Source organism: Thamnophis sirtalis, unplaced genomic scaffold, assembly GCF_051295495.1.
Source record: "Thamnophis sirtalis isolate CommonGarterSnake01/CBP01778 unplaced genomic scaffold, rThaSir2_p1.2 scaffold_2, whole genome shotgun sequence".
Lineage (NCBI taxonomy): Eukaryota > Metazoa > Chordata > Lepidosauria > Squamata > Natricidae > Thamnophis > Thamnophis sirtalis.
In genome coordinates this window covers 173,876,795-173,930,714 of record NW_028261382.1, presented here as the reverse complement: position 1 = coordinate 173,930,714, position 53,920 = coordinate 173,876,795, and the positions used below count along the sequence as shown (strand labels likewise).

General features: G+C 42.2%; 3 protein-coding genes across 3 annotated transcripts; 1 reads left to right on the top strand and 2 right to left on the bottom strand.

Moving 5' to 3' along the window:
- Nucleotides 1-4,398: 4,398 nt before the first annotated feature.
- On the bottom strand, nt 4,399-16,677 carry FAM217A (family with sequence similarity 217 member A). Its single transcript, XM_087703592.1, has 4 exons — nt 16,505-16,677; nt 12,611-12,719; nt 6,618-6,697; nt 4,399-5,304 (listed from the first exon to the last, which is right to left on the bottom strand). Exons 1-4 carry the CDS (start codon nt 16,675-16,677, stop codon nt 4,473-4,475), a joined length of 1,194 nt encoding a protein of 397 aa, XP_087559718.1. The 3' UTR covers nt 4,399-4,472.
- Nucleotides 16,678-20,002: 3,325 nt separating this feature from the next.
- On the top strand, nt 20,003-29,704 carry LOC148049281 (testis expressed protein 56-like). Its single transcript, XM_087703591.1, has 3 exons — nt 20,003-20,273; nt 25,375-25,555; nt 29,187-29,704. The coding sequence occupies exons 1-3, from the start codon at nt 20,003-20,005 to the stop codon at nt 29,434-29,436; spliced, it is 702 nt and encodes a 233-aa protein (XP_087559717.1). The 3' UTR covers nt 29,437-29,704.
- On the bottom strand, nt 29,451-50,444 carry ECI2 (enoyl-CoA delta isomerase 2). Its single transcript, XM_087707516.1, has 10 exons — nt 50,315-50,444; nt 45,265-45,427; nt 44,144-44,242; nt 42,295-42,477; nt 39,925-39,994; nt 38,634-38,736; nt 36,219-36,339; nt 34,108-34,197; nt 31,904-32,047; nt 29,451-29,716 (listed from the first exon to the last, which is right to left on the bottom strand). Exons 1-10 carry the CDS (start codon nt 50,386-50,388, stop codon nt 29,561-29,563), a joined length of 1,203 nt encoding a protein of 400 aa, XP_087563642.1. The 5' UTR covers nt 50,389-50,444; the 3' UTR covers nt 29,451-29,560.
- Nucleotides 50,445-53,920: the final 3,476 nt, after the last annotated feature.

Below are 53,920 nucleotides of genomic sequence, written 5' to 3'. Positions count from 1 at the left end.
TCCAGCTCACTATTCTTTAATCTATGCTCCTCCAGTATTTATTTTGTTTGTATTGTATCTTTTAGTTGAGAGTTCAATTGGGGTGGGGGGATAGGGAATATAGGATCACCGCCCATAGACCAATTCGTTCACACAGGTTATGTCTCCTCCGGATTCCATCTGCCAGCCAATGTCGGCTGGCGACTCCCCGGGGGAGAGTCTTCTCTGTCGCAGCTCCAGCCCCTCGAACGAGCTCCCCGTGGAGATCCGGACCCTTACTACCCTCCCGGCCTTCCGCAAAGCTGTGAAGTCCTGGCTGCTCCAGCAGGGCGGGGGCCCCTCGATATATCCAGCCCCCCGGAGATTGTGATTGTTGTATATTTTAATGTTGTTTGTGTATTATTCCCCCCTCCCTTGTTTTATTGTAAGCCGCCCGGAGTCCTTCGGGAGTGGGCGGCATACAAATCAATAAAACTATAACTAAACTATAACTATAGGATAGGCACTCTCCCCTTTGGCTTCACAACAACAAAAATAACACTGAAAATAGTTTGGAGTGAGAGAATTATTGCCCTAAATTGCCCAGTGAATAAAGATGGCTTAGAATCTAAGTCTCCTTGGAGCAAGTCAACATTTTGACTATCCTGCATGGGCCAACTGACCTATTGGCTGGGAAATTTGGGAGCTGAAATCCAAACACTGGGAAGACTCGTGGCTGTTAACTCTCATTTATGTAAGTTCCTGCAAGTACCTGAACGAAAATGTGCCTGAAGGCCAATCTTACCTTATACAATTACATATTTTATACAGGTAGTAAACCTGTAACCAGTCACAAAGATGTGACTGTAGTATTGAGTCAGCTCAAAATTTCAAAAAAGCTTGGAAAAGGATGCAAGCATCCTTTTCTTTCCAAACTTGTCTTTCCAAACATTTCTTCTGAATAATTTTTTTAAAGCATGACAGCACTATCTGGTACGGTGTTCCAGTTCATGAAACATGAACATCACCACAATGTATTAAACGTGCTATAAGCCGCCTTCTTTGAGTTTGAATACAAAAATATAGAAAAACATTTCACTGCTTATAAATATTTGGGAGGTGTTTTTGGTAGAAATTTGATGAGATGGCTCTTCAGAAATGTCTAAACAATTCTCCACATGCCATTCTCCACATACCTACCAACATGGCCAGCAGCTGAGAATGCTGATAGTTGCATCTTGGCAACATCAGATATTTTCTACTCCAGGTATATAGCAGTGGAAAACGGGATAATCCAATTTCTATTTAATTAGAAGGTTTAAAGCCACAGCACCTATTGTCACTTCCTGTTTTCCAGTCTTTAAAATTAACTAAAAAGACGGCGATTTTTCCCTTGTGTAGAAATGATTACTGCCTTCCACGAAAACGGAGTGCGGTAAATTCTACAAAAAATAACTGCTGCAGAATTCTCACGCGAACTCATATAGCAACTGTTCAAACTTACGACAGCACCAAAAGAATGACACTTATGACAGGTTCTCAACCCAGTCATTGTAGCGCCTCCACGATCGCGATCATGATTTTTGGCGACCGGCTTGCAGTAAAATGGTTGCAGGATCCCGAGATCACGACTGCCATTTGCAATCTTCCCTGCCAGCTTCCAGCAAGAAAAATGTCTAAAGTGGAAGCCAACGCAGAAAGTTGACGTTGCTTTTGCCAACTCTTCTCCCAAGGGGACTTGCTATGGATTACAAGGCCCCAGGGTTTTGCGCCCCATAGCAGGGGTCTCCGAACTTGGTAACTTTTAAGCCTGCTGGACTTCAACTCCAAGAATTCCCCAGCCGCCACTTGCTCCATAGCATTCTGCAACACTAACCGATACACCTGCTGTAGCCTGTGTGGATCAGTGGTTAGAGTGCTGTACTGCAGCCACTTCAGCTGACTGTGATCTGTAGTTTGGCTGTTCAAATCTCACCGGCTCAGGGTTGACTCAGCCTTCCATCCTTCCGAGGTGGGTGAAATGAGGATCCAGACTGTGGGGGCGATATGCTGACTCTGTAAACCGCTTAGAGAGGGCTGAAAGCCCTATGAAGCAGTATATAAGTCTAACTGCTATTGCTATTTGGCCTTTAATCCATCTACACTTCAGCGCTGGCTCAAGACATCCCCATAGCACCTGTTTCCATCTTCTTACCCACCTGCCCTGTAGCCTCTGCAGCCCTCCAGCGCTTCTTGCCCGGGGTTCCCACTTCTTCCTGCTTAACAAACAACGCAGTTCTGAGGTTACAACCGCAGCCAGGACTGCTGCTGGGATCGCCACCCAGCAATGCAGTCACACAAGGTTGCCCTTTGCAAGCAATGGCGATTCTGGTCCTTGTCGAAATAGCCATGTTTTATGGCTGCATGGAGTCCTTGACATATAATCGCAATTGAGCCTAAAGTTTCTGTTGCTGAGACATTTGTTGCGTTTTGCCCCATTTTACCACCTTTTGGTTGTTAAGGGAATCGTTACGGTTGATAAGTAACCTGGTTGTTAAGGTTCAGTTTAGTTTTATTAAACTTGTATGCCGCCTTATTCCCCGAGGGGACTCAGGGCGGCTAACAAACCAAATAGGGAAAGGGGGGAGTACAAGAAAACAAAACAAATACAAAAAAACAAATTAAAAACTCAGCAACAGCCGCAACAATTTGAGTGGGGCTGGGAACTCATCAGCCCCAGGCCTGCCGGAACAGCCAGGTTTTAACGGCTTTGCGGAAAGCCTGAAGGGTGGCGAGGGTCCGAATCTCCACGGGGAGATCGTTCCACAAAAGGGGAACCACATGACCTTGAGACACGGCAACAGTCATAAATATGAACCGGTTGCTAAGCATCTTAATTTTGATCATTGGGATGCTGCAAAGGTGGTAACTGAAAAACGGACTTAAGTCACATCTTTCAGTGCTGTTGTAACTACAGTAAATGAACTGTTGTCAAGTTGAACATTTGCAGGTGGCTTTTAAGCATTCCTGGGTGTTCTCTGCGCTCAAAGGCAGATTTCAGGGTCACTTAACGATGATACAGATCAGTGGTGGGTTTCAAAAAATGTTGGAACCTCTTCTGTAGGTGTGGCCTGCTTTCCGGGTCCACTGGTGGAACCTCTTCTAACCGGTTTGGTAGATTTGACGAACCGGTTCTGACGAACCGGTGCGAACCGGTAGAAATCCCTTGTGACCTCTAGGCTGGAGTACTGCAATGTGCTCTACATGGGGCTGCCCTTGAAGAGTATTCGGCGACTTCAGCTAGTCCAGAATGCGGCCGCGTGAGCGATCGTGAGTGCACCTCGTTTCACCCACATAACACCTATCCTCCGCGAGCTGCACTGGCTACCTGTCGGTCTCCGGGTACGCTTCAAGGTGCTACTTGTCACCTACAAAGCCCTGCATGGTAGTGGATCTGGGTACTTGAGAGACCGCCTACTGCCAATCACCTCCACTCGACCTATTAGATCCCATAGAGTAGGCCTCCTCCGAGTTCCATCAGCCGGTCAATGTCGACTGGCAACCACGCGGAGGAGAGCCTTCTCGGTGGCAGCTCCGACCCTATGGAACGATCTTCCCGTGGAGATTCGTACCCTCCCCACCCTCCAGACCTTCCACATAGCCCTTAAATCCTGGCTGTCCCGACAGGCCTGGGGCTAAAGACCTTAACCCCACCTGAATTGTATGAATGTTGTGCTTTTAACAATGTATTGTCTTATGTGTTTAAATTGGTTTGTCCTCCCTCCCTTTGAACTGTGAGCCGCCCTGAGTCCCCCCAGGGAAAAGGGCGGCATACAAATAAAATACCTATACCTATACCTATACCTCTGATACAGATATAATTTTAAGAGTTGCCACACTGGTTTTAAAAGGAATCTTAAAAAAGAATAACAATATTTTGTCAGTAAAGCAAATAGCACTTTTCCTCAAATATAGCAATTTTTTACTCTTCAACTTAATGTTTATTCCCTCTTTGAAACACAATGAGGTAATCACTAAGCTGCAATATACATCTTTCAGATGGGCTGTGATTCTAGATTTCAGAGTAGTCCAACACAGTAATGTCCATGAAAGCTTTGCCGGGCCTGTCTATCGTTTTATCTGTGCAAACAATTTAATGCCAATTTAAGGTCATCAAAGAACATAATCTTTATGGAAGAAACAAGCAACTAAATCTTATTGCTACACAAATGTTTCCGTTCCATATCCTAGACCAGTGTTTTTCAACCTTGGCAACTTGAAGATGTCTGGACTTCAACTCCCAGAATTCCCCAGCCAGCGAATGCTGGCTGGGGAATTCTGGGAGTTGAAGTCCGGACATCTTCAAGTTGCCAAGGTTGAGAAACACTGTCCTAGACACCTCATTCCTACTCCTCTGCCATCCTGAGTTTTGCTGAAAGTACCCTTAAAAAGTCCCCCCCCCCCTCTTCCTCAGAATCCTGATGCACTAATTCAATATTGCACTTTGCAATAACCGCAACGTTATTGCCTGATGCTCACGAGGGCTTTGAGGACGAACGTATAGAGGTTGCAGAATTCTTGTGACCGTGACAGTGTGGGCAAGTGCATTTTGTAGCGTCCTTTTCTGGCCTAAACAGGCAACACAAGCAATCGAGGGGCCTTGGCGGTTTCGACTGGTGTAACTCTTTGGTAGGAATCGAACGACTGCTAGTAGCCGCAACTACAGCAGCAGCCTCTCTCTTCTTTTCTCTCGAGATAGTCAAGTGCTGCAACCTTTCCATTTCTACAAGACGCGAGACAATTTTGTCAAGGGAGTCGTTAAGCGGTGGACTGATAGACGATTTCCAACTGTCAGACTTGGATAACGAGAATTTTTTTAAATCCAGATTATTATAGGGCGAAGGAAGGAAATCAGGGTAAGGAAACGTGTCATTTTCCAGCGAAGAGGGAGCATCTTCCTGGTCCGCGAAAGGGTCTGTCTTTATGTTAAGATTTAGATCTTTGAAATATTTCAGCAAAGTTATATTTCTTTTCTCAGTCTCAGTCACTTCCTTTTCTTCTACTAAATGCTTGTTTTCTGCGTTAACGTTTCTTTTCTTCGGCTTCCATTTACTTGCCGAATGTATGTCGTCACTGCTACTATCCGTAGCAAGGTAAGAATCCGAAGTGGTGACTTCATTGGTCTTTTTGAGACAGTCTCCGTCATCTTTTCTGCAGTTCTTTTCGAAGGCGGTCTTCTTAGTTTCTGGATAAGAAACAGGGTGGTATCGCTTCGTAAAAGAATGTCCCGCCGGATTAGGAGTGCCTACATTTATAAGACCATCACTGGAGCCAGATGGCAATTCTGCATCAAGTTTACTGAAGTCTCTGAAAAAGAAAATGAAAAAAAGAAGAAGCTGAGACTGCGCTTACACAGTTATCGTTATGAAAAGGCATCACAAAATCTGTATGAAAAACTACAGTTGCCCCTGATGTGCCACATAGAATACTCTGAAATAAGAGTTTACACTTATCTGTTGTGGCCCAGCAGGAGCCGTTGGAGCTGCCACCAGACTCCGACAGCGAGGGGCCCTATGAGTCGGCTCTGGAGGATGTGGAGGACCCTGGACAGGATTCCGACTCCGAGCAGGGTGCAGAGAAGCTGGTTGGCCTCCAGGAGGCGCCTGAGCCTTGGACCAGTGGGGAGGAGACAAGGAAGTGTGTTCCTGACGTCAGCAGTGAGTTGTTCCTGGATGCCCAGCACCGAAGAGCTACTAGGCATCAGGAACAGTTACGCAAGTACAAGAGGTAACTGCACTCAGCTGGTGGTCATTAGGCTCCTCTCCAGACTATAAAAGGACTGCTTGTTCACACACCCTTTTGCAGAAGTCAACACAGGAACTAATGTTGGAGAACATTATTGTGAGCTTGGTAGGCTGGATTGCTGCCACGGCTTATCTGTGTTGGATTGCTGCCAAGGCTTATCTGTGCCAGTTTGCTGCCAAGGACTTGTCTGTCTGTTAATTAAATGCCGTAACTTATCTTTGGCTCGGAGTGTGTGTTGGTGTGGGACGAGGGGGGTCAGAACACTTATTTCTTAATTTTTTCCCAGAAGGGGCAGGAATCAAGCATACACGTGACTGAAAAGATATGGCACCTCAACTACTTTATTTATCACAGTTCACAAATCAGGAACTCTCAGATGAGAGGGCAGGATGTTTCTCCAGTCACCACAACAGACACCCACCCATAAAAAAAGCATGACTTGGCAAATCTGTGTGACTTTATCAGCAAAATGTTGTGCTCATCTTTAAGAACATCCAGGTCGGAGAACAACTGGTTTTTCATCTTTTTTTAAATAAGGTCTCTCAGCATTACAGGATGACAACACATTTTCTACTGCTTCAACTCTCAAAAACAGCCCCGAAATGGCCTGAAAATGGCCCAAAAAACGGCCTGAAAACAGCCAAAAACCAGGCATGCGCACACCAGCTCCGCCACGCGCACCTGTACGCCTATGCACACATGTTCCAGTTTTGCCACACTGCACTACTAATCCATCCAGAAAAATAATTTCCCAAGAGTGTTTTAAAAAGGAATTCAATGCTTGGCAGTTTTATTAGTGAAGATATTGAGTGCTTGTGCCCTTATTGTATTTAATTTCTTTTTCCAGAATGAGCAATATATATATATATTTTTACCTGCTGACAGAAGTACTGCCTTGATTAGATACGTGGTTCCATAAATGGAATTGCCCTTGTTTGTTGCTGTTGGAATTCAGCTGAAAAATGCAAAATGGTTTAAACAAAAATAAGATTGGTATGCAACGTGGAAAAAATCGTTAAAATGTAAGCGTAAGTAAATTGTATTATGAAAAGAGATTTGAAAACATATACTACCTGTGCTATCCTAGAATTTTTTGATATGTTAAAAGCTGTCAACTGTTCAATTGCAACTTTATAGTGGTCCTATAAAATAACAGAGTCACTGTAATATTTATCAAACAAAACATGCATTATAAAATTTAGTGACTATTTTGAGCTATGTGTTTCATCTCAAGCCTATACACAATTCCACATGTTGGGCTCAGAAATTCCACAGATGTGCAACTTATGCTTAAATATTGTACAATTACTTGAAAGAAAAATCAAAGCTTCCCAATGTTTCTCTGCCTCATTTTCCCCTACGGCAATTTGAGATAATCCAAGAGAGTTTTCCTTTTAGAAAACACAGTGCATCTTTTTTCAAATGATTGTATGCGATTCCAGAGTCCAATAAAATAATCTTTCTGGAAAGACTTAAGACAGATGACAGACAAATGGAGACACATATAAGAATCAAAGAGGAAGTATGAAAGTCTTAGAGATCTCTTCCCACTTCTTAACTGTTTTTCAGAAGGGGATAAAGGCTTTCGGGACTTTTGGCAAATAATCCTATATTTAAAAATCATCATTTCAAGATTTTAGTTAGTCAATTGCTTTTTCTCTGCTGTTTTATAATTATTTTATGATTTATGGTTGTGGGTTGCTGGAAATCTCAAAAGAAGGGGGTCAACTTTGACAGAGGCTGGTTTGTAAATTGTAAATTTAATGAATTGATATGCCTCCCAATCCCGAAGGACTCCGGGTGGCTTACAAAATAAAACACTAAAAGATAAAAAAGTAAAAATAGGGAAAGAGAAAACAGATTAAAAAGCAGCACATAGGTGGGGCTGGACCACATTCATGAGGTCAACAGCCCCAGGCCTGCCGGAATAGCCAGGTTTTAGTGGCCTTTCGGAAGGCCGAGAGAGTGGGAAGGGTCCAAATCTCTGGGGGTAGATCGTTCCACAGGGCCGGTGCAGCTACAGAGAAGGCCCTCCCCCAAGGAGTCGCCAGCCGGCATTGTTCGGTCGACGGCACCCGGAGAAGGCCCATCCTGTGAGATCTTATCGGCCGTTGGGAGGTATGTGGCAGAAGGTTTATATGCTGAATGGGTAAGAATCCCAGTTGACATCACAGCAATGTTTATGGGTGGGAGCAGGGGTGGGTTTCAACCAGTTCGCGGCGGTCCCTGCGAACCGGTTGGTCGCCGAACCCGGAAGTAAGTAACTTCCGGGAACGGCGAAGGGCGCGCCCGCCCGCCCGCGGTCCTTACCCGGTTTTGACAAGTTCTGCGCTTCCATGCATGCGCAGGACGCATACAGTGCCTGCGCAATCGTCCAGGAGCAGCTGGAGCGTCACGCAGACGCTAGTACGCATGCGTGCACCGCGCGCATGCACGAGGACGCCGCCGGCCCCGTTCCAACCGAACCGTGGAGAAACCCACGGTGTCTCGTGGGAGACACGATAAAAATACAAGTGGGACAAGGATATTCCATTTGTTCTCCCAGTTTTGGATGAGAGATTTTCAGAAAATCCTTTTTTTTAAAAAAAGCCATATTTAAACTATTTTTAAGACTGATTCTAGGTATTTAGATTTTTGAGTCAGAATAGCACGACACTGCCATTAATTTTCAACCGTGATAGTCAGAGAAAGCTCTGGTGGTTACAAAACGGGCTTCGGACTAGTATTAAAATTTCAGGTTCACCACTTCTCCTAGGGAGATAAGTTGGAGATATATATTTAAGGTAAAGATGAATAAAGATAAATAAATAAAATATTCCTTGTTTGCTTGATCAATTTGTACAGCTTCCCATCTCAACAAGTGATCCAGGAGATGAACAACATTACAGTAAGTTAAAAACAATTCCCACTACAAATACAAAACCTAAAATAGACAGAGGCCAAGGAAAGTATCACAATCAGGACCCCACACTCAGGACCCCAAAACCAGATCTTTTCAGCCTTATGAAAAGCCAGCAAGGTTAGAGCCCTCCAAAAATTACAGTTAGATCTAAGAAAAATACTTAAGTGAAAAGTCCTAAGGATTCATTGCGTGGAATTCAGAGACTAGTTTAATGATGGTTAAAGCTGTGCTATATTTTTTTTTTAAAAAAAAAGCATAAATGAAGAAACAAGAAAATATTTGTGTGGGTTCAGCGTAACAATTGTTGCTGAAATTGTTGGACTTGCATGCAAACTACAATGATTGTCTATTTACTAAGAGCCGAGGTGGCGCAGTGGTTAGGGTGCAGTACTGCAGGCCAATTCAGCTGACTGCTATCTGCAGTTCGGTGGTTCAAATCTCACCGGTTCAAGGTTGACTCAGCCTTCCATCCTTCCGAGGTGGGTAAAATGAGGACCTGGATTGTTGTTGGGGGCAATATGCTGACTCTGTAAACCGCTCAGAGAGGGCTGAAAGCCTATGAAGCGGTATATAAGTCTAACTGCTATTGCTATTGCTACTGTTAAAACAGCTTAATATAACCTTGCTACCAATACTAAAGTAATCCTATCTCTAAAGCAGAAGGTTCCAAACACAGAATGTTTTGATTGGTGTCCAATGTGATTCCTTGCCAGCTGGCTAGAAATTAGGATAAAAATAAATTTGCGTCTTTCATTTTCCCCTTTGCTCTAACGTCCAAACAGGATTGGGGGAAGAGGCACACAGAGGTTTAAAATATATTGGACTCTTAGTGTCTGTCTGTCTCCATCCTCCTCCCATCTCTTTGGAATTTCCCAGACTTTTAAAACAGTTGGGCTCAAAAGGACAAAGGGGGCAATTAAAATATTAGATTCACTAAAAGAGAGAATTGACATGTGGCTCTTGGGAGCCAATAAGAGAAAGCAGGCTGGGAGTCGACCGCAAGCGTGACCCGACAAATGCGCGCACAACAAAAGCGCGCTGCGAAACTGCGGCGAGAAAACCGCAATGTCATACACGCGCCAACAACAACGCGCCCACAAAAGCGCGATTTCAGTTAAGGTAAGGGTTAGGTTCAAGGTTAGGTTTAGGGTTAGGTTTAGAACTTGCGGTTATTACTTGTTTGTTGAAGGCGCGTTTTTGTTGGCGCGCTGTTGTCAGCGCGCTTCTGCGCTCATTCGTTGGCGCGCTTTAGAACTCGTGGTTTTCTCGCCGCGGTTTCGTCAGCGTGCTTTTGTCAAACGCGCATTTGTTGGTGAACCAACCGCAAGTTCTTCAGCTGGACAGAAGAGGCGGTGTGGGCTCTGAAGAGCCTCACATGAATTCTGTCTGACAAACCAATGCCGAGATCCTTTTGGATCAGAACCTCCCTGTGGGGAGTGTGGGGGCGGAGAAGGGGCATCTTCTCATCAGACCCAGAGGGAGTGCAACAGGTCCCGCTCATAGATTGGAGATTTGCTCTCTGAATCGGCATCGGGGAGGCAGCATGGCAACATGGCTGCAGAAGAAGCTGGCCTCTGGTCAAAGCAACTGAGCAGCAGCATGTAGGAGACGGGATGGAAAACCTGGTAAGAAGATTTAATTAACCAACAGTCCTAAATCAGAATTTGCAAAAAAAATGATTTAGAGGAGTGGTCTCCAACCTTGGCAACTTTAAGACTCGTGGACTTCAATTCCCAGAGTTCCTCAGCCAGCAAAGCTTTGGAACTCTGGGAGTTGAAGTCCACAAGTCTTAAAGTTGCCAAGGTTGGAGACTACTAGTTTAGAGAACATGGAAGTCAACTCGTACCTGAATAATGTATGCAATACTTCCTTTAAAATAAAAATGTCAATTTAGCACAGGTTGCTATAACATTATTAAAGGAGTTTAATAATTTTTGCCCTTACCTTGTAAAATATGCTTGTAAGACTACCTGCAAAAGAGTAAAAGTTACCTTTATTTATTTATATATATATATATATATGTTTTCTGAGGTTTTCGCGGGTGTTAGTATGTAGGTCTCTAGTTATTCAGGTTTTCTCCCGCATAAAACTGGAGATGTCTTGCCCAAGACATCTCCAATTTTACGCGGGAGAAAACCCGAATAACTAGAGACCATTTATATATGTATGTATGTATGTATGTTATATTTGTGCTGATAAATAAATAAAGGGAGACTAGTATGGATCTATTTCAAGCTATTTAGCTCTCACCAGCTAGCCATACCCTTACTGGGAATCGAACCTGTGCTGTATTGCTTCTTAGGCAGATGTGTTAACCACTGAGCTACAGAGCTCGACTCCTTATCAGCCAATATATATCTATATTATTTTTTAAATTTCTTAACATAAAGAATAATCTGCGTTTGAACGCACCTCCTGTGGCAAGCTTACCTTCTGGTGAATGAAATTTCTTTTCAGGAGAACAGTCAGTTTCCAGACCACAGATACGTGATTCCTGCAATTAAACTCACGTTTAGTTTTGGTAACTGCATATAAATGAACTGTACATTTTTTACTTGTATTATTTTGGTAATAATGGTTCTACCATATGCCATCCAGAGTTATCCTGGCGTTTGTTACTCTTATAAATTAAACACTGCCACAATAGCTATGACGCACTCTGAAAAGCGTTAAACGGTAAATTCGAGACGGCATTTCAGGAAAGTAAAATAGCAACATTATTTTAGGACGTGGGCCCTTCATGGATTACTGCCTTGTCTTGGCAAAGGGGCTTGCGTAGCTCAACGAAGCCATGAGCTATGCCATGAAAGGCCACCCGAGAAGACGGACAGGTCTTAGCGGAGACTTCTGGCAAAACGTGATCCATTGGGGAGGAGCTACGCGTCACAGCAACACTGCAGCTTTTTCTGGTCACTCCAGATTAGCTGTCGAATCCTAGTCATTTGGACGGTCATAATCAGACCCAAGCTGTCCCGAAGAGACAGTGGGAGGTAGGGGAAAGCCCTGTGAACCCAGAGACACCCGCAAAGTCTCTGGGGAAACAGGGGAAACCCCCTTTTCCTCGCGATTAAGAGCCAGCCCCCTAGGCTGCCGAAGCTGCCGACAGCTCCACAAAGCAAGAGATGGAGGGAGAATGAAACATGCCTTTATGGTGAGATCTTTTACAAAGGAATCACATGTCTATGGTCTGGAAACTGACTGTTCTCCTGAAAAGAAATTTCATTCACCAGAAGGTAAGCTTGCCACAGGAGGTGCGTTCAAACGCAGATATTCTTTATGTTAAGAAATTTAAAAAATAATATATATAAATAAAGGTAATGTTTACTCTTTTGCAGGCACTCTTACAAGCACATTTTACAAGGTAAGGGCAAACATTATTAAACTCTTTTAATAATCTTATAGCAACCTCCGTGCTAAGAACATGGAACTCAGTTCCCATGTGCTCTGAAACATCTTTCTATAGCTCCGATTATATGACAAACCATCCATTTATCGTTAAACAGCAGATATGGTATTGAACGGGTTCTGCATAAAAGAATAGATTAATTTACTAAGAGATTCGTGACCCGTCAAAAGCGCGTTCCACAAAAGCGCGGTCGACGAAATCGCGTATGTGACGTCATCACAACGCGAACGAAAAAGATCGAAAAATTGAAATAAAAATTAAATTACAGCAAGCCGATTCACATAAAGGTAAGGGTTAGGTTTAGGTTTAGGGTTAGGGTTAGGGTTAGAGCGTTAGCGTTACGTTTAGCGTTAGGTTAAGGGTTAGCGTTAGGTTTTTCGTTACGTTAAGGGTTAGGTTTAGGTTTAGGGTTAGGTTTGGGGGGGTTGGGGGAAGGTTTTAGCTTTATTTTTACATTTTTCGATCTTTTTCGTCGCACTGTGATGACGTCACATACGCGCTTTCGTCGACCGCGATTTTGTCCTCCGCGGTTTTGTGGTAGAACTAAGAGATTGACGTACCTGGTGAGAGAAGGTGCTGATTGGCAGAGTTGTCCCGTAAATTCCAGGAATGGCTTCTTTTTTTTCCTTCAAATTGACAAGTTTCTCAACCTTGCTTTTTTCACCCAGCCTATACGTAGATGAGAGTCAGGAAAGACACAATAATATGCACATCAGGACGAACAAGTAAAGAATATAATAATATACTGTTTGTATTTGTATTTGTATTGGGTTTATTTGTATGCCGCCCTTCTCCAGGAGGGACTCAGGGCGGTGAACAACTCAGGGGGGAATGGGACATAAACACAGTACACATAATTAAAATACACAAAAATCACACAACCACACAGGTCGAGAGGGGAGGGGAACCCATCACCCCCAGGCCTGCCGGCGCAGCCAGGTTTTGACGGCTTTCCGGAAGGCCTGGAGAGAGGTGAGGGTCTGAATCTCTGCGGGGAGTTTGTTCCAAAGGGCCGGAGCTGCCACAGAGAAGGCCCTCCCCCGGGTAGTAGCCAGATGGCATTGGCTGGTGGACGGAACCCGGAGGAGGCCGACCCTGTGAGATCTGACGGGTCTTTGGGAGGTAATTGGCAGCAGGCGGTCTCTAAAGTACCCAGGTCCAATACCATGAAGGGCTTTATAAGTTACGACTAGCACTTTGAAGCGTATCCGGAGACCGATCGGTAGCCAGTGCAGCTTGCGGAGGATAGGTGTAACGTGGGTGTACCGAGGTGCGCCCACAATCGCTCGCACGGCCGCATTCTGGACCAGCTGAAGTCTCCGAATACTCTTCAAAGGCTGCCCCATGTAGAGCGCATTGCAGTAGTCCAGTCTTGAGGTCACTGTTAATATAGGACAGCGTCAAATTATATTTTACAAGTTTTAAACATGCAAAGTTAAATTTAAAAAGCCCCCTGGAGTAGTAAGAGGATGTACAGAAATTATAGTCAGGAAAACAACAGTAAGAACAGTTGTTTGAAGTAAGATCAGAGGAAAGAAAAGGCAAAATTGGAAGGTTTGGGGTTTCCTCCCCTAAAAAACAAAATATTCCTTACTTTAGCCCTCTGAGACATAAATCACCCTTCTTCAGGAAGCACACAAAACCTTGGCAGGTTCTGGATTTCAGCAGAGCATTGGAGAAAATCAGGTTTCAAGAACTAAAAGAACATTTCTAAAGGATTATCAAAGTCTGGAAGTTATTTTGGAGAGAGAGAAAGAAGCATAGTGTTTGTTCTTAGGGGCAATGGTGTATTTAGGTGGTGTGATGGATGAGTACCTGGGCTCTAAGAAACTTAAATGAAGCAAACAAATAATAATCTTAAAAATGAATCCAAAATAGTGGGAGAGGATCCACTATTGGATCCACTATCCATGCTGTCCAAAATGGAACATTTGGTTAATTGTTTTCCATATAATACTAATAGTCACATTGGACATTATGGTAAGAATTGAACTTTGTTGAAAGCGCATTAAAGGATTGGAAAATTGTAACCCTGAAACAGAATGACTTCTGCAAAGATAGGCTGTTCCTTTCTCCCAAAACTGCTTAAAAGAGATAGTATACTTGCTTAGGAACGAATTGGGAATAAAAGACAAGATATTGTGTGTATGGTAGACAAAAGAAGCATCGGTAATGAGATGCCATAAAAGTACAAACCCTACTTGATTTTTCTTGGCTTCCTGAAAGGGTGAAAAAAAAAGATTATATTGTATTTAGGAATGAATTAATTCAGAAAATTAGATTGCAGTGGTCATACTGACCGGAAAAGGCAGAATTAGAAAAGAAAGGATAATATGGCATGAGAAATACCAGGATAATAAATCAGCAGCCCCAGATGTTTGGGATTATAATCCTTTATATTTGCATGCTTGTTAGAAATGAGACTCTTCTATTCTTTCAAGAAAGCACTAGGTTATCTATCGGGTGGAAAGGTAAACCTTTAATTTTATAATATCTCTGTGACTATTTTTAAAACACAAATTATGAAAGAGCAGTAGATTAGGATTACGTATACTTTCTCACCAAAATACTTTTTTACATTCCCCTTTATGTTTGACTATCTACCTGCAATCTTAAAGTTTACATGCATGCCACATGTAAAAATATGCACGCCATATGTAAAAAATATGCACGCCACATGTAAAAACATGAAAGTGGGCAGTATAGTATGGAGGAGCTGAGATTAAACCTCTTCCTCCTAACACCTGTGCTTGACTGCACAATGTTTGAAGAAAATAGTCCTTAGACACACAACAATGAAATGTCAGTTTGTCATGTCAAGGCAGCGGCTGAATTCGCCTTTCAAGCCAGAACACTTTCAATTCCCACACATGTTGCCCTTTTCCAAGTCAAATTTGCCAGGAGAGGTTCCTAAAAAAACCTCAATTTTCAGCTGAGCTTCCTAAAAAAAACCCCGATTTTCAGCTGAGCTTCTTAAAAAACCCCGATTTTCAGCCGAGCTTCCTAAAAAAAACCCAATTTTCAGCCGAGCTTCCTAAAAAACCCCGATTTTCAGCAAAGCTTCCTAAAAAACCCCAATTTTCAGCCGAGCTTCCTAAAAAACCCCAATTTTCAGCCGAGCTTCCTAAAAAAAAACCCAATTTTCATGCTCAAAAAAACCTGGATTCTACACACATAACACACAAAATATAATAAAGAAATCACTATACAGTTTAGACTAACTTATTTTTAACCAGTTAATCATGCTTAAATAAACCTGGATTCTCAACAAAAAAAACTCAAGGGGGAAAAAACCCACATTTTATTAGCTAGTTTTGATTACATTTTAACCTATTTAAGGTATTAATCTATTTAAACCCAGATTCGATAGAATAAAACCCCAAATAACAAAAACACAATAACTCAGGTTTAAACCAACTAGCAATAGACTACTATATTACTAACCTAACTACCTAATTTTATTAGCTAGTTTTGATTACATTTTAACCTATTTAAGGTATTAATCTATTTAAACCCAGATTCGATAGAATAAAACCCCAAATAATAAAAACACAATAACTCAGGTTTAAACCAACTAGCAATAGACTACTATATGACTAACCTAACTACCTAATTTTATTAGCTAGTTTTGATTAAATTTTTACCTATTTAAGGTATTAATCTATTTAAACCCAGATTTGATAGAATAAAACCCCAAATAATAAAATCACAATAACTCAGGTTTAAACCAACTAGCAATAGACTACTATATTACTAACCTAACTACCTAATTTTATTAGCTAGTTTTGATTAAATTTTTACCTATTTAAGGTATTAATCTATTTAAACCCAGATTTGATAGAATAAAACCCCAAATAATAAAATCACAATAACTCAGGTTTAAACCAACTAGCAATAGACTACTATATTACTAACCTAACTACCTAATTTTATTAGCTAGTTTTGATTAAATTTTTACCTATTTAAGGTATTAATCTATTTAAACCCAGATTCGATAGAATAAAACCCCCAAATAATAAAATCACAATAACTCTGGTTTAAACCAACTAGCAATAGACTACTATATTACTAACCTAACTACCTAATTTTATTAGCTAGTTTTGATTAAATTTTTTACCTATTTAAGGTATTAATCTATTTAAACCCAGATTTGATAGAATAAAACCCCAAATAACAAAATCACAATAACTCAGGTTTAAACCAACTAGCAATAGACTACTATATGACTAACCTAACTACCTAATGCTATCATGGGATGTAGAGAAAAACATTAAATTTTAAAGTGTAAACAATAAATAAAACTTGAGACTAGGGAGGGGCAAGCGCTTAAGCCAAGGGCGGCCCGACCTGGCCATGAGGCAGGCAGGAGCAACTCTCTTTTTGGGGAGCGCTGATCGCTCCAAGGGCGCTGTTTTGGGGGGGCATTTTGTTGGGGGGTGTCGGGGATTCCCTACCCTGGGAAGTTTGTGAAACTTCGCGGCGTTTCTTTCCTGGGAGGAGAAGCGGAGCGCCCGCTCGACGGGTACATGCTGGGGCAGGAGGAGGCGGCGGCGGAGCGCAATTTGGGCTTTGCGCCTTGCGCCTCCGCCTCGGCCTTCAGGGCGCGCGGAGGGCCGCTGCTCGCCATGGGAATAAGCCGAGTCCCCGCCGCAGCCTTAGCCGGGACCTTCGGGGGTTTCCTCTAGGGCGTCGGCTTCTTTCTTTTTCCCCTGGCGCCGCTTTTCCCCCGCGCCCCGCTCGCTCGCTCGCTCCCTTCCCAAACCCTGATTGGGGCGCATCCAGTTGCGCTCTCTTTCTGGAGAGGAAAGGAGGACTCTCGGCCCTGCTCTGGCGGGTGTGCGATGCTCCCTTCGCCTGGTTAGCTGGGTCATAATGAAGGCAAGGGTAGCGGGGTTCCCTGACGCGGTTATGGGGATTGTGCGGTGGAGAGAGATCATCCGTTGCGAGGGCTTGATAGGCGGCTTCAGCTCGGGAGGAGCCTGGTTGCGCTTGGCGGGGAAGGAAGACTGCACTCTGGTTAAAATCTGTGCCATAATCTTTGGAGTTGGAGATGTTGGCCAATGCTTGCTTGCTTTTTCCTACAGCAGATCAGCTCCTGCTCTTCTTTCCTGAAGCCGTGCAACGTTTTTATTCCCCTCTCCTCCCAACCCCCCTTGTTTCTTTAAACCAAAATGAAGAGTTTGCGGGATATTTTATGGAATCTGCGATTTAGCAGAGGTGACTTTTTGAAATTGTAACTTTTTCCCCCCAATATTTTTTTTATTATTTTTACATTTGAAACAATGCAGCACCGCGAAGTCGGAGTGACTGTACATTCACATTATATACAGCTAGTCACAATTAGCCTACTTAATACATTTTTATTATTTTTACATTTAAAACTGTGGGAAGTTTATCACCCAGCCCTCTCCCAGAAAAATAAAGTATACTAGGAAATATTGAAAAGGCAGAATATTTCTCTGGATGTGAAAAGAAAGAAAAAATGTTTTAAAAGACAGAATAGTTGCCTGTAGCTTCCTGCCCATCCCCACATTGTCATTGGGCCATTGAGCAGGCCAGGCTAATCCACTTTACATAATAAAGACTTCTCCACTTCAGCTACAGGAAAGCATGATAATATTGGCCCCAACTGACCACATGGCACCTGAGAACTCAACCAAACCTGGATTCAAAACACAGCCCAGAGAGTTGCCCCTGCATGGCCCCATGGGAGTCTGACAACCAATCAGAATACATTTCTTACACAGGAACAGGAAACAGAGAGGTGGGACTGAACAGGTTATAAAAAGCCTAGCAAGCCCCTCCCTCGGCCCTTCTCTTCTTCTCCACCAACATTGAAGCATGTGATCCCCTTTTCTGTTCAGGGCTCAAGCCTTGTGGTCCTGTCCACCAATAAACCATCTTTCCAAGCAGCCTCCATGTCTCCAGTGTCTTTTCCCCCACTTGGAGCTGAACCCAGAAGGACATTTCGTTCATCAAAACAATGCAATACCGCGAAGTCGGAGTGACTATACATTAACATTATATACAGCTAGTCACAACTATTGACAATTAGCCTACTTAATATCAATCCTTCTGTCCAATCACAATATATACAGCTGTGCAACATTTTTATCCCCCCTCTCCTCCCAACCCCCTTGTTTTTTTAAACTGTTGGAAGAAACGTCCTTCTGGGTTCGGCTCCAAGTGGGGAAAAAGACACTGGAGACATGGAGGCTGCTTGGAAAGATGGTTTTAATGGTGGACAGGAACACGTGGCTTGAGCCCTGAACGAAAAGGTGATCATATGCTTCAATGTTGGTGAAGAAGAGAAAGGAAGGAAGAGAAGCTGAGTCCCTGGTTTTATGCCCCCTCTGGCCTTTGATCTTGAGCTTGTATTCTGATTCTGTTTGGGGTTTTCGGAACGGGAGAACTCTTTATTATGTAAAGTGGACTAGCTCAGGTTTTGATGGCTCATTGACAAAGTGGGGATGGGCAGGAAGCTACAGGCAGCTATTCTGTCTTTTAAAACATGTTTCTTCCTTTTTCACATCCAGAGAAATATTCCGCCTTTTCAATATTTCCTAGGATATTTCATTTTTTTCTGGGAGAGGCCCTGGGTGATAAACTTCCTACAAAACCAAAATGAAGACTTTGCGGAATATTTTATGGAATCTGCGATTTAGCAGAGGTGACTTTTTGAAATCCCGACTTTTGTTATAGTCGGTCAGAGTTCGAAACACGTTTTAAGTATTGTACGCTTGATTCTGTTCCTAGATGTTTTGTGCTACTGCATAGATTGTTGTAATGCAAAATAGTTGTGATAATACAAAAAGATCTTTGGGAACAATTTGCTGAGTGATGTTGAATACGTCTAATAATATCTTTCCCTTCTTACATAGGGCAAATGGAAGATCTTGGACAGAGATATGTAAAAACCTCCAAGAGCCGAGTGGCGCAGTGGTTAGAGTGCAGTACTGCAGGCCACTTCAGCTGACTGCCAACTGCAGTTCGGCAGTTCAAATCTCACCGGCTCAAGGTTGACTCAGCCTTCCATCCTTCCAAGGTGGGTGAAATGAGGACCCAGACTGTTGGGGGCAATATGCTGATTCTGTAAACCACTTAGAGAGGGCTGAAAGCCCTATGAAGCGGTATATAAGTCAAACTGCTATTGCTAAGGCTGTATTACCTCCTGTAATTGTGTAATTGTAGCTCTTCGATGGCGTGCATCCAGGAACAACTCACTGTTGGCGTCCAGATCACTCTCCCTTGTCTCCTCCCCACTGGTCCAAGGCTCAGGCGCCTCCTGGTGGCCAACCAGCCTCTCTGCGCCCTGCTCGGAGTAGGAACCCTGTCCAGGGTCCTCCACATCCTCCAGAGCCGACTCATAGGGCCCCTCGCTGTCGGAGTCTGGTGGCAGCTCCAACAGCTCCTGCTGGGCCACAACAAATATGTATGTATGCATGTGTTAACTAAAAAATGAGGTAGCTGCACAATTCCAAACAAGGCCCTATTTTTTATGGAGACATTGTAGAATTTCTCTATGGTTATGGAAAGGAAAGGTCTTAATTTGGATGATACATCTCACTGGAGGAATTTAATTTAACTTCAAACAGGATGGGGGCCTGGGAGTACAGCTAATCCTCTCCGAATTAATAGGCTTATTCATTTGATCGTACTTACTCTTTGAGACGTCCTCCTCATTCTTGCAAATCCAGTTAATCATCTCAAGTCGGCAGCGCCATTAAATACATTTTGATAGTATAGTTTCTGTCTCTCATTATTGCCCGTGACATCACATTGCTGTGATGACACTCGGTTTGCATAGCGATAGGGGCAGGAAAAATGGCTTTTCACCACCAATATAGAGAGAGTTTGCTTGATAGGTAGAGAAAATCAGAAGGCCACTGTGTTCTGTATGGATAACAACTCCTTTCCTTAAAAAGAACAAAAAAATACCAGTACTTTTCAGAATGTTTTTGGGGAAAATATCATGTCTTCACTTCCCACGACCTCCCACAAAACAACGAACAGGAAAGAAAGGAAGCTTTCTTTCAAGGATCAAACCTGTGACAAAATCCAGTCTGAACTTACCATCACTGGTCAAGTCTCAGAAGGTGAAGCGCTGTGATAAGATGGATGAGATGAACGAAGTATTCCTAAAGCTTTCTATTCTTCACAACAATTTGCCTGATCCACTGAGAGATATATTGCTTCAAAATGCATGTGAAGATCAAAAGAAGTGTAAGTTCTTATCACACACACAGACATTATATATCTGTTGCTTATGGTTAACACATCTGCCTAAGATGCAATACAGCACAGGTTCTAATCCCAGTAAGGGTATGGCTAGCTGATGAGAGCTAAATAGCTTGAAATAGATCTATACTAGTCTCCCTTTATTTATTTATCAGCACAAATACAACACAAATGTAACACAGGTAACAGTAAAAATATTGGGTTTCTGTCTGGATGGTCTCTTGTGACGAGCCTAATGACAGAGAGTGGAAGTGTGACCTTCCTCCCACACTTGGGCATACCAGGGGTTGTGACTTTAAGTATATACCTCCCACCCTGGCTGGCTGATAAAAGGAGTCGTTCTCTGTAGCTCAAATGGTTAACTCCCTGCCTGGGAGGCAACAGAGCACAGGTTCGAATCCCAGTAAGGATATGGCTAGCTGATGAGAGCTAAATAGCTTGAAATAGATCTATACTAGTCTTCCTTTATTTATTTATCAGCACAAACAAAAACATATATATATATATATATATATATATATATATATATATATATATATATATATATATATATATATATATATATATATATATATATATATATATGCTATATTTATGCTGATAAATAAATAAAGGGAGACTAGTATAGATCTATTTCAAGCTATTTAGCTCTCATCAGCTAGCCATACCCAATTTGGGAATCGAACCTGTGCTCTATTGCCTCCCAGGCAGGGAGTTAACCATTTGAGCTACAGAGAACGACTCCTTATCAGCCAGCCAGGGTGGGAGGTATATACTTAAAGTATAGAGTCGTTCTACAGTAAAGTATAGAGTCGTTCTACAGAGTCGTTCTCTGTAGCTCAAATGGTTAACTCCCTGCCTGGGAGGCAATAGAGCACAGGTTCGATTCCCAAATTGGGTATGGCTAGCTGATGAGAGCTAAATAGCTTGAAATAGATCTATACTAGTCTCCCTTTATTTATTTATCAGCATAAATATAGCAAATGTAACAAAAAGGCAACAGTAAAAAATATTGGGTTTCTGTCTGGATGGTCTCTTGTGACGAGCCTAATGACAGAGAGTGGAAGTGTGACCTTCCTCCCATACTTGGGCATACCAGGGGTTGTGACTTTAAGTATATATAATAAATAAATAAAGGGAGACTAGTATAGATCTATTTCAAGCTATTTAGTTCTCATCAGCTAGCCATACCCTTACTGGGATTAGAACCTGTGTTGTATTGCATCTTAGGCAGATGTGTTAACCACTAAGCCACAAGGTCCTTCTCCTTATCAGCTGAGCCAGGGAAATAGGTATGTATTTTAGAGTCATAACCCCTGGTATGCCCAAATATGGGAGGAAGTTTTACTGCTTCCATTCTCTGTCTATCGGCTCGTCACAAGAGACCATCCAGACAGAAACCCAATATTTTTACTGTTACCTGTGTTACATTTGTGTTGTATTTGTGCTGATAAATAAATAAAGGGAGACTAGTATAGATCTATTTCAAGCTATTTAGCTCTCATCAGCTAGCCATACCCTTACTGGGATTAGAACTTGTGCTGTATTGCATCTTAGGCAGATGTGTTAACCACTAAGCCACAAGCTCCTTCTCTCTATATATATTCAGATTAGTTTATCTTTTTCAGATTCAGATTAGTTTATTTGTAAGCCGCCCTTCTCCGGGAGGGACTCAGGGCGGCGAACAACTCATTTTAGAGAATATTTCTATATGAAAATATGGTTGCAGATATTTTTACAGATTGCAATTCCTCAATTTTAATGAGACTGACCCTCCGTGAACGTATTTGCTTCTTGGGATAGGGAACGGGTGAGCTAGAAAATCTTAACAGGTACAAAGTTTATTTTTTTTAAAAAAAAAATTATTTAATGGAATCTAAAACAAACCTGGAGGATTCTCTGTGGTGCAACAGCAGCGAATAAAAACAGAAAACATCACAATAAAAACGCAACATCTAGAGTTAAACTGAAGGTAAGCATAAATGCCACAACCAGTCAAATGGATCCAAATTCTTAAAACTGCTTTGTTCCCAAAATATCTGCAAAGTGGTAGCTCAGCTTCAGCTCAAGGTTGAGTCGGCCTTCCAAGGTCGTAAAATGAGGACCCAGATTGTTGGGGGGCAATATGCTGACTCTGTAAACCGCTTAGAGAGGGATGTAAAGGACTGTGAAGTGGTATGTAAGTCTAAGTGCTATTGCTATTTATATATTGGGAGGGGTACAATGTTGATGTAATTCAATGGGATGGAGACTACCATAGGGGCACTATCTCTCCCACGGTGACCCGACAAAAGCCGAGGTGGCGCAGTGGTTAGGGTGCAGTACTGCAGGCCACTTCAGCTGACTGTTATCTGCAGCTCAGCGGTTCTAATCTCACCGGCTCAGGGTTGACTCAGCCTTCCATCCTTCCGAGGTGGGTAAAATGAGGACCCAGATTGTTGGGGCGATATGCTGACTCTGTAAACTGCTTAGAGAGGGCTGAAAGCCCTATGAAGCAGTATATAAGTCTAACTGCTAAAAGCGGATTCTGAGATAGTGATTGCATTGAGTTTATTTGACTCCTAACTTCTTAAATAACTGCAGTCGGAAAAAGTTATACCTACTTTTAAAAAGCTAATGTGCAGACGAAAAACAATGTGTGAAGAAAGGATTATATTTCAATAAAATTAATCTCCTCTTGCAAGGAGAGCTTGCAAGGAGTGCCCAACTGGAAAATCCAATTCAGTGCTTTGGAAGAAAAGATAATTAAGATATATATTTTTTTAAAAAAAATGTAACAGCAGAAATAGAAAGAAAATATTTGAAATTAGATTGAAAGTGGAATTGGGAAAACCAACAGCAAATGATATTGAGTTGGTTTGTTTTTTATTTTCAAAGGTTTTATTTCTTTTAAAACACAAATATTTCATCGTTCGTCAATCATTAAAACATCGAAGTACAATTTTTGTGTGTGTGTGCCCCTCCCTCCCTCCCCCCCCCTACCCACCCTCCTCCCCCCCCCCCCCGACTTCCCAGAACACGGTACGGATTTTTAACAAACACAGTCTAAAATCTATTGAGAAAAAAGAAATAAAGAAATTAATGACATCTCTACATTGATCTTAGCTTCTTCTTGCTGAACTAACTTTAAACAATTTAAATCATTTCTGATCTTAAGCATAGGCTAACTGGAATTTCTTGGTCCCGTATTTATTTTGTATATAGTCAATCCATTTTTTCCAGTCTCGTTTATATCTCTCATTTGAGTGATCTTTAAGATATGCCGATATTTTAGCCATCTTGGCTAAGTTTGTGACTTTCAATGTCCATTCTTGGATTGTAGGCAAGTCTTCCTTCTTCCAGTATTGTGCCACCAACAGTCTTGCTGCCGTTATTAGGTGCAGAATCAAGTTAGTCTCTACCACTGTAAAGTCAGTACATATACCTAGTAAAAATAACTGAGGAAGTTGGGCTTTTTTTAAATTGAAGAATCAAAATTGCACATTGCCACAATCCTTTTCCAGGTTTGAGAGTTATAAATGTTATTTATAAATTAAAAAATTTAAGTTTTGTTAAATGCAGGTTAAAATATGGGTCGGTTTCCAATTCAACTTTAGTGTATAATAAAAAGCTATCGTACAATTAAATGTAATGGCACCTCCCTTCCTTTCTGCCCTTTACCCTAAGCAGTCAATACCACATCAGCCAATTAAACGTTCAATACAAAAAAAAAATAATCCTTCTTCTTTTAAAAAAATCAAGACACCCATTTTCAATTTAAGAGCCGAGGTGGCGCAGTGGTTAGAGTGCTGTACTGCAGCCACTTCAGCTGACTGTTATCTGCAGTTCGGCAGTTCAAATCTCACCGGCTCAGGGTTGACTCAGCCTTCCATCCTTCCGAGGTGGGTAAAATGAGGACCCGGATTGTTGTTGGGGGTGATATGCTGACTCTGTAAACCGCTTAGAGAGGGCTGAAAGCCCTATGAAGCGGTATATAAGTCTAACTGCTGTTGCTATTGCTAATTTGAGCAAAAGTCACCATTTATAAAAAAGTAACTTATTTTCCAAAGAGTAGAAATGTAGGTGTTGTACGTCTAGATGCTGATAATCCCATAAATTAGGAGGCTACTGCTGGGAGGACTTTCCTCTTGTTCACACCTGATGTACCTGGAGAAGTGGAGGGATTGTCAACAGGCCATTCTGTAATGAATAAACTAGGTGTGTAAATTCTGAGTCTGGTGTAACTGGAGTTATGCTCTGTAAGTCTTAAAAGGGATGACTAGCGCTTTGAATTGAACCTGGAAGCTGACTGGTGAGCAATACAGCAATTTCAGAATAGAAGTTATCCTGTGCTGGTGGGGGTTGATGTGCCAGCACTTAAGTCAGCTAAACTTCCTGGGTTATGCCAGTGATAGCTTTCGGATTGCCTCCAAGGGCAGCCCCATATAGAACATTGTTGTGGCCCAGCAGGAGCCGTTGGAGCTGCCACCAGACTCCGATAGCGAGGGGCCCTCTGAGTCGGCTCTGGAGGATGTGGAGGACCCTGGACAGGGTTCCGACTCCGAGCAGGGCACAGAGAGGCTGGTTGGCCACCAGGAGGCGCCTGAGCCTTGGACCAGTGGGGAGGAGACAAGGGAGAGTGATCCGGATGCCAGCAGTGAGTTGTTCCTGGATGCACGCCATTGAAGAGCTAATAGGCGTCAGGAACAGTTGCGAAGTTACAGGAGGTAATTGCACTCAGCTGGTGGTCATTAGGCTCCTCTCCAGACTATAAAAGGACTGTTTGTGCACACACACCTTTTGCAGAAGTCAACGCAGGAACTAATGTCGGAGAACATTATTGTGAGCTTGGCAGGCTGGATTGCTGCCAGGGCTTATCTGTGCTGGTTTGCTGCCAAGGACCTGTCTGTCTGTTAATTAAATGCCGTAACTTATCTTTGGCTCGGAGTGTGTGTTGGTGTGGGACGAGAACAGAACATGTTACCGTATCCAGTCAAATGGTGACCCAGCTATTCCAGACATGACCAACAAAGGCATAGTTTCAAGGGAAACCGTACCAAACCATCAATACATTTTAAATTGCAGTCAATTCTCCCCTTCTCTTCAGGTTATAAGGCTTCCTACTTTGACAATTTCTCGATGAATTTGATACCTAAAGAGGCATATTGTTCACCACCGCCAAGTCACGTGCCCCTAACAAAAAGGAGGGTTTCTAACCACATTGCCAAGCAGCCGAGACCTTTCGGAGTCTATAGACAAGATATGCCGCTAGCAACTATCATTGTAAGGTGAGCTACAAATAAACAATTATTTTTAATCATTGCTTCTCCTACTTTCCATTCAGTCTCCATTGTTCTTTTTCTCTTAAGTTTCTTTTGTCAACTGTTGCTCCAAAATCCCTTATTATTTTTCTACGTGGACAATTTCTTTCCTAATACCAAGCAATATTAGAGGAGCAGAATTTACTAACCTCTACAAAACGCAGTATGACAAAAGTGGAGAATATTTATGTACAGCTCAGTGTTGAACTGTTGTGTTTGTGGTGTTTCTCTGAGTTTGAGAGCCGAGGTGGCGCAGTGGTTAGGGTGCAGTACTGCAGGCCATTTCAGCTGACTGTTATCTGCAGTTCAGCGGTTCTAATCTCACCTGCTCAAGGTTGACTCAGCCTTCCATCCTTCCGAGGTGAGTGAAATGAGGACCCAGATTGTGGGGGCAATATGCTGACTCTGTAAACCGCTTAGAGAGGGCTGAAAGCCCTATGAAGCGGTATATAAGTCTAACTGCTATTGCTATTGACTGTTTTCATGCCGCCTTTCATTACCCGCTAAATAACACCACCAGTTCATAGTAAAGTAAAATTTGCTGATTGATTACATGTAGTGGCTTTCCCTGACAGCCTTGGTTAATTAGTGTGTAGATTCTTCCTTGAAATTTCCTTCTTTAAAGCAGTTTCTACTTTTATTATCTGGGATATTTTTTTGTTTAATTGGGTACTGGTTGTTAAGGACAATTGACTTTTTTTTAACTTTTGGTTTTATCTTTAAAATGGTGCATACGTGATATTTAACTTTATGTGTCTCTTGATGGTTCCCAAGAATTCCTAACATTTTTGGATTTGGGTGGATCTAAATGTCAAGTTGAAATTGTGGTTGGATTCATTTATTTATCATCCAATTTCTATAAATGCCCATTAACGTTTGCGACTTTGGGCAACCTGGTTTAAAACAGTTCAATAACGTAACTAATTAACAAAATATGGGAAAACAGCAAAAACAGACCTTAAAACAAAATGAAAAACCTAATTAGAAGATGAAAAAAAATCAATGAGCGTGTGCACAATCATTCCTTTTATAGTCTTGAGAGGAGCCTAATTACCACCAGCTGAGTGCAATTACCTCCTGTAACTGCGCAACTGTTCCTGACGCCTATTAGCTCTTCGGTGCTGGGCATCCAGGAACAACTCACTGCTGGCTTCCAGCTCACTCTCCCTTGTCTCCTCCCCACTGGTCCAAGGCTCAGGCGCCTCCTGGTGGCCAACCAGTCTCTCTGCGCCCTGCTCAGAGTCAGAACCCTGTCCAGCGTCCTCCACATCCTCCAGAGCCGACTCATAGGGCCCCTCGCTGTCGGAGTCTGGTGGCAGCTCCAATGGCTCCTGCTGGGCTACAACAGGACCAAATGTGTGATACAGATGTTTCAAATTCTTCCTAAGTTCCCAGTTAATATAGAAGTATAGTGACTGTGATATCTTGAGAAGATATAACTATATTCACAACCAAGCCTAGAAAGATGAACAAATGGTTATCGGATAAAGCTAAAAAAATAATTTCATTTCTTTGCAGGATGAATAGTTTGGGGAATTGGTGTGATGACAACAGTAGTAGGAATGTGGAATGGAATGAATATTTTGGATAATAACATTACTAAGATATATACAAACAGGTCAAAAACAAGAAGAGCATTGTTTATTTTAATGGGGCATTTTAATAAAAAGACTCCTTTATTTAATAAAAGATTCATTACATATACAGTATAATTTCCCCCCAAAAAAGTAGTTAGTAAAACAGAATTGTATGTCAGAACTTTGCAATTATGCTCGCTATTAAAAAAAGGAAGTTGTCCAATAGTCTCCCTCCTTCCCACAGAAATAGTCTGTCTTGGAATCGCAAAGTCTCAGCTCTTCAAGTCGTTTCCTGCAGCTCACAACAATACTTTGTAGGTTTGGGGGGAAGAAAGGCTGTGCACTCTAGGGAGAAGCAATGCCTGGTATTCACCCCTTTAATACTTACCTTACTGTTCTGACCCCCCTTGTTCCACACCAAAGCACACTCCGAGCCAGAGATAAATTACGGCATTTAATTAACAGACAAACACAGGTCCTTGACGGCAATGCAGCACAGACAAGCTTGGGCAGCAATAAACACAGATAAGGCTTGGCAACAATCCAGCCTGCCAAGCTCATACAATGTTCTCCGACATTCGATTCTGTGTTGACTTCTGCAAAGAGGGCGTGTGCACAAGTAGCCTTTTTATAGTCTGGAGAGGAGCCTAATGACCACCAGCTGAGTGCAATCACCTCCTGTAATTGTGTAATTGTTCCTGACGCCTTGTAGCTCTTCGATGGCGTGCATCCAGGAACAACTCACTACTGGCTTCCTGCTCACTCTCCCTTGCCTCCTCCCCACTGGTCCAAGGCTCAGGTGCCTCCTGGTGGCCAACCAGCCTCTCTGCGCCCTGCTTGGAGTCGGAACCCTGTCCAGGTTCCTCCACATCTTCCAGGGCCGACTCATAAGGCCTCTCGCTGTCGGAGTCTGATGGCAGCTCCAACAGCTCCTGCTGTGTCACAACACCTTACTATTAACATAGATCTCTCAGCAACAATATGGCCTCTTAGGTTAAGCTGCCTCTTGTTCCAAGCAGCACTTTCTCCCAGAAACCTGAGTTAAGGCATTAATGTGAGTAAGGGAAACAATAACAGAATAAATGAAATTTTTCACCAGGAAAATACTGCGTGTAGAAAGAGTCCTTCCTTCCTTTTTTCTGCATGTGATCTCAGTCTTGATCATACATTCATACTTGTTCTTAGTCAATGACAACCTTGTTGAGGCCTTCTCTTCTCACGTCATCTTCAGCTTTTACTGTTAACGAGGTCACCGTGGGAAAAAAAACCCTTCAGGGTTCCCTGAACATTTTAGGGGAGACATTTTCCTGAATAAAATCTGAATGTCATTATGTGTCCGCGATAGTTTTTTTTTTAAAACTCTATTCAATGGCATATTTACCATTGTTAAAAACTGTGCAAAATACATCAGAGAATAATGAATAGCAATAGCAGTTAGACTTATATACCGCTTCATAGGGCTTTCAGCCCTCTCTAAGCGGTTTACAGAGTCAGCATATCGCCCCCAACAACAATCCGGGTCCTCATTTCACCCACCTCGGAAGGATGGAAGGCTGAGTCAAGCCTGAGCCGGTGAGATTTGAACAGCCGAACTGCAGAACTAGCAGTCAGCTGAAGTAGCCTGCAGTGCTGCATTTAACCACTGCGCCACCTCGGCTCTATGAATGAAGTGGTAAAGTATGGCGAGGTGGCGCAGTGGTTAGAGTGCAGCACTGCAGGCTACTGCAGTTCTGCAGTTCGGCTGTTCAAATCTCACCAGCTCAAGGTTGACTCAGCCTTCCATCCTTCCGAGGTGGGTAAAATGAGGACCCGGATTGTTGTTGGGGGGCGATATGCTGACTCTGTAAACCGCTTAGAGAGGGCTGAAAGCCCTATGAAGCGGTATATAAGTCTAACTGCTATTGCTATTGCTATTAATCCTTGTTGTATGCATTTGAAAACAGATATTTGATCATCTTTTTTCTAATACAGGTACCGTAGTGTCATTATTTTGTTTTGTTTTCCCCCTTTCTCCACAATAGATGGATCCCGAAGACCATGTCATTTCAATATGACCAGCAATCAGCTCTTCAAGAACTTGGAAATTTCGGTGACATTGAAACCCTCATCCCTTGCGGAAGGCAAACAGCCATTGTCACGTTCAAAGAAATTCACTCGGCCTGCAAAGCCGTGAGTGCTTTCCCGCCTCATGGCCCGAACAGGCATCTCCAGTGCTTTTGGCGCCATAAATTCATGTCAAAATACAAAATTCTAAAAGACAAAGAAAGCTGAGCTCTAGGCAGAAGGAAGGGACCATCTGGATACGAATCCAAGGTATTCATTTAATGACAGCTTTTGCAGTAAGGGAAACAGAAACAACTCACAGCCATTTATTTTTGCACGATGGGTTAAGAGGCTAGAGCTTCGATTTTTTCTGCAAGAAGCTCATTATGGCATTCATGCATTCTTCGGACAGCCATCTTTCCACGAGACATTCACATTCCTGAGAATTAACTTCGTACAGCTTCTCTTTTTCCATGTTCCTTATTAGCTGCTTGGAGACTGCCAGACTCTGGAGAGGTAAAAGAAATAAGCAACATCTGATTAATATGGACCGCAGCAAGCCCATCTGGCTGGTATTGCTAACTGAGAATCAAGGAGAGAATTTATATAGAGCACAACATCAGGGCCTGCCCTCTGCCTTCTTTCTGCTCAATCATTTTCCCCTCAGCTAACTTCCAAACCCAAAACAATCCCAAGGAAATAATTATGTACTTATCCCCCAAATTTCTATGATATAATGCTTTCTTGGGCAAGAATAGGTCTGGATAACAAATTTACTTAAAATTAAATGCACTATATAACAACAACAACAACAACAAACCTGGGTGTTGTTTCATAAGCGCTCTACATGGGGCTATCCTTGAAAAGTGTTCGGAGACTACAGCTAGTCCAGAATGCGGCCGCACGAGCGATATTGGGTGCACCGAAGTGCACCCACGTTACACCTGTCCTCCGCGAGCTGCACTGGCTACCAATTGGTCTCCGGATGCAATTCAAGGTGTTGGTTGTTACCTTTAAAGCCCTACATGGCTCAGGACCAGCGTACCTTCGAGACCGCCTACTGCCACATACCTCCCAGCGGCCGATAAGATCCCACAGATTGGGCCTCCTTCGGATGCCGTCAGCCAGACAGTGTCGGCTGGCGGGCCCCCGGAGGAGAGCCTTCTCTGTGGCTGCTCCGACTCTTTGGAATCAGCTTCCCCCAGAGATCCGGACCTTACCCACTCTCGTGGCCTTCAGGAAAGCTGTAAAAACCTGGCTGTTCCGGCAGGCCTGGAGGCTGTTGACCACATTGTTAAAGGTCCAGCCCCGATTAGAACGAATGCATGTGGTGTTCTGATTTTAATCTGTCTTTTTTCTTTCTCTCTCTCTCTCTTTTTTTTTTCTTCTTTTTTGTAAGCCGCCCGGAGTCCTTCAGGATTGGGCGGCATATAAATTTTGATAATAAATAAATAATAAATAAACAAACGAAGCAGATTACATAACAGATTTTATTTTTATGTTATTGAAGAAATTACAATGGGCATTGTCTTTCTGTTTGTAGATGGTCAACAGCTGTCTCTCTACATCACAAAGTGAAAAGCAGGAAGAAGGTGATTAGGCCAAATAAAACCAGTCATTCCATATCTTTCTGCTTCTAATACTCATTTCTCTCAGTATATGTTAAAAACCATCCGCAGTACAAAAATAACCTTATCAGTATGAATTAGTTTAACTGCATTTGTTTAACGTCAACAAACACTGCTGTAAAAGCCGTTTTTATGAGATCTGCATTCTTTAACATGAAGAGTTTTCAACATAGCCTGCAGTGCTGCATTTAACCACTGCGCCACCTCGGCTGGGGCAAAGCCAAAGAAAGGTTGGGAACCATTGAGTCAGACTTACATACCTCCTGATAGTGCTTTACGACACTCACTTTACGGCGGTTTACAACATAAACATACTTCCCCCAACAACCTGGGTCCTCATTTTACCCATCTCAGTAGAAGGGAAGGCTGAGTCAATCTTGAGCCATGTCAGCATCGAACTTCAGGCTGTGGGCAGAATTTGCCTGCAATACTGCATTGTGCCACCAGGGCTCCTACTGATATGGCTGAATAGAAATAGAAACTAATAAAATTTTGGTTGCTTGCTTTTTAGCTTAGGTGTGCACTTTGTGAAATCTCATACTCTCGCTACATTTCCTTTTAATTCCTAGAGTGCGTTTAAATTTTTTTAAAAAAATGAATCTATTTTGGTTTGGGATTGTTATTAACCTCTTGTCCTCTCTTGAGAGCCGAGGTGGCGCAGTGGTTAAATGCAGCACTGCAGGATACTTCAGCTGACTGCAGTTCAGCAGTTCGGCTGTTCAAATCTCACCGGCTCAGGGTTGACTCAGCCTTCCATCCTTCCGAGGTGGGTAAAATGAGGACCCGGATTGTTGTTGGGGGCGATATGCTGACTCTGTAAACTGCTTAGAGAGGGCTGAAAGCCCTATGAAGCGGTATATAAGTCTAACTGCTATTGCTATATTGCTATTGGTGAGGTTCTCTTCTATTAAACTGTTACTCACTTGGGTTACATAGGATGTAGGTTCTTGCCGTATTATTATTTACTACTATTTTAGAATGCGTTCTGCTGGGTTTCTTGCAAATCCTATTTTTAACCTATGCTTTAAAGTTTAATTCATTAGATAGGCAATTTTGCTAACACTAACCTTTTTAGGAAGATTGGCATAAGCCTTCAGCCTTGCCCACACTTCTTTCTGGAATGTACTGTCAGGAAAAACCTCAGTCACAAGTCCCTGCGAACAGGCTTCTGCAGCGGTTAGCTTCTTGTTGAAAAGCAGCATTTCGGTGGCCTGATTAAACGAGAAAAGAAACAAGAGCTCATTCTGACTTTCCACTAATTCTAGTGCATTTGTTACATATAAGGGATAGAAGAACACGTCAGTGTATCATTCACGTTCAGTCATTGACATCTACCCACTGACTTTGATAGGCAGTGTAGGAGTCAATGTTCCCTCTAAGGTGCGCAGCTGCGCGGCCGCGCACGTGGCAAGAAAACACAGCGCAGCAGTTTCCAACTGCCGCGCAGTGATTTCTAATGTCGCAGGCTCCGGAAGCTGAGGGGGCCTCAGATTTTCTGTCCTGGTTAGGGTTAGCATGGGCGGGGGGGAGGGAGGCAGCAGGAGCTTACGTGGCACAGCCAGTCTCACCGGCTGCGCTGCTTAAACTACCATCAGTCGCCCCGTGTTCAGCAAAGCAAGCGCGGGGAAGTCCTTTGCAGGCGGCTAGAACTGGCCGCCCGCAAAGGACCTCCCCGGACTTGTTTTGATGAGCACGGGGCAACTGATGGTAGTTTGCGCCGGCCGTGCCCGCTCAAACTACCGTCAGTTGTCCCGTGTTCAGCAAAGCAAGCCCAGGGAGGTCCTTTGTGGGCAGCCAGTCCTAGCCGCTTGCGCCCGGTGCTGCGGCTGAAGTAAAGCCTCAAAGCCCCCGCTGCCACCGGAATAACTGCTGCTGCCTCCGCCTCCTCCTCCAACAGCACTGCCGGATTTGCCGCCCGGCACTGCAGCTGAGGTGAAGCTGCCAAAGCTCCTGCTGGTGCCCCCGCCCGTGGCAGCGGCGCCTCCCCCTCCGCTCAGAGCATCTGAGCTGGGTCCCGCGTTACCCCTGCTCCCTCCTCCTCCGCCGTGCTTTTGAGGAGCCATGATACCCTTTTTTCCTCTGGGGTGGGAGCTGGATGGCAGGTGCGGACTGACCACAGGAGGGGAAAAGGGCGCTGGAGCGCTGTCAAAGGTGAGGTGGAGAGGAACCCGACGGGAGTGCCATCACGGGAGCCAGTAGGAAAGCAGTGGAGGGGGGCGGAGCAGAAAAAAAAAGGTCTCATGGCTTCTCAAAAGCACCGCAGAGGAGGAGGCGGCACCAGGGGTAACGCGGTGCCCAGCTCAGGTGCTCTGAATGGGGAAGACGCCGCTGCTGCAGGCAGAGGCACCAGCGCAAACTTTGGCGGCTTCACCTCAGCTGCAGCACTGGCCGACAAATGCGGTGGTGCTGTTGGAGGAGAAGGCGGCAGCAGTTATTCTGGTGGCGGCGGGGGCTCATCGGCATCTTCAGCGGCGGCCCTGCCCCCGGTGAAAAAAACGAAGATGGAGCAGATCCAGGCTGATGATGTCGCCACAGCTGCCAGGTCCGGACGGAGATAGCCAGAGCGGCGCCGAGGCGAAAAAGCAACATGACTGGAGGAGGAATTCTGGGAGTTGAAGTCCACAAGTCTTAAAGCTGTCAGGTTTGAACACCCCTGTTGTTTTTTTTCTAAAGGGTTAGGGGTGCAAGGATCTTGTAACTTGACAGCTTCAAGACTTGCGTGCTTCAAATGCCAGAGTCTCTGAGCCAACATTTTGGTTGCTGAGCAGGAGCGTTGTTAAGCGATACTGATATTATATAACACTTTGAATTAAGCAGATATGTTGAATAAACATAACTTTGAGTTTCAAATAATACTGATTTCGTTGTTGTCTTAGGCGACATCTGTGAAAAAAATTCAGGTGCTCAGGCATGAAAATGTGCCGCTCAAACACTATATTTTTCGGCTCACACTGAAAAAAAATTAGTGGGAACATTGGCCATTTGAACAGGACTGATCAAGAAGCAGTTTTGATATGTGACAAGGCAGTTCCCTATGATATTATTACAGCATTCGTATATTTTTGTCAGCTAACTGCTCGGAATATTAAAACGTTATTAAAATACAGACCTGACCATACCCCCATATGGCACGTAAGTGCCCATCATTACATAAATGTATTATTTATATTAGAAATAATTCATTTCTAACTTGTATTCTTTCTTGAACAAAATCTAAGAGCATTTTTTTTCCTAAATCAACCATCAAGCAGATAAAATGTTCATATGCTACCTTAGCTAACCCCATGAGTTTGGGAAATGTGTATGAAGAGCATCCTTCTGGACATTGACCCAGGGTGCTAAAAGGAGTATGAAAGGTAGCCTATGGGAGAAAGAAATATTGTTAACATACTTTATTTTTCCTTAGAAGAAAGAATATAACTGTTTCATTTTCAAATGATATGATTAAAAACTCTAGCTCTAAGTATGAACTTTTGTGATCCATTTATAGTACAATATTTAAACTAACCCTAACCCTAAACCTAACCCTAACCCTAACCCTAACCCTTACCTTAACCCTAATCGTGGTTTTGTCAGCGCGCTGTTGTGGGCGCGCTGTTGTGGGCACGATTTCGACATCACGGTTTTCTCGCCGCGGTTTTGTTGGGTCACGGTTATCTACAACAAGAGTAACTTTAACATGCACTGGATAGTCCTGTATTTATAGGGTTGTTGTTTTTTTGTACAAGTGGCAAGACTCTAATGCTGAGATGTGTAAGATTCAATCACCCATGGATGGAATATTCTGTGTCAAATCTCCTTTGAGCCATGCCATCCCAGATGGAAACTGGCAGTTTTCTCAAAGTATATTCCCTAAATCTGGTATAAAGTGTCCCTTGGAGTAAATACCCTACTCAGATGTAATTATAGTACGTTCTTTAAACCAGAATTATCCACAATATTGAGGTTTCATGAGACTGCTTAAATGAAAAAGGAATAACGTGATGGCAATATGGAAACTGGAATTTTCTTTCTATGAGTGTAGTCTTCTGTTCTGACCCCCCTCCTCCGTCCAGTAACGAATGCCGAGACAAGCTTAACTGGAATGTACTTTATTAGCAAGAAACCAAAACCTCGGTGGCTGAAAGCCAAGCATAACTACAGCAGTGGTTCCCAAACTTGGCAACTTTAAGACTTGTGGACTTCAACTCCTGTTGAACTACAGTAACCAGGCTAGTGAAGGAAAGCGATTAGCATCCTAAGGCAAACATTTACGGAAGTAGTGGGGGTAAGCGGAAGAGGAGCCAAGGTGGCGCAGTGGTTAAATGCAGCACTGCAGGCTACTGCTAGATCAGCAGGTCAGCGGTTCAAATCTCACCGGCTCAGGGTTGACTCAGCCTTCCATCCTTCCGAGGTGGGTAAAATGAGGACCCAGATTGTTGGGGGCAATATGCTGACTCTCTGTAAACCGCTTAGAGAGGCCTGAAAGGCCTATGAAGCGGTATATAAGTCTACTGCTATTGCTATTGTATTTTACAAGTGAAGAACTATTAACGTTTTCTTTAGGACTTTATGTTTCCACTTAAATATACAATTTCTTTGTATTTTTGGAGTTATAAATGAGTGTGCCAGCTTACATGTGCTTCAAGAGAGATTTTTCTCTCTTAATTCCATGCCTACATCCCTGCATTCCAATACAAGCACTTTCAGTAAAAAAAATATAATTCAATTTTATGAAGAAAATTCCAGTTCTCATACAAAGCATCTCAGTTTGCCATACCTTGATTCTCAAAGTAGGAAAAAAGGAACTCTGTATCTTGAGCAAATAAACATTATTCCAACAAAAGCCCACCGTATTTTTCAGAGTATAAGATGCACCTTTTTCCCTCAGAAAAGAGGCTCAAAATCTGGCTGCATCATATACATTGAATACAGCGGGTTTTTTGCCTCCTGAAATCCCGCCCCTTCACCAAAATGGCTGTGCATAGCTTGTAGGAGGCTTTCAGAGAGTTCCTGGGGGCTGGGGAGGGCAGAAAGGAGTAAAACATGAGCCATTTTTTGCTCAATTTTGATCCTCCAGCCCCCAGGAGCACTCTATAAGCTTCCTAATGCCCCCCCCTTTTTTTTTTGACAAAAAATGGGCCCGTTTTAGTGAAAAACGGGCTGTTTTTTGCTTGTCCCCCCCCCCCAAGGAAGCCTCTTAAGGGATATTCAGACCCTTTTTGGGGGGGGGGAACGGGCCGTTTTGGGGAGGTTTGCAGAGTGCAAAAACTTTTTTAAAAAAAATTTGCCTCTTCAAAATCTTGGTGCATCTTATACTCTGGTGCGTCTTATACTCCGAAAAATACGGTGTGTCCACAATGATCTAATGATAGTGAAAGGAATTAAAGAGAGAAAACTTACCTGGTCTGTAGCATATACAATGTCAAACAGGCCAAGCACAGTTACAGAGATCCCAACCGCTGGCCCATTTACCACAGCAATTAATGGCTTTGGAAAATCAATAAAATGTTGAACAAAGTTTCTGCAAATAGAAAGGAACAGGAATCGATTTAACAAACACAATCTTTTGGAATGTCACAACACGTGAACAATTTTTTTGTGTGTGGGGGGGAAACCTTAACAATTTATTAGATATTCCTACAGCTGAATTTCCCTGGGAATGTACATCTTTCTGGAGTTTTAAATATATATTTACCTTGAAATCATTCTGTGAGTCATAAAGTGCCTTTAGTTTTCCCACTATACCATTCTAGTACTGAACTGGTGAAAAGTACATCAGAAGATTTAGTTTAAAACATATATTTTTTTTGGTAATAATTTATTTCTAGATCGAGGTGCACAAAGTATTTGACAGATCTTTCTGCACTATGCACATTAAAAGGAGGTAAGATAGAGTGGTAGAGGGGGAGGGGAAGTAGGGTAGAGGGGAATGATGGAGGGAAGAAGGAAAGTTGGAGGGGGGCGAAAGAAAGGGTGTATGGAGGGTCGAAGAGGTACATTGGGTTTCTATTTTGGGGGGTATTGTTGTTGACAAGAGGAATGGCTGTGTTTATTGTTTAATGTTATATTCCCCCGGTTATGCACAGTATATATGTGACTGTACGAAATGAAAATGGAAAATAAAAACACATTTAAGTCAAAAAAAAAAAAAAAAGGAGGTAAGATGTATATTTGGAATAGTGGAAACTGGCTTCTTTTAAAATCTATCATTCAATTCATTGTTTGTATCTCATTTTGACAGGTATTTAAAAAAATAATTTGAGATAACATTTTTTTTTTCTTCCAAATCTCAAGAATATCCTTGGGTAGAAATGTTTCTTAATTATTATTTATTAAATTTGTTGGCCATCCTTCTCGCCACAAAGCAGATCACAACACCAAAAGCAACAAACACACGTACACACCTTAATAAAATAAAAAATAATAACTCAAAGATGGTGAGGAAGGGAGTAGGATGTAACTGACAATAGGGAAAAAGTGGGAAGGGAAATACAATACAGGTATTCATTGAAGCAGAAGCTTCTTTGAAAACTAAACAGAAGAGGAAATTCTTTCCAGTTCTGATTCCCACTCTGAGCAGTGATTTTCCTATATTAACTTTACGTGCTTCTGTAATAGAACTACATGGTACCGTTTTCTGCTTATCATCCATTGTGCATATTCATTATACATTTTAACAAAAAAGAAAGCAAGTTCAAGGTGTTGGTTATTACCTTTAAAAAGCCCTACATGGCTTAGGGCCAGCGTACCTGCGAGACCGCCTACTGCCACATACCTCCCAACGGCCTGTAAGATCCCACAGATTGGGCCTCCTTCAGATGCCGTCAGCCAGACAATGTCGGCTGGCGGGCCCCCGGAGGAGAGCCTTCTCTGTGGTTGCTCCGACTCTCTGGAATCAGCTACCCCCAGAGATCCGGACCTTACCCACTCTCATGGCCTTCAGGAAAGCTGTAAAAACCTGGCTGTTCCGGCAGTCCTGGGGCTGTTGACCTCATTGTTGAGGTCCAGCCCCGATTAGAATGAATGCATGTGGTTTTGTGATTTTAAACTATCTTTTTTTCTTCTCTTTTTTCTTCTTTTTTTTTATTATTAATTTTTTTTATTTTGTTACATAAACAACACATGCCCATACCAGTGGGAAGAGAGAAAAAATCAAAACACAAAAAGACAAAAAACAAAAAACAAGGGGGGAAAAAAGAAGAAACAAAAAAAAGAGAAAAAAAACACAAGTAGATATTATAAAAAAGTATATCAGCTGGTTCCAACATGTTTTGTGCATCTCTTCCATTAATTCATATTAATTCAAATATCTTGACTCAAATGTTTACCATATTGACATCATTATACCTCCACTTTTAGTTGACTACAGTTATTTAAACATCTTTCATCCTTAACTATGCCAAAGATTTAATCCATAACCACATGCTAACATTTCATTTACTTGTTTGTAAAATCCTCTATTAACATCAAATCTTCATATCCTGTTTTAGCTAAACATCCATAATATTTAATACCAAAAATTCCATCTTCCATGTATATAGTTTATTATCATTCTCCTTTCTTTATGTAATTATATCATATATCGTAACATTTTCCCCATATTAGTTAACATTTAACTGTATATAGTTTTGTTTTATTTTTTAATAGTGATAATTATTGTGATTAATAACCTTTGTATATGGTCCAAAAGTATTTCTAACCTTCCCTTCTCATATCCAACTATTATTTATCATCTTTTTTTTGTAAGCCGCCCGGAGCCCTTCGGGATTGGGCGGCATATAAATTTTGATAATAAATAAATAAATAAAGTCATACTTGAGCATTTCTGCACTATTCTTGGCAGTCTCTTCCGCTCCACCAGGTGAAATCTGGGTAAAGTTGTTCAGGTCATTTCCACTACAGTAATAGTTCCCATTACCTACATAGAAGCAATTTTATTTTATTTTTTAAAGAAAAGAATGAAATAAATAGAAGCAGTCCTCACTTAAGGACTACAATTTGAACCAGCCCACTCCATTGGGACCACACCCAACTCAACCTCAGTTCCTCTGCCACTAAGCAAATAACCCTTGACCATTAAACATAAAGTCATATGGCCACAACTTGAGACATACAGATGGTTCTCAACTTACAACCAAAATTGAGCCCAAAATATCTGTTGCAATAGCTGCAATAGCTACGAATTCTGGGATTGCTCATTAAGTCTGCTTTTTGTAAATTCAAACAGTTGCTGAACAAAGAGGTTACTAACAGAAGGCTTTGTATTAGTATTAGAATTAAAAAAAAAACCATACATTAGGCTAGACAAGAATTTGGTGGTAAACTAAAACTATTTTGACACACAAAAAAAATTGTACTCCGATGTCTCACTGATTGAGGAATGATGAAATGTTTGTTTTAAAAAATAAAACTTTTGAAACCCAAAAAATGTGTTGTCCCTCATCCACTGGCATCACATGCTCAGAATATATGAGTTTCTGGTTCCTAATGCTTGTTTTGGTTCACCGACAAAAGGGCGACCGACAAAAGCGCGCTCGACTGAACTGCGGTGACAAAACCGCGAGTTCTAAACCGTGCTGACGAATGAGCGCTGAAGCGCGGCGACAACAACGCGCCGACAGAAGCGTGCTCTAAACCTAAACCTAACCCTTATTACCTTAACTTGAATCGCGCTTCTGTCGGCACACTGTTGTCGGCGAGTTGATGACGTCGCGGTTTTAGCGCCGCGCTTTTGTTGGCGCACTTTTGTTGGGTCACGGCTTGTTTTAATGGTACAGTCAGTTTTTTATATTCTCAAACCACCTTAGCTCTTTCTGCTGAATTGCTTTCACTCTTCTGATATTTGTTATCGCTGAAATATCTCTACTCCTGATTTTGCCTGTTTCTTATAGCCTGAATCTTATAGCCCCTTTGCCTAGTATTCTCCTTGATTTCCCAGCACGCTGCCAATCTGAAATTAGTTTTTAACCACCTATCCAACACCTCCACTTCTTTATTGTCAACTGTAAATTTACTATGCATGTAGGTTGACACAATCTAGTGTGTTGCTGTTTTGTTAATATTTAACATCAGCACAGATTTTGACTTTCCTGGTAAAAGCTAATACCTGTAAAAACTGTTATAGCAGAATCGTCTTTTCCGGCTTCCTCAAGTGCTTTCATAATTTCATTGTACATCTGCACAAGAGAATTACAAATGAAAATAAATTCCCATTCTATAATTCAGAAAGTTAAGAGGAAAAGCATTAGTAGAATTACTGAATCCTTAGATTATCAATATCATCCAAAGAATGACTTTTTTTTAAGAACTACTGTAGACATAGAATGTTTCCAATAAATAAAAATTGAGAATAATGAAACATAAAGTAAAGGTTAAGGTTCCCCTTGCACATATGTGCTAGTCGTTCCCAACTCTAGGGGGCGGTGTTCATCTCAGTTTCAAAGCCGAAGAGCCAGCGCTGTCCGAAGACATCTCCGTGATCATGTGGCTGGCATGACTGAACACCGAAGGCACACGGAACGCTGTTACCTTCCCACCAAAGGTGGTTCCTATTTTTCCACCTGCATTTTTACATGCTTTAGAAATGTTAGGTTGGCAGAAGCTGGGACAAGTAACGGGAGCTCACTCCGTTATGCGATTCGAACCGCTGAACTGCCGACCTTCTGATCGACAAGCTCAGCATCTTAGCCACTGAGCTACTGCTTCCCTTTTTAACGAAACATAACAGAATATCAAATTGTGGTTTCTGTGTGTTTCAGTATATGTAAGTAACTTTTGTCATATATGACAAAAAGGGTTATGATCTTTGTAATGAACAGATGCCGTCTTTAGCCATGCATAACATAATGAAAGCTTCTGGTATGTAGATGACCACAGAAGTGAAGCACTCACAACTTCCCCTAATGTCCTTAAATTTTATTCCCTTGGGACTGATGGATCACTGCACTCTTGTGTTATCCCTTTTGTGGGACCTTGGTTGAAAAAAAAAACCCTATTGTTGTGGCCCAGCAGGAGCTGTTGGAGCTGCCACCAGACTCCGACAGCGAGGGGCCCTATGAGTCGGCTCTGGAGGATGGGGAGGACCCTGGACAGGGTTCCGACTCCGAGCAGGGTGCAGAGAGGCTGGTTGGCCACCAGGAGGCACCTGAGCCTTGGACCGGTGGGGAGGAGACAAGGGAGTGTGCTCCTGACGTCATGCCTTGGAGTAATGATGAGGAGACAAGGGAAGTGGTCCTGGATGCCCGGCAATGCTCGACGTAGAGAGCAGCTACGCAGTTACCAAAGATAATTGGACCCAGGTGATTGTAATTAGGCTCCTCTCAAGATAGTATTTAAAGGGAGACTGGGAGGAGCCTGGTTTTGCAGGATTCAAAGTCATTCCTAGCACTGGAGAAGCTGTTATCTGTCGAAGTCTGAGTTGCTTACCAAGGTTCTTATCTGTTTGTTAAGCTTGGCTTTCAGCCACCGAGGTTTTGGTTTCTTGCTAATAAAGTGCGGTGACATTCCAGTTAAGCTTGTCTCGGCATTCGTTACTGGACGGAGGAGGGGGTCAGAACAGGTGACTGATTTATATCAATCAACGGTTTCAAATAACCGACCCAACAGGATATTGCTTGCTACTCCAATTAGCTTCTTCAACCTGAAAAACATTGCCTAGTGCAAGTACAAATCTTCTTTCTTGTTACTGACAGATAGATACGCTTCCAAACAAAGCACTGGGCTGGGCCTATTCATTGTGTTTTGTTTTCTAAAAAAAAAAAAAAAAGCTAATGGACTTATTTGGATCTCCAGACCTCCCTGTGGTTGGCAATTTTCCATTTTTAAAAGTAAAATAATTCTTTAAACGTAAAAAGAAAGGGGGAATAAGTAGTTATCATAATGAATATGTGTAGCATTCCTGGTGAAATGTTGTGGATCCCAGGCAGAGGTGGGTTCCTACAGGTTTGCACCTGTTCGGTAGAACCGGTTCGTCAAATCTATCGAACCGGTTAGAAGAGGTTCCACCAGTGGACCCGGAAAGCAGGCCACTCCTACAGAAGAGGTTCCAAAAATTTTTGAAACCCACCACTGGTCCTTGGATATGATTATTCTACACTATCATGCTCATATTTATAAAACTCAGTGCCTCTGTGAAAGGTAAGGATGACTACTGTGTTTGTGGTGCAATCAGAACATTGCGTGTGTTGAAGTTGTTTTAACGCAAACCAAAGATGCCTTTTAAAAAACAAGTTTACATCCTATTCTCATGCATGCCAGTGCTGTGTGTGAGGTAATTTAAGGTGGTTCTGACAAGTGTCGGCGGCATCTTCATATCCGGTCACATGGGCGGCAAGCCACTCCCATCCGGTCACATGGGCGGCAAGCCACTCCCACAAAGGAGGCCACACCCACAGAGTAGGTTCGAACAATTTTTGAAACCCACCACTGCCTTCTCTGCTTTCATTTGCTCCCATGCTACAAAATCTACAAGCTTTACCTTGATACTGATAGCATTTTTCTTCTTCGGTCGGTTGAACATGATCTTTGTGATGTTGTCTTTAGTAGTAACCTCAATTGTCTCATAAATGGATGTGCTACCAGGGGAAACTTCATTAACTGGAGAAGTTTCTGCAGGAACCAAACTCGATACCAGTTCAATGTAGCTCTGTCTGGCATTGTCCTGTGATGAGAAGTCAGTATTAAAACAGAATATATAGAATATATAAATGATATCAAGATAGAAACCTATAATTTGGCTTTGCTATCAGTTGATTAATCATCATGACTGTTGTTTACACTTATTTATTCTGAAGTTGTTTTTATTCTTTTCATGTTCTTTAAATTGTTTAAACTGATAATTTTTGAATTGTAAGTCATCAGAGTCACTTGGTTGAGTGGTGGCTATAGAAGTTGAATAAATAAATGAATAAACATAAACAAAGTGAAGGATTCAAAATTAGAAATACTGTATTTTATTTTCAACATTTTAAATGACAACAGGGCAAATCTACTTGCTATATTTTATTTTATTTTTATTAATTTGCATCTTTGGAAAATCCTGTGATTGTATATGTTGAATGATATTATTTCTATGGATTTTTCAGAATTAGAATACAAATACCGTATTTTTTGGAGTATAAGACGAACCGAGTGGGGAAAAACAAAAGGAGATTTCTTCCAACAACCGGTTCTCTGAACTACTTAGAAAGCTACCAACCGGTTCTCCCGAATAGGTGCGAACTGGCTGAATCCCACCACTGCATCAATGACTACTCGAGTGCGGCTATCCTTATATTTTTAATGTAGGAAAAGTTAAATTGGTGGATTTCTCTTATTTTGTTGTCTCTGCCATCAAATATCATCTATAGTAGAAAAAAACAATCAACAAATGTTCCTGAAGTGGAAAGCACTTGCACCTCATGCTCTAATGAGTCGAGGTGGCGCAGTGGTTAAATGCAGCACTGCAGTTCAGCAGTTTGGCTGTTCAAATCCCACCAGGCTCAAGGTTGACTCAGCCTTCCATCCTTCCGAGATAGGTAAAATGAGGACCCAGATTGTTGTTGGGGGCAATATGCTGACTCTGTAAACCGCTTAGAGAGGGCTGAAAGCCGTATGAAGCGGTATATAAGCCTAACTATTGCTAATTTCCCCTTGAAGGCCACTTGGAAATCACCAAAAAAATTGAACATTGTCTTTTGATGTGCAATACAGAATCCTTCATCAAGAAGCACTCTAAATTAATTTTGTTTCTAATTTAACAGAATTTATTAGATCAGGTATGAATCTCCGTTACTTATGAAAGGTTTCACAATGCGGCCTTGAGTAAAACAAGAAGTTCCTTTCTTCCACCTTCCAGTGGTGACAACTTTCATTAAAGTCGCCATAGAAATTAACATTTCCCTTTTGTTCCGTTTTTGCATATTTTGATAAGAATCAAAATGTGTGTTCCATGGGCATCGTCATATAAAACGTGAAATAATGTAGATGGTACTAATTATTTTACAATGTTTTTTTAAAGATTATTAAACAAAAATATTTAAAATGGGATCTCCCCCCAACTTTTAATATCAAGTAAAAAAAACTGTACTAGAGAAAGTTCTTTTAAAATTTTAAGATTAAAATCCTGAATCTACATACATATCAATTCATCATTTGCATAATTAGGTAACCGATGTAGCTATATCACCTGCATATATTTATACTTTTTTGCAATTAGGCAGATTACATATTATCTCAAATTATGTAAATTACATGATTATATTAACATGGATATAATGGGATATTTTTCTTTTAAAGGACTCTTCCCACCCAAAACGTTAAACCAAGGTTTTTGAGAGTATGCTTACCTGTGTCATATTGCCAAGTGAGTTCCAAGCATCCCATTTGGCTTTGTTGACAAAATCCAACATACCTGGTTTTGGAATATTACATGAGCCCACCGTAGCCTGTGTTAAATCAAAATCAAGTTTCAACTGATTAGATAATGATTAAATGAGGCTAAAACTGCCACTAGACTGCAAAAGTATAAATTATACTATAATTTATTATCATTATAATTTATGAGTACACATTAATATTTTATTTAATTCAAATTATGTCTATTCCAAAACTTATAATGTAACGTTCCCGTGGTTCGTCCATGAGGCCAATGTTGAGAAAAGACAGGACACGAACTTTCTCGAGATGGAGCGACGACGACCCAGATTGGGGGTCTGGTAGCCCCTTTTATTGAGATAGGACAAAGGCAGGAGGAGCAATCAGCACGTGCTTAAAAACAGCCTGTAAAAGTACAGTTTCTAATCTACTGCTCAGGGAAGTTCTGTCTATATATGGTCAAATCCTGGGCGTCAATGGTAGGGCACATCTCAGGATGTTATGTTATGAACTATGAGGATGTTATGGAGTTTTAGGAGTTTGTTTTCTCCTGTGTGGTTCAGCGTGGCTCTGCATCTATATTACAACATTATAGGAAACTTTCTGCTATATTTCAGGAGCAATTATGAAAAGTATAAAACCAGATCTCTCTCCCTCTGTGTGTGTGTGTGTGTGTTTGTGTGTAAAGTGTTTTTTTCCGGTGAGATGGAGCATACTGTGTGTGTGTGAGAGAGAGAGAGAGAGAGAGAGAGAAAGAGAGAGAGAGAGAGAGGGAGGGAGGGAGGGAGAGAGAGAGAGAGGGGGAGGGAGGGAGGGAGGGAGGGAGGGAGAGAGAGAGAGAGAGAGAGAGAGGGAGAGAGGGAGAGAGGGAGAGAGAGAAACAATATATTGTTTTTTTCCGGTGAGATGGAGCATACTGTGTGTGTGTGTGTGTGTGTGTGTGTGTGTGTGTGAGAGAGAGAGAGAGAGAGAGAGAGAGAGAAAGAGAAAGAGAAAGAGAAAGAGAAAGAGAAAAGAAACAGACAGACAGACAGAGATAAAAAATATATTTTTCAAAAATTTACATATTTAAGGAGGTAAATTGTTGGAATACCTGCTTAAACAATGCATAAAGCTTCAACTTGATGTCATCACCTGGATCATCCTTCAAAAGGCTTACTTGGTGCTTGGCCTTCTCAAAATCTTCCTGACTGAACTGCATGGTAGAATTCGTTGTGTGCAATTCCAGCACAGGAGAACGAACACCGTGCACTTTACTGTGAACAGGAAAAAGGAGAAAAATAAAGACCAAATCAAATAAAATTTAAAAAAACTCAGACGAACTTGTCATGTGCTCAAATACCCTTCGCAATCGCCAAAGATCAATTTTCTAAAAAGAAGAGCCATTGCTCCTTTTAGCAGAATAAACCTTTGAATAAGATAGTCCCTTCTTCATTCTTCTGTTAAACATTATGCTGCGAACTTCGTTCCGATGCTACCAAAAAAGGAATCCAGATGTTGTAAAGGTTTAACAATCAACCACAAACAGAACACAACTTGGCTGGCTTTCAGAAAGCAAAGGGCAAGAGAATTTCTTCTCCCGTTTGATGTTACATAAATACGCCTATATCAACACATAACTACCTATCGCTAGTTATTCACATTACATATATAGAGCTGAGGTGGCGCAGTGGTTAAATGCAGCACTGCAGGCTACATACATACACACACACACACACACATTTGTTGTATTTGTGCTGATAAATAAATAAAGGGAGACTAGTATAGATCTATTTCAAGCTATTTAGCTCTCATCAGCTAGCCATACCCTTACTGGGATTCGATATATATATATCGATATATATATGTTGCAACTTATCCAAACCCTAACAGCCTCTGGGCACCAAGTCAGGCATCTCAATTGCAAGATCTCCCCAACCAGAGGTGAAGAGGTTTTACCTGCACATTGATACGGTATTTATCTAGCAGCTCCATGTAGACATTGAAAAGTAGAAGATTGGACCCTGTGGTAGCCATAAAATAGTAAAATGGGCTTTTTTCTTCTTCACCCACCATCTCAGACTGTTATCAGTTGCTCAGGAAGCGAGTAAACCAGTGACGCGTGGTGACTCCTACCCCAAATCTTTGTATACGGAACGTTATCGTGGCCAACATAACTGAAGATCAGGACAATGACTCTTCCATCCTAGTTTTGCCAAAGATTCACCTGAGTTCCCTGTTGAATGTGATAAGTTTCTCCTATATTAAATTACTTTTATTTACCTGTTTTTGCTAGCTTGTGCCACATCCGCAAAATTTCGGTATAAGCTGCACATCTTTTTTACACTGTGCCAAAACTATGGCAGGGGGAAAGAGTCCAGGCTGAGAAAAATGTTGTTCAGTGAAAGCCAAGAGTAGCAATTCTGAATTGCAAAAAAAAATAAATCTGAACAACTTTAAGAAGGCAGCCAAATTTGCAGCCCGAGAGGCTCATTCCGAGCTCCCCTTATTGTTACACCAGAAATAGTTAGGTTTTGTTTCAACAAAATAATGAAAGGGCAAATGTTTTTTTGTTTTGTCAAGCTGCAGTTAATTCAACTGAACTTTCAGGATGCAATATTTTTTTTTTCATACGCGAAACAGATTCCCAGTTTGTAGCCCTCAGATTCATATCCATCAGGAAATTCTGGTTACTGTCTTGGTTGACTGTTCACGGTGAACAGTACAAAAAATACATCATACAATATACCTCATTGCACAAGAACCAATTTACATCTGGTGCATAACTTGCACAAGAACTTAAGTACAGTATTACTTGGCTTCATGGGAACTGGTTCAGAAACCAGTTCAGACACATATTCTGTGACTATAAAATCTATGCTAACTGCAATCTGTATATCAATACAGACTTTTTGCAGCTTTGATATGTTTAAATGATTAAATCAACAACCCTACATAAGCCTAGGTCAGTATACTCCAAGTTTATGAGAGTTCAAGCACTTACAATTATACATCGCATTGCCTGCCCATAGTCCAATAATAGAATCGTGGGAAGTTATCATCCAGCCCTCTCCCAGAAAAATGAAATATCCTAGGAAATATTGAAAAGGCAGAATATTTCTCTGGATGTGAAAAGAAAGAAACATGTTTTAAAAGACAGAATAGTTGCCTGTAGCTTCCTGCCCATCCCCAGTTAATGGGCCATTGACAAGGCCAGGCTAGCCCACTTTACATAATAAAGACTTCTCCACTGCAGCCCCAGGGGGGGATGGGAGTAAAGGCATGATAATGTTGGAACTTTACTCAACTGGCCTCATGGCATCTGAGAAGTCATCCATATTTGGATTCAAAAAACACAGCCTAGAGAGTTGCCCCTGCATGGCCCTATGGGAGTCTGACAACCAACCAGAATACATTTCTTACACAGGAACAGGAAACAGAGAGGTGGGATTGAACAGGTTATAAAAAGCCTAGCAAGCCCCTCCCTCAGCCCTTCTCTTCTTCTCCACCAACATTGAAGCATGTGATCACCTTTTCTGTTCAGGGCTTAAGCCATGTGGCCCCGTCCAACAATAAACCATCTTTCCAAGCATCCTCCATGTCTCCAGTGTCTTTTCCCCCACTTGGAGCCGAACCCAGAAGGACATTTCTTTCAACAGTATAAACATTGCAACATTGTCCCTGGAATATACACTACGCATGGATGGAACAAAGATATGAAGTCACTTTATGCTTCACATTTAGTACAGTACTCCCACCATCAACGGAATTCTAACAGAATGGCCATCTAAAGTCCGTTGTGTTATTATTATTGAAGTGCATTTCGTTTCTTACTGTTTCACAGCAAGATAAAGTTTATTTATCTGGCTGCATACTGTCTCAGAAGGGAGATTACTGTGTGCTTTTTGTAGCGATATCTGTTTGCATGGTGCACCATGCAGAAACTATAGGGCACCTCATCCTAAAATGGACAAATATAGCAATAGCAGACTTATATACCGCTTCATAGGGCTTTCAGCCCTCTCTAAGCGGTTTACAGAGTCAGCATATTGCCCCCAACAACAATCCGGGTCCTCATTTTACCCACCTCGGAAGGATGGAAGGCTGAGTCAACCTTGAGCCGGTGAGATTAGAACCACCGAACTGCAGATAGCAGTCAGCTGAAGTGGCCTGCAGTACTGCACCCTAACCACTGCACCACCTCGGCTCTAGGACAATGGGCTCTGTGTGACTAACATACTCAGGAGCATTGCTGAGATCAAATTTTCAAATATGTACTTCCAAATAAGTAATAGAGATGTTTGATTCCTGGATGTATTTGTAGATTCATCACAACACACAGCAGCCAAAAACTGATGGGAGAAAAATAAGGCCCTTTAAAGTAAAGAATGAACATATTCCCGCATCTCATCTTCCTAATTATTACCTCTATTGCTTTGACAGAGCTAAACTGGCCTAGGGTAACAATATTATCAGATGTATTTATTTACTGCATAAAAATAAGATGTTGTAAAACCAGGAATCCCCCCCCCAAAATCTGGATTATTAAAGGGACCTTCCATCCTTATATCTATTATCCAACTCTTTCACTATACACAGGGGGAGAGAGATACACAAACACATACAACAAATATGTAAACCATAGCTTTGAGCATTTGAAACCCATCATAAATAACAATTTCAATTATCATTCAGAGTTTTAATGGGATGAAATACGAACAGTTGAGTAGAGTCCAAAAGGATCTGGATGCTGCAATTCCTGATTCTAAAACACTTATTTAGTAGGTAGGAAACTTTTTTTTCCCCAGCAGGCAAAACACGTTTTAAAACAAGTGGGGGGAAAAAAAAAGAATTTCACATTGCAACTTTGGAATAATGCAGACGCTGTGCAAATGTTCAGCCCTGTTCCTGCTTATATTATTTCCTAATATAAATGTAATGAACCCCCTTACTCGGTCCTGTTGGTTACTTTTAAGTCAGCTCTTAAAAACACCCTTCCAGCATCCACCAAATACGTCTTTTCCCTTTATTTCTACGTTATGGTGGAAGGAAAAAAAACACCTGTTGTAAACTCCCGGCCTCTTTGCAAAGGGGAAAGAAACCCTTATTTTTCAGGCAGCAATGAAATGCAACCTTTTAAAATAGATGGGACTACTACTATCTGTCAGGAATGATGTAGGATCTCCTGCTTGGGCGGGGGGTTGAACTAGAAATTCAGGGGTCTCCAACCTTGGCAACTTTTAAGACTTGTGGACTTCAACTCCCAGAATTCCTCAGCCAGCATGGCAACTTTAAGACTTGTGGACTTCAACTCCCAGAATTCCTCAGCCAGCATGGCAACTTTAAGGCTTGTGGACTTCAACTCGCAGAATTCCTCAGCCAGCATGGCAACTTTAAGACTTGTGGACTTCAACTCCCAGAATTCCTCAGCCAGCATGGCAACTTTTAAGACTTGTGGACTTCAACTCCCAGAATTCCTCAGCCAGCATGGCAACTTTTAAGGCTTGTGGACTTCAACTCCCAGAATTCCTCAGCCAGCATGGCAACTTTTAAGACTTGTGGACTTCAACTCCCAGAATTCCTCAGCCAGCATGGCAACTTTTAAGACTTGTGGACTTCAACTCCCAGAATTCCTCAGCCAGCATGGCAACTTTTAAGACTTGTGGACTTCAACTCCCAGAATTCCTCAGCCAGCATGGCAACTTTAAGACTCGTGGACTTCAACTCCCAGAATTCCTCAGCCAGCATGGCAACTTTAAGACTTGTGGACTTCAACTCCCAGAATTCCTCAGCCAGCGTTGCTGGCTGAGGAATTCTGGGAGTTGAAGTCCACAAGTCTTAAAGTTCCCAAGGTTGGAGACCCCTGGACTGGATGACCTTACAAGGTCCCCTCCAACTCTTGTTAATCTGTATCTTGTTGCAAATCCAAGACATTTGGGGGGGGGGGGCGATGGGCATTGTAACCCGATATATTTAGAAAGCACCGATTCGGAGGAAACCAGGATCGTTAAGAAGCAACGGGAGGTGCGGGGAAAAAAGCTCTTTCTCTAGTTTCTCCTCCAGGGAAGGAAATAAAAAACACTCGGGCGGGCCCAACTTCTCCGCATGAGACTCTTTTCTCTCTCTCTCCCGCCCAGCTTTCCCCCCCAGACAGCCGCTCTCACCTGATCCCCCAAAGCGGTCTGCCAAAACGCAGCGGCTTCGACCTCGGGAACTTCAGGGCGGCAGCGGACAACATAACCCCCGAGAAAGCCCGCCCGCCCGCGAAAGCCAAGCCGAAGCTGGCGGTGGTTTTTTTTTTTTTTTAAGAGAACCGGCCAAGGCCACCAGGGGGCGTCGTCGTCGCCGCTCCTCCCACTGCTCGGGAAGCGCGTGCGCGAAGGGAGGGGAGGGGGGGTGGGCGGAGCTGGGAAAGAGAAGGGCGGGGCTTCTTCCAGGGAGTCCAGGGCGGGTTAACGCGAGACAATTGCGCGAGCGCCCTCTAGCGGGGGAACGGCGCGGAACAGGGGACGAAGCAGGGAAATGAGCGTGTAAGCTCTGTGTGAATGGGGACGAGTGACGTGTTTCGCGTCTGCTTAAAGGTTTTGCGTGTGTTCTGTCGTTTCGGGTGCCCTGAACTTCATCTGCTGGTCCTGTTTCATGCATGATGTCCATCTGCCCGCTTGAGAGAAGCGCTCTTGAAATGGGGAGCACGTGTTTTCATTACCCAGCTAGGTAATAAATACCATCCATACAATCCGGGCAAATGGAACGTCTGCAAATAAACCACCCAGGCGCAAGAGAGCACCAAGGACTCTTGAGTTACACGTATTCTCTTCCATGGCTTCCTTAGAAGAAGTTTTTGACCAATTGCATACCCACAACACTACAGGTAGCCCTACACTTAAGCAAGAAAAACCAAAAGTATAAATATAGATTGGGAGAATCCAATCCTTAATGGCAGTGACTAAAAGAGGGATCTTGGAGTCTTAGTGGGCAACGAGCTGTGGGAGGGGTTGTGGGAAGTTATCACCCAGCCCTCTCCCAGAAAAATGAATTATCCTAGGAAATATTGAAAAGGCAGAATATTTCTCTCCCCCCCCACACACACACATTCTGACAAGCAAAGTCAATGTGGAAACCAGATTAACTTAACCGTTGTTACTAATTTAACAACTGCCTTGATTTACTTAACCAATGGGGTTAACCATTAACCAATTGTTAAAATAGCAATAGCAATAGCAGTTAGCCTTATATACCGCTTCATAGGGCTTTCAGCCCTCTCTAAGCAGTTTACAGAGTCAGCATATCGCCCCCACAGTCTGGGTCCTCATTTCACCCACCTCGGAAGGATGGAAGGCTGAGTCAACCTTTGAGCCGGTGAGATTAGAACCGCTGAACTGCAGATAACAGTCAGCTGAAGTGGCCTGCAGTACTGTACCCTAATCACTGTGCCACCTCGGCTCTTATAAAATAATTTAACAACTGGTTCTCTGCCCTAATGACCATCTAGTGGGGCTCGGTGGTCATGTGACTGGGTGGGCTTGGCCAACTCAACGTCATTCAGGTCGGTGGGCGCTTCGCCTTAGCTGTTACAATGTCATAAGGGTTAACCGGAGAGGCAGTTTCTGTAAGCAGGGCAATAAAGATGATGCTAGAAACAACACTAGTTCAGTTCCACTGCACATGTGTGCATGCCTCCCACCGGCTCTGCCGTGTATGTGGGGGGGGGGGGTGGCACACAGGGGGGTATGTGCATGCAGGGGGTCATGAATGTGCAGGGGGGTGGCCGTTGTGCGCATTGCATTTTGGAGGTTCGGGCGCGCACATTCCCATGTGCGCGCATACGCTTTGGGCACTCAATGCGGAAAAGGTTTGCCATGTCAGGCCTATTATTACAAACGATGAAGTCATTTGGGATGGAGGAGAAAGAATTCAAGTATTCTTGAATTCTTTGTAAGAGTATGTTTGATGTTTGTTAGTGATTGTGTGGTTACTTTTGCATAGCTGTAGTACGCCTAGAATCCAGTTAATCATTAATTACATTCAATTCCTTATACATTAAATAGACAGTTTCTGCTGTTACCATACATTGCCTAGCCCATAATCAGGCAGTTAACGGAGAACTAACTTTCTTTCTTTCTTTCTTTCTTTCTTTCTTTCTTTCTTTCTTTCTTTCTTTCTTTCTTTCTTTCTTTCTTTCTTTCTTTTTAAGATTTTTATTAACAAACATGTAAAATACACACACACAAAACTTAGACGTGCACCACATTTATAACAATACAATACGAACAGGAACTTCCTGTTCTTTCTAATAGCAATCATCAATCGATACCGCTCACCTTATATTATTTCCCCTTCTATTGTATTTCATTTGGATTTCACCATTCTTAACCCTCTTATTTTACCCATAACTATTATTTTTTGAGTTTTGTTATATTCCTTCATTGATTTTTGTTTCTTTCCTCCATCCACCTATACCATTTATCCCATATCTGGTAGAATTCTGATTCTTCCTTTCCCTGGATTTCTTTAGTTAATTTGTCCATTTCAGCACAGTCCATAACCTTTCTTATTATTTCATCTTCGCTTGGGATTAATTTGTTTTTCCATTTCTGGGCAAAGGCAATCCTTGCCGCCGTAATTATATGTAGTATTAAATACTGGATTTCTTTTTTGTATTTCGCAGACATAATTCCTAATAAAAAAAACTTCAGGTTTCCATTCTATTTTAACTCCTGTTATTGCCTCCAGCCAATTTTTGATCCTTTTCCAAAAAAATTTTAGCCTCCTCACAGGTCCACCATAAATGGTAATATGTTCCGTGTATTGATTCGCATTTTCAACATTTTGGGGAGGTATTTGTTAAGATTTTAGCTAACCTTGTTGGTGCCAGGTGCCATCTGTAAAACATTTTGTACTGGTTTTCCTTGTATGCAACTGATAGTGTCATTTTTAAATTTATTTCCCAAAGGAGAAAGAACTTTCTTATCCTGATTTTTAATACAAGGTTTTAATACGACAGTAGATGTTGAATCATTCTCAATTTCTGTGTTCTCTCCCTCCCACTCCAGTACTAACTCATCTTCTAAAATGACCAGGCAGTCATAATAATTACTTACTGTGAATAAATCAGCGACATCTACAGCTCTACTGTTTGTTCATGGACCAAGACATCAATTTTCAGCCACTTCAGACTTTTCCTGGTGCTTCTATTGAATCACAATCTCTTCTTCTTCTTCTCCTCCCGTTATGAAAACCAATATTCAGGAAACTATAAATTTCCTTTCAAGTGCTCACTGAGAATTGGGTTAATTTGTTCAGTCTAAAATACAGAGCCTTTTAAAGTCTTTTGAGCAACTTTATACTTCTTATTTGAGCTTATGTAGACCTCAATGCAAGAGTGGATGCTTCACTCTTTGAGCCGAATTTCAACATTGAATGCATTTCTTAAAGGGCACAATGCACATTATGGTTTCTCTCCACATCATACAAATCTTTCACTTTCTATTAAAGGCCTCCAAAATAACCAAATAACTAAGAAGATCAAGAAAAGCGCATTCTCCTCCTCCAGATCATGTTAAGAAGTCAGGCTCACCGACAAATGCTCGACAAAAGCGCGCCGACAAAACCGCGGGATCAAAAGCACGAGTTTGAAATAGTGCCGAAGAATTAGGACAGAAGCATGCCGGCAACAGCGTGCCGACAACAGCGCGCCGACAACAGCGCGCCGACAACAGTGCGCCGACAACAGCACGCTCTAAACCTAACCTTAAAGGTAACCCTAAACC

Excerpts from the sequence above, each read along its gene's own strand:
- FAM217A (XM_087703592.1), bottom strand. The coding sequence starts at position 16,677 with ATGGCGAGCAGCGGCCCTCCGCGCGCCCTGAAGGCCGAGGCGGAGGCG. Across the intron at positions 6,698-12,610 it reads TCAGCACCTTCTCTCACCAG|CTGAATTCCAACAGCAACAA; the intron begins GTACGTCAATCT and ends TGCATTTTTCAG. Across the intron at positions 5,305-6,617 it reads GGCAGTACTTCTGTCAGCAG|AGACTTCAGTAAACTTGATG; the intron begins GTAAAAATATAT and ends TTTCTTTTTCAG.
- LOC148049281 (XM_087703591.1), top strand. The coding sequence starts at position 20,003 with ATGTTTTTGGGGAAAATATCATGTCTTCACTTCCCACGACCTCCCACA. Across the intron at positions 20,274-25,374 it reads ATGTGAAGATCAAAAGAAGT|GTTATAAGGCTTCCTACTTT; the intron begins GTAAGTTCTTAT and ends CCTTCTCTTCAG. Across the intron at positions 25,556-29,186 it reads CTAGCAACTATCATTGTAAG|ATGGATCCCGAAGACCATGT; the intron begins GTGAGCTACAAA and ends TCTCCACAATAG.
- ECI2 (XM_087707516.1), bottom strand. The coding sequence starts at position 50,388 with ATGTTGTCCGCTGCCGCCCTGAAGTTCCCGAGGTCGAAGCCGCTGCGT. Across the intron at positions 39,995-42,294 it reads AAAATGCTATCAGTATCAAG|ATGTACAATGAAATTATGAA; the intron begins GTAAAGCTTGTA and ends TCTCTTGTGCAG. Across the intron at positions 38,737-39,924 it reads TGCTATAACAGTTTTTACAG|GTAATGGGAACTATTACTGT; the intron begins GTATTAGCTTTT and ends GCTTCTATGTAG.